The sequence below is a fragment of the Bacillus rossius genome, chromosome 5, assembly GCF_032445375.1.
Source record: "Bacillus rossius redtenbacheri isolate Brsri chromosome 5, Brsri_v3, whole genome shotgun sequence".
NCBI classification, from domain to species: domain Eukaryota; kingdom Metazoa; phylum Arthropoda; class Insecta; order Phasmatodea; family Bacillidae; genus Bacillus; species Bacillus rossius.
Genome location: NC_086333.1, coordinates 67,890,357 through 67,960,597, shown reverse-complemented (window position 1 = coordinate 67,960,597; position 70,241 = coordinate 67,890,357). Strand labels below are relative to the sequence as shown.

At 39.6% G+C, this 70,241-nt stretch overlaps 2 protein-coding genes and 1 long non-coding RNA gene across 5 annotated transcripts in view; 1 reads left to right on the top strand and 2 right to left on the bottom strand.

The window, feature by feature from the left end:
* Positions 1-13,372: 13,372 nt before the first annotated feature.
* Positions 13,373-21,346, bottom strand: LOC134531957 (uncharacterized). The gene is made up of 2 exons (XR_010075100.1): positions 20,170-21,346; positions 13,373-15,020 (listed from the first exon to the last, which is right to left on the bottom strand). It is a non-coding gene; the product is annotated as an uncharacterized LOC134531957 (long non-coding RNA).
* A 5,423-nt stretch (positions 21,347-26,769) lies between these two features.
* Positions 26,770-61,409, bottom strand: LOC134531956 (general transcription and DNA repair factor IIH helicase subunit XPB). 3 transcript variants are annotated; one of them, XM_063368053.1, is made up of 18 exons: positions 61,154-61,409; positions 60,964-61,073; positions 60,189-60,269; positions 58,671-58,801; positions 56,207-56,317; positions 54,762-54,911; positions 52,553-52,735; positions 49,397-49,561; positions 48,531-48,628; positions 46,790-46,896; positions 45,356-45,478; positions 43,696-43,869; positions 42,496-42,764; positions 39,144-39,308; positions 35,742-35,928; positions 32,135-32,283; positions 29,480-29,605; positions 26,770-26,974 (listed from the first exon to the last, which is right to left on the bottom strand). In XM_063368053.1, the coding sequence occupies exons 2-18, from the start codon at positions 60,992-60,994 to the stop codon at positions 26,852-26,854; spliced, it is 2,373 nt and encodes a 790-aa protein (XP_063224123.1). In that variant the 5' UTR covers positions 60,995-61,073; positions 61,154-61,409; the 3' UTR covers positions 26,770-26,851. The 3 variants fall into 3 exon arrangements, with proteins under 3 accessions (XP_063224123.1, XP_063224124.1, XP_063224122.1); XM_063368054.1 differs by having other exon boundaries at positions 61,158-61,409; XM_063368052.1 differs by having other exon boundaries at positions 60,964-61,390.
* A 7,085-nt stretch (positions 61,410-68,494) lies between these two features.
* The window catches only part of LOC134531955 (coiled-coil domain-containing protein 22 homolog), a 22,118-nt gene continuing 20,371 nt past the window's right edge, over positions 68,495-70,241 (top strand). The window contains exons 1-3 of the mRNA XM_063368051.1: positions 68,495-68,882; positions 68,987-69,158; positions 69,443-69,575. Coding sequence (XP_063224121.1) covers positions 68,833-68,882; positions 68,987-69,158; positions 69,443-69,575 — 355 coding nt within the window. The 5' untranslated portion in view covers positions 68,495-68,832. The remainder of the gene's footprint in view (positions 68,883-68,986; positions 69,159-69,442; positions 69,576-70,241) is intronic.

The window sequence follows — 70,241 nt, the reverse complement described above, 5'->3', positions numbered from 1 at the left end:
AATAAATTAACGGAAAAATATGACGTTGTTTGGCGTGTAAATTTTCTTATAAAGACGTTTTTAAAAGTTATTTCCTTTATCTGATCGTCTGCGTCGCCGCGGTTTAGGTGTAATCTAAAATTTAATTTCGGTCATTACCACTTGTTTATTTAATAAACGGAAATACAAAGTTGTCTGACGTATAAATTTTCTTTTAAAGACGTTTTTAAACGGAATTTCCTTTATCTGATTGTCTGCATTACCGCGGCGTACTGCTTATAAAAATGTAGCCAGCACATCATTCATGTTTGGTTATGTTGCTTCCCGTATAGAGCGCGCGCACGTAGTCGAATATCGATGTCTCGCCGATTAGATGCAACGCGCGCTCTCTGTCAGGTGCCGAGTTAACTACATTCGATAGCCCGCATTCTTTCGTGGCAAGTGTGTACTACGACACGTTAGTTCACGTCAGATTCTAGTGGCTTGCGTCCACGTTAGAGTTTTTAATGTTGAAGAAAGGTTTTTGTTTAAGGAATTATTAATACAGATTGTTTGGCGTGCTCTTGTATACTCCGCCTTTTTTTAAAATAAATGTACTTTCCATGAACGGGTTTTGTTTTTAAGAATAACTTTACCTAACAAAAAAAATTTTTCCGCACAATGGTCGCACCCCTACTTTTCAAACTTGATTTTAGAATAAAATCTGCGACGATTATGCGAGAAAACACGGTACTTACAAAATGTAGAGTAATAAGAAAGCCATTCCAGACAAATGTGATTGGAATCAGTTGGAACAATTGTAGCAATTGTAGTAAATTGGAGCCAAATGTAGTTGAAGCTATTGGAGCTATTATAGCCAGTTGGAGTAGTTGAAGCAGTTGGGGCAGTGGTAGCCAATTGCAGCAGTTGGATCTGTTGGAGCCATTGTAGCTAGTTCAAGCAATTGGAGCAGTTGGATATACTGTATTGTAGCCAGTTGGAGCAGTTGTATCAGTTGGTGTAATTTTAGCCCATTTGAGCAATTGTAGAATTTGGAGCACATGTAGCCAGTTTCAGCAGTTGGATAAGTTGGAGCCATTTTAGAAAGTTGAAGCAATTGGAGCAGTTGTATCAGTTGGTGCAATTTTAGCCCATTTGAGCAATTGTAGAATTTGGAGCACATGTAGCCAGTTGCAGCAGTTGGATAAGTTGGAGCCATTTTAGAAAGTTGAAGCAATTGGAGCAGTTGTAGCCAATTGCAGCCGTTGGATCTTACACTTTCTTGTACATTGAATTGCTATTGCATTCGAAAGATATGATAAAAAAATGTAAAATCATAAAGCTTTCTCATTAATAGCCTCAGAATTGCTTTTATTAACATTTCATGTTGAAATATAAGATTGTAAAAAAAGCAGTTTGTTAGGAATGTTAACATCAAAATAAACTTTAAGACATTAAAGGGCCATGCTCGGTGGCAAAAAATAAAAGTTTTGGCACAACAAAGTAGTATCGATGCGCTTAGAAGTACACCTGGAATTGGTACCACAGCAGTGATATTGACAGGATCAAGACATCCTCGCAGCTACTGTGATGTGTGTTTCTCATTTGCACGAGATGCACGAAGACATGAGAGTAGTAAATGTGTAAAGAACCTTCTCGCATGAATTTTTGCTGCGATACGTATTGGTAATTTGAGACGACATGAAAAAACTGTAAAGGTGAAGTCCATGTGGAACTACCTGAGGACATTTCGACTCCTCAGTTTAAGTTGTAGACTCGTATGTGCACAAGCAACAAACAGATGCTTAGCAACCAATTTTGACGAAGCCTGAACATGAATCTAAGACTGTGCTTGGTACATTTTGGGTAAATTAAAATGGGTTCCACTTAGTGAAAGCTGCATTTCATGAAATTTTGAAAGACTACTATTATCTAAATACCTTTAGTGAATCAAAAGATATTTGTACTTTTCTTGACGATATCGAGCAGAACATAATCAGCTTGCTGATGAAATAGCAATGCACGGATCTTTAAAATATAACTTGTGATTGGACTGCATATATGGTAAGCCATATTCGTTCGAGGATTAAGTGAAGAAATGCACTTTTAAGATAATGACTACTACCATTTACAGTTCCAACAAAGTGAAGCAGTCTGTTAAATACAGTATTGAGAAAGTCTGTTGGGAGGAAAAATAATTATTTGGGGAAAGGATCTGGCTGGTCGCTGTTTTTGGTAAGCCGATTGGAGCTGAGAATCAGTAAGTGTTCCTGTAGTATGTTAGAATTTACATACTAAATATCTGTAAAATTTTTGTTTTATTTATTGCACCTGAAACCCAGGAAAAGGTTTCACTGTGAATTGGAGTCCTGAACTGTTTTGCGTTGACGTCGGCCCAAAGGCCTCCTTAACTCTTACAGGCCTATATGTCACGCCAATGCCTTCTCCTGCCGAGTGTTGCTTCGTGGAAGTGTTTCTGCTCGCCGAGGGTGCAGTGTAGACTTGTGTTTCCTTTTGTATGTACTTATTTTGTATTGTATTTCATTTCAGATTAATTTGTTTTTATAGTTCATATTTCATTTATTTTATTTGTATTATTCACCGGGCGCCTAGGCCGTGGTTCTCCGCCTGTGGCCAATCCGCGCGTTCCGCGGGCTCGCGGAGGGGGGGAGTCAAGGTCGCGGCACGTGGGAGGGGAGTCGCTTGCGCGGCACGTGGGAGGGCAGTCGCGCTCGAGAGACGCAGGGAGGTGGACGCAGGGAGACGTCGCTCCACAGCTAGGCCTTTTTAGTCGCGATTACAGTACAGGTTGGACGCCCCTTGCAGTGTGCGGGAAAATTAAAGTGCGCGGAACCGGGCATCGCCCTTATTGAGATTGCCACAGGCGGGACCGCGGTAGCCGCATGTAAAGGGTATGTTTTATCGTGCATAAAACCATAAAAACTTCATTCGGACTTTATTTCCTGAAGTCACCCTGGGCAGGCTAGATCCCTTAGGCCACGAGGCACGAACCCTAATCTACCGCCCCTGAGTAGCCGGAGACGCGCCACTAATAACAGGGACTAGCCGCGGCCTTGTCAATTGGCGCCCTTCTCGTGTGGCCACGACTTACAAACTTTCAAATTTTCTCAAATTAGAAACTCAAAATTTTTCAAGTCGGTAAAACCCAGTGACGCGACAGTACGAACGGCGGAACAGGAAGACGGCGCGGCGAGTTACAGATAAGGGATGACCTGAGAAGCTTCTTAGTTACGCGTCTCACGCTCGCATCTCCGCGCCTTATCGCAACTCGACTCCGCTCCGCGCCTTATCGCAACTCCGCTCTGCCTGTAACCCAACCCAAGTCGGCCCATCAGCCGCGCGCGATAATGTCGAGATAACTACCGAACATTGTGAGAACATTATTGTGACATTGTTAGGACTGTGTGAGTCGGGTGACGTCATGCAAGACATACGGGAAGTTGCTGTGGACATGGAGGGCAGGTGCGGATGGTGTTCATTGCCGCGGGCTACGAATGATATCGCGGGAGGTCACGCGGGAGAAATATGTTCATGTTCACTGAACATTAAAACGGAGTCAGATCAGCAGAGAGAGAGGCGCGGGCAACAGGAAACTTGCAGTGCGGCCGGCTGTCGCGGGCAGCCTGGAGAAACAGCTAAGTGCCATGGATGCGGGATAGTGAAGCATCGCGCGTGCACCGATCGGGGTGAATTTCTCCAGTTCCGAGACGGACTTTTTATGTGTCACAGGTGCGAGTACGAGGTGGTGCAACAAGGACACGTACAGGCACAACCGATAGTCCGATCAGTAGGGGCACCGGCGGCACTACCGGAGTTTGCGGGACAAGCCCACGAAAATCCGCGAGTCTTCATTCAGGCATGTCGCGAACGTCTCTTGAACGTGCCAGTGGAGTGTTGGGTGGAGCGGGTCAGTGGTCAGCTCCGGGGCAGAGCCCAGGCCTGGTGGGCCGAAACGGGGGACATTTACGCAGGCTGGGAGGAGTTTGCCGCCACAGTGGAGCGACGATTTGACGGACCGAGGGCACGTGCGGAGGCGCAACGTCAGCTGTTCTGCCGCCCACAGGCGGAAGGAGAAGAGGTCGAAGCCTTTATCTACAACAAGGCTCGCCTACATCGGCGCTTAGGGGGAACCGAGCTCATGAGCGGAGTCACGTCAATCGTGTGCGAGCTGGTCGTGCCGGAGTTGCGACCGTTCCTGCGAAGCGCCACAGGGCTACCACTAGCAGACTTCGTTGATCTGGCCAGGGAAATCGAGGAGGATCTACGCTCGGCCGGGGCCGTGCGCAGGGCACCACCAGTGCCGAGGTCAGCAACACCCCGGGAGGCAGTGGCACCGGCAGACGCCCGAGCATTAGTCCCTTATGGGGGCCTACCGCCTCTGCGGAACCTGCAGCCCCCCATCGGGCCGCGACAGGAGCGAGCAAATCGTCGTGAAGAGCGGCGCCCAGACCAGGAGGAGGGAGGGGCCGGTCGGCCACCGCGGTGCAGGTACTGCAGGACAGAAGAATACCATTGGCACAATGCGTGCCCTACCAGGTCCGAGGTATGGATGAAGAAGGAAGGCAGGGAACACCAGACGGGAAACCGCCAGTAGGGAGCAGTAGATCAGCTGGCCATTGCTCCCTTACTACACGCCCAGCACGCACGCTTGCACCGCCGCTGACTGCCACGCCTGACAGCCACGGCACGCATCACCTGTCAGCATCCCGCACCAGGTCGTCGGCGAGCACCACCCATCAACAGGCATCACCGATGGCCTCGGTCGCACCTGCGGTGCCTGACTACGGACCGTCCAGGCTGGGACGACTTGGGGACAACACCGGCATGCTGCTCCGGGTGCCCGTCCTACTGAACGGACATCCAGTTCAGGCCTTGGTGGACACCGCGGCCAGCCACACATACGTCGCGACCCACCTGGTGCCAGATGGGGACCTGGAGCCCGGCGAGGAGGACGTTCAGCTGGCCACAGAGGGGACTTGCGCGCTCACATCTGGGCGCGCCGAGGTAACTGTTACCGTGCGAGATCAGTCGAGTCGAACAACTGCCCTGGTGGTACGAGGCCTGAGGGACGACCTCATCCTGGGCCTACCATGGTTGGTCCAGGAGGATGCCACGATCGATGTTAGAGAGGGTAAGGTGCACGTGGGCCGGCAGGGCCGGAGGACCATGTATTGCCTAGGACAGCCAACCCCCCCACAACCCACACACCCTGTCTCATTGGCCGATCTACGCAACGAGGTCCCACGTGAGTTTGTACCAATGTTTGAGGACGTCTTGGCCCAGCAGCCCCAGGTATTTGCAGCCACCGACATGTTACGGCGCACCAATGTCACCGAGCATACCATCCCCACCCGCCCCCACGAGCCCCGGTTCGTGAAACCACTTGGTTTTGGGCCCAGAGAAAAGGAGGTGATTCAGGCTCAAATTGACGAGATGCTGAGAGATGGGGTCGTGGAACCAAGTGAGTCGCCATATAATTGCTTAGTGGTAATGGCAAAGAAAAAAGACGGCTCACTTAGGTTCTGCGTTAATTTCAAACCGATAAACTCAATCACTGTACCTGCACCACCTCCTTTAATTAACATCACAGATGCACTGGCCGGGTTGGGGGATGCCCGTATCTTCTCGTCACTGGACCTGAAATCCGGATATTGGCAGGTGCCCGTACGTCCAGAAGACCGCCCCAAGACCGCCTTCACTGGCCCCGACGGTCGCAGATTCCAGTTCTGTGCCATGCCGTTCGGGCTGATGGATGCCCCCGCAACCTTCCAGACCATGATGGTCCGCGTCCTGGATGGGTTTGTTGGCAAGTTTGTCACGGCCTACCTGGACGATGTGATCATCTGGTCACGGACATGGGAGGAGCATGCGCAGCATCTTGCCATGGTCCTCGAGCGGCTGGCCAGACACGGCCTGACATGTGCGCCACACAAATGCCACATCGGGGCAGCAGAGCTGGAATTTCTGGGTCATGTGGTCAATGCAGAGGGGTGCCGGCCAATTCCGGAACAACTGGAGGTGATTGAGTCCAAGACTGCGCCCCACACACGGAAGCAACTACAGCGCCTCATAGGATTACTTAACTGGCTTCGGTCCTTCATCCCCAATTTTGCCACTGTCACCGCCCCCATGACAGATCTCCTTTCCCCCAAGCACAAGTTCCGGTGGACGCCAGAAGCTGACCGCGCCCTTGCCAAAGTCAAGCAATTGTTCCGGGAATGCCACACCCTAGCTCGGCTGAGGCCAGAATCTCATATTTACCTCCAAACAGATGCTAGTCAGGTAGGCATGGGGGCGGTACTCTACCAGCTGGGTGAGGATGGGGAACGGCACGTGGTGGAGTACACTAGTGCAAAGTTCGGGCCAGCCGAACGCCGCTACCACGCGAACGAACAAGAGTGCCTTGCAGTCGTGTGGGCAGTGCGGAAGTACCGGCACCACTTGGAGGGGAAGCGGTTCACGTTACGCACAGACAGTAAGTGTTTGAAGTGGTTAGATTCTATGCAAGGCAGTAAATCTAAGTTCACAAGGTGGGCAATGACTCTACAGAATTATGATTTTTGTGTGGAGCATGTGCCGGGACGGGAAAACCAGCTAGCAGATGAGCTTTCCCGTCACCCAGACCCAGACACCACGTACCAGGACGACAACAGTTGGGAGGACCTGTTGCCTCCTCAGGGTAGTGCACCGACACCACCGGAAAACCCGCCATGCGCAGCTTTGTATGTCACCACCCAGGCAAACCCCGAGCCAGACAATAGGCCCCCAAACACTTTGTCAGACTTACTGCAGGCCGTGCGACAAACTCAGCAGGCCGACACGGCAACGCAGGAGGCTGTGGAGGTCTGTGGCCGGCAGGTGCTTCCTTATCAGCGGTGTGTAGATGGCGTATTACAGACACGCACGCCAGGGGATATGGAGGCCTGGCGCACCCACGTACCCATGGGAGCACGAAAAGCTACCATAAAGTTTTTTCACAATCATGACTTAGCAGGCCACCCAGGCGCGGAAAAAACTCTGGACGAATTGCGTAAAACATTCCACTGGCCGGGGGTTACCCGGGATGTCAGGGATCATGTACGTGAGTGTCAAGCCTGTCAGCAGCGTAAGGCACGCCGTGCTGACGGAGAGGAGCAGCAGCGCCCTCACAGACCCCAGAAACCTTTTCACACAGTAGCGTTGGACATTATGGGCCCCTACCCCCGTACAACACGGGGAAAGCGTTTTCTTGTAGTGATAACGGACATGTTCACGCGCTGGGTTGAAGCTTTCCCCGTCACTAACGTCCGAGTGGGAACAATAGCGGCCCTGTTGGAGGGGGAAGTCTTTCCCCGCTACGGCTATCCCGCAATCCTTCTGACAGATAACGGCTGTCAATTTGCGGGCAGAAGATGGCGAGAGAATTGCCGTAGGTGGGACGTCACTCACCACACCACCCCCACCTATCACCCCCGTGCCAACCCCACCGAACGGAGGAATCAGGACATAAAGGTCCAACTCCGTCTCAGATTGGGGAAGGATCATTCTAAATGGGATATCCACATTCCTCAGCTCTTGTACTGTCTCAGGAGACGTACAAACAATGTCACAGGTTATTCACCGGCAGAGTTGTTACAAGGGCAGACTCTAGCTCTTCCAGGCGAATGCCGGGTAGCGGCAGCAGCCACTGTGGGCCCCCTGGGAAATGATCTCAGGGCAGAAATAGAACAGCAAAGGGAACAAGCACGACACAACCAGCAACAGTACCTAATAAGTCACACGCCACAGACCGAACGCCCACCCCCTCCTCTGGAACCCGGGGACTGGGTATACGTCAGGCAACATCACCTGTCGTCGAAAAGACGTAATTTCTGTGCCGGGCTGGCACCAAAGTGGTCAGAGCCACGGTTGGTGTTGAAGCAAATAGGATCAACTTCATACACAGTGCGCACACCGAGTGGTAGGCCGGCCAAAATTCATAGGGACGACCTTCGCCTAATAACATGCAACCCACCATTCACGAACAGCAATGCAGTGGGAAAAACCCCACCAGGTTTCGAACCTGGGAAACAAACAACTGACCAGGAGAGAATCGAAACACGAGAGTATAACGGTCCCGGGTCCCCGAGGGAAGAACAGCTGTTATTGACAGGTGCCGTGCCAGCAGGTACGAGTTGTCAGGAGGAGGGGAACTCACCCGCGCCATGGGACGAAACTCCGTCAACCGAAGTAGAAAACCAGGGACAGGACACAGAACACGAAACCTTAGGTAGCCATCTACCGAGCCACACATCCGAAACAGTGGCGTGGCCGGATTTCACTGATGAGGAGTCAGACTCTCAGGAGCCATTTAAGGGGTGGCCGCCAGATTTTAGTTTGTCAGATGCCATTTTTAAGGTCACGGTCACGGAGCCAGATTCGGAGGGAGAGGAGACTGAGATGGAGGGGGGGCATCTTCACCGCGAGGGGCGGGCGCAAGCCAAGTGGTGCTGCCGAAGCATCTGCGAATCCGTGGTCCGGACAGTGGCGGGAATGTCAGGGCAGGACACTCTTAAGGGGATAGAGGTAACATCGCAGGAGCCAAGCAATGGCAATGATGTGTTTCTCAGGTCGCCACCCAACGACCAATCTGGAGGGACAGCTTCCATTCCCAACCCCGTCACCCTTCGCCCATCGCGAACACGTAGGCCCCCCAAGTACCTTGAGGACTATCAGTGGCATACAGTGCCGAAAACAACACAACCCCCCAACAACGGACCCCGCTGTAGTGTCATGCAATTACTCCCGTACTTCAAGTGGAACAAACACACTATTCCAGCCCCTACCCATCAGGTCACCCACATCACCCTGCTGCCCCAGTGCTTCGACATGGAAGACCAAAGTGAAACATGTAAATGAGAGGCATTGGTGTGCATATTGGCCTCGTCGGAGGGGGGGGGCATTTGACGTCGGCCCAAAGGCCTCCTTAACTCTTACAGGCCTATATGTCACGCCAATGCCTTCTCCTGCCGAGTGTTGCTTCGTGGAAGTGTTTCTGCTCGCCGAGGGTGCAGTGTAGACTTGTGTTTCCTTTTGTATGTACTTATTTTGTATTGTATTTCATTTCAGATTAATTTGTTTTTATAGTTCATATTTCATTTATTTTATTTGTATTATTCACCGGGCGCCTAGGCCGTGGTTCTCCGCCTGTGGCCAATCCGCGCGTTCCGCGGGCTCGCGGAGGGGGGGAGTCAAGGTCGCGGCACGTGGGAGGGGAGTCGCTTGCGCGGCACGTGGGAGGGCAGTCGCGCTCGAGAGACGCAGGGAGGTGGACGCAGGGAGACGTCGCTCCACAGCTAGGCCTTTTTAGTCGCGATTACAGTACAGGTTGGACGCCCCTTGCAGTGTGCGGGAAAATTAAAGTGCGCGGAACCGGGCATCGCCCTTATTGAGATTGCCACAGGCGGGACCGCGGTAGCCGCATGTAAAGGGTATGTTTTATCGTGCATAAAACCATAAAAACTTCATTCGGACTTTATTTCCTGAAGTCACCCTGGGCAGGCTAGATCCCTTAGGCCACGAGGCACGAACCCTAATCTACCGCCCCTGAGTAGCCGGAGACGCGCCACTAATAACAGGGACTAGCCGCGGCCTTGTCAGCGTGATACATGTTCTCAATTCAAACCAAAAAACTGATATTCGCAAAGGCCTAGTTCAAACATATAGTTTAGGATATGTCTTTGCAAGAACACGTTATTTTTTTTCCTCCAATGCCCACGTCTTTCTGTGCAAGGTGCCGATATTACTTTTATTTTTTGGTACTACCTCAAAGATTTGGACCACGTGCCTAATCGTGATGGCTTCTATATCGAAGAGATTCAGCCTAATGATGTATTCCAACACATATATTGTGGAGAAGAGTTTTGAATGAAGAAATGGACAATCCTATGTCAAATGTTGGGACTTCCCACATCTTTTTTAGTTCTTGGTAGCAATTGAGATATGCTGAATATTTTTAATAAGTTGCTTGTATGTAGATGTAGTAGAATATAATATATGTAATAAATATAATTTATAAAAAAGTATTTTTTTTTATTTTGTGTAATCTCTGGTAGAATTTAATCTGGGACTTAAAACTGAATAAACAATGTATGAATTAAATGTATGTATTAAAAATGCATTAAGTGTTTTATACATGCCCCCTTATCGAACACAGGACCATAATTGATCAAATCAATCAAAATATTAATAAATATTTTTTTATATATTTTTTCCTAATATTTGGGTTCATAATTATTAAATAATTTCAATATAGTGGCCAAGATTGCTAACAAGGTGTCAGTCACTATGATAAATTATGATCAGGTAATAAATTAAATACTACCACACACTAGTGGGTAAAAAATGAAATAAGCATCCAATCGTGCAGTCTTGCAGAATACAAGAGAATCCAACATGGTGGCATACAAGATGAATGCCACGAGGTAATAATGGTGGAAATACGACATGCCTTGGTATTAGTGGTGGGGGTCAACCACATGGTAAATAGTGTAAAAAACTTTATTACATCTGTTTTTTAATTGACCTCGGCAGGAATCGAAACCAGTACCTCCGAAATGTAAGTCTTGGTGTGTTTTTGACGTGACGTCTAATAAATCGATGAACGCTGTCTGCACGCACGAAAAAGTGTCCCATTACGCACATGGTCCCATTACGCTGTGTCCCATTACGCTCATTGTACGCTTTCGCCGGAAATATCTCTCTTCCACTCGATTGGAACCACCATCGATTTGACTTTTTAGAGGGACGTTAAACTTGAAACACTCCCATTCGTTTCCTACTTTTCCTATCATCATCCTATCCTTAACAGAATAACACAGATTGGAAGAAGTTAAATAGCAAACACGTATAAAAGTTATAGTTAAAATAATATCTTTGTTAAAGTAATAAACATATTTGAATTAATGAGTGCAAATAAAAGTAAATTTATCAATTAATCAATTGTAGATTTCATTTAACTCCTTTGTATCCATACAAAATAGTGATAATTCAATAAAAATGATTCAATTTTATTCATAAACGTATGCAATCATTCCATCAATGTTTTGTTATGACGTCACGTTAAACTATCGTCTGTAAACCGACTTCAGACAACCAATTTTTTTAATAAAAATTTTTTTTCAGTATTTTTTTATTATAAGTTATAAATTAAATATTATAAAGATGGTGACCGGGGTCAGGGTTGAGGCCATGACCTAACACTGAGCCTTATGTATATGGGCCCTACTTTGAGGAATATGAAACCTCTCCGGGGGAAATGGCCCCACTGAGATTTTTGAGGAAAAAATGAGAAATTGGGAGATTTTTTTTTGGTAAATATTTACTTGGGCGGTATTTCCGAAAAAAAATGTTAAAGATCCGAAAATACCTTTATTTTATGCTCTTCAACTTCCTCTTTTCATTAAAAGTGGCGGAGGTAAGAAATTCCAAATACGTTAGGAGATATCGAATTTTTAAATTTCATCATTAGAGTTGAGCGGTATTTGCAAAAAAAAAATGTTAAAAATCCGAAAATACCTTTATGATATGCTTTTCAACTTCCTCTTTTCATTAAAAGCGGCGGAGATAAGAAATTCCAAATACTTTAGGAGATATCGAATTTTTTAATTTTGCAATGCAAGACCTGTGGAACCATTCGAGCAGCGCCATTTTTGTTATTTTGCCGTGTGTTCGTGAGACGTGAATACGTGAATCGTGAATGTGTAATTAATAAAATGGTTGATTAGGTCAGGTCAGTTACATTATTAATACTTTCAAACTAAGCCGACATTAAAAATTATTTTGTGAATTAATTTTAATGGCTGTTTAGTTTTAAAATATTTATAATGTAACTGACCTGACCAAACAAACCCGGACAAAGGGTGAACAGTAAACTAAAATGGTCGATTAGGTCAGGTCAGTTACATTATAAATACTTTCAAACTAAGGTGATATTAAAAATAATGTGAATTAATTTTAATTATTCCTTAGTTTTAAATTATTTATAATGTAACTGACCTTACCTAACAAACCCGTAACAAAGGATGTACAGTAACAACTGAGGTAAATTTTTTTGTTACTTATTACTTGCGCAACAATATCAAAATAACAAATAAGACTTTAAAATTAGAAACGTTAAAAACTCACCTAAGTTGGAGGCGGTAATTAAACACCGTTTTAAACAATAATTGAACTAAATAATCACGTATTAGTTAATTTGAATTCTGGCCTATCACGAACAATCACGTGACATCATTATCCAATAAAAAAAAAATACTCGTACGTAAACAAGAAACAATGGTCCACGCGCGCCACAGGAATGCGCTGGTTTTGTGCTGAAATTTAAAAATTCGATATCTCCTAAAGTATTTGGAATTTCTAATCTCTGCCGCTTTTAATGAAAAGAGGAAGTTGAAGAGCATATAATAAATGTATTTTCGGATTTTTAACATTTTTTTTCGCAAATACCGCTCAACTACATATGAAGAAATTTAAAAATTCTATATCTCCTAAAGTATTTGGAATTTCTAATCTCCGCCGCTTTTAATGAAAAGAGGAAGTTGAAGAGCATTATATAAAGGTATTTTCGGATTTTTAACATTTTTTTTCGGAAATACCGCCCAAGTAAATATTTACCTTTTTTTTTACCTCGAAAGACTCACTTTTATGATATTTTGAGGATTTTTCAATCAATTTTGAGTAAAAAAAATTAAGATATTTTCCTTAAAAAAAAACAAAAAGAGTTTGCGGCCAATCATTGACCCGATCTTTACTCCTGAACCTGAAAACTGCGCTCGGACCTACATAATCATGTTACTTAAAAGCATGGCGAAAAAATGTCATACGTCAGAATAGTCTGAAAATTAAATTGAGTGTTACTTAAATACTTTCTTGTTACTACTAAATAGTCAGCCGGCTCATGTATAAGCCTGCAGGTCGAAAAACAGATTTTGCGAGCTAATGGCGAGACAGTTCCCGGAGAGGTTTTGAGAGTTGCAGCTCTGAAGCTGGCCATCTAGCAGGCATCTCTGGAAAGTCCTGCAAAATATCTTCCCCTCTCCCAAAAACTTTCTTATCCCTATTAACTGTAATGTTTTACTTTTAACGATCGTGAAGACTTTTTTTTTTTAATTTTTTTGGGGTTTATGACCATTTTTTACTCAATAGTATAATAAAAGTAGAGATATTGCTACCAAAACCAATTTCATTGCACTCAGTTTAAAGCAAGAGTTCGGCTTGTTCGTCACCATTTTATTATTTTCTCACTCCGGGCTCGCACACACTGAGCAATCATGAAACATTATAAAGCATTAGTCATAGTATTGTGTTAATGTGTTATAGATTCAGCACTTTTTGTTTTTTTCCTCTATTTCAGTAAATACTAAATAGGTATGTAGTTGGGCGGTATTTGTGAAAAAAAAAAAAAAAAAACATTTAAAGATCCGAAAATACTGTTATTCTATGCTCTTTAACTTCCTGTTTTCATTAAACCCGGTGGAGATAATAAATTGCAAATACTTTAGGAGATATCAATTTTTTTTAATTTTCATAGTTGGGCGATATTTGTTAAAAAAAAAGTTAAAAATTCCGAAAATACTTTTATTCTATGCTCTTTAACTTCCTCTTTTCATTAAACCCGGCGGAGATAAGAAATTCCAAATACTTTAGGAGATATCGATTTTTTTTTAAATTTTCATCACAATCCTGTGCATTCATGCGGTGTTCAACATTGTTTCTTGTTTACGTGTATGATTTTTTTTTTTCGCAATGTAGGTGAACGACTACATCATTTTCTACTAATGGCAAAGGAATTGTACCCGCCTCTAACTTAGGTGAGTTTTTAACGTTTCAAATTTTAATGTTTTATTTGTTATTTGGATATTGTTGCGCAAGTAATAAGTAAAAAAAAATTACGTGAGTTCCTACTGTTCATCCTTTGTCCCGGTTTGTTTGGTCAGGTCAGTTACATTATAAATACTTTAAAAAACAACCATTAAAATTAATTCACATTATTTTAAATGTCCGCTTAGTTTGAAAGTGTTTAAAATGTAACTGACCTGACCTAATTGACCATTTTAATTAATTAGGCATTCACGAACACACGGCAAAATAAAAAAAAATGGCAGTCGAATGATTGCACAGGTCTTGTATTGCAAAATAAGAACGGCGATATCTCCTAAAGTATTTGGAATTTCTTATCTCCGCCGGGTTTAATGAAAAGAGGAAGTTAAAGAGCATATAATAAAAGTATTTTCGGATTCTTAACATTTTTTTTCTTCATAAATACCGCTAAACTACATATTTACCTTTGTAATGAAAGATAAACACACGCAGCCTTTATCGTGCGCGATAAAATCATACTACATACAAATATTCCGATTTACATTTATACAGTATTAGATGTGCCCCCCCTCTTCATGAGAGAAACCATATCCAATACATAACATTTTATGTTTCAACTTGATGTCTGATCGTTATAGCGTATATCATGCAGTTACAACACTCACCTCAGTCATTACTGCCGCTACGAGATGCACTTCATATCAAATCAAAATAGTATATTTTTAAAAGTAATGATATTAATTTGAAATAAATATTAAAAATAAAAAAGATAATACTTTATAAAATCTATTTAATCTTCTACAAAAACAATTTTAAAAAAATTCACATCTAATCTCTCCTTGCCATAATAATACCATGAAATATATTTCTACTCAGCATCCTCGCCGACGACACTTCCACCTCACTCTCTATATCCACAATAATATTTTCAGCCCATCCGGCTACCCGCTCACACAAGCCTCTAGTCGACAACTCTGCAAACAATGTCAGAGCCTCCCTACAGTCACGTTCACTTTATCCTCCGCCGTCACATCAATGTAGCTCCCCTCGCAAACGAACACCTTTTCAATCCCGTAGCTTGACAACTCCTCTTCCACTAGCACGGTCTCCGGATCTTCCACATCATCGCTCGTCACCTCCATATTGTTATGATCTGGATTATAGCAAATACTCTACAGTATTTGATTATAGTGGATTATGAACTGTAAACAATAACCACAAGATAGCAACTAGATAGTGAGGAAGGTGGAGAGAAGGGGGGTGATTGTGAATATAGAGCCGATAGCAATGCTAGGGAGGAGGTGACAGCTAAAGTCAACAAAACTCAGATTGGTTGGACGGGGAGCGAGGAAGGAGGAAAGAGGGGGGTGGAGTTGGATAGGGCTGCAAGAGTGCTGGAAATCGGGGTTCTAAGGGGAAGGGGCACTCGTATCAGGGCGGAAGGGACAGAGGCGCAAAGGGGAAAATGCCAATATGTAAAAGTCGCAGTTATAAACTGTAGAAGTATATATAAGAAGGTGGAGGAGTTCTGGGGCAGGGTGGAAGCCTATGGGGCGGATATCATTGTAGCGGTGGAGACATGGTTGGACGAGGAAATTAGAGATGGGGAACTGAAGAGAGCACACTTTGAAATATTTAGAAGGGACAGGAACAGGAATGGAGGAGGGGTAATGGTGTGCATGCGAGAGGGACTCTGTGGTAGGGTTGTATGGGTTGGGGGGAGAGCGGAGTTATTGGAGATGCAGTTCCAGGTAGGAGAGAAAAATGTACGGCTGATTGCGGTGTACCGGCCACCAGGGCAAGGGGATGAAGCCATACGGGAGGTGCAGGACAGGTTGGACATGCTAGGGGAAGGCAAGTGGGTGATAGTGGCGGGGGATCTGAACATGCCAGGGGTGGCATGGGAAAAGGGGCCGGAGGGGATGGGGTCAAGGGAACAGAGATGGGCATCTCAACTGGCAAACAGAGGACTGGAGCAGGTGGTGACTGAAAGCACCAGAAAAGGTGCCAGGAGAGGAGAGCAGGATGACGGGAACCTGTTGGATGTGGTACTTGTGAGACCAATGGAGGCGGTCAGGGGAAGTGTGGTAATGGAGGGCATCAGTGATCACAGGATCCCAGTAGTGGAGTTAGACGTGGGCTGGAGGGAGAAAAGGGTAAGGAGGGGAAACGTGGTAAACTGTTGGGGTAAGGCTGATAGAGTGGGGGCAGAGGCATTCCTGAAGGGGGAATACAGTAGATGGGTAGATATAGAGGACCTCGAAGGTAGATGGGCTGCCTTAAGAAATATTCTGCTGCAGATGGCTACACGTTTTGTACCTCAGAGGAGGGTAGGCCAAGGAGGTGACCCTCCCTACTATGGAAGGGAGTTGAAAGTGTTGAAAAGGAAATGTAGGAGGCTGCATGCGAGGGCAAGGAAGCTTGGGGGAGAGGAGATAGAGGCGGAAATGAAGGCGCTTGGGAAGGAACTAGGGAGGAAATCGCGGGAAGCAAGGGATGCTTACATGGAACAGCTGATGGGGGAAGGGGGGACGGTAAATGGGGCGGAGCTCTACAGATACATAAGAAGAGTGAAGGGTGAGGAGGGAATAGGGGTTCTCAGAGGAGGAGGGGGGCAGGAATATACAGAGGACAGGGAAAAGGCAGACTTACTGCAGGAGCAATATCTGGCAGTATTTACAAAGGGGGAGGCATGGGAGGGTAAAGAGGACGACAGTTTAATGGGCAGGAAGGCCTTTGAGCTGCGACTGACAGATGTAATTAAGGTGATCAGGAGGTTGAAAGGGAGAAAGGCAGCTGGGCCAGATGGTATAGGGAATAGTCATTTGAAGTTGGGTGATAGGGAGATTGGGAAGTACCTGTTGGAGGTTTTCAAGCAGTCTCTGGAGGAGGGGAAACTACCAATGGAATGGAAGGAGGCAGTGGTAGTTCCCATCTACAAGGGGGGAAATGATAAGGCGGAGCCAGGAAGTTACAGGCCGGTCAGTTTGACGTCCTGTGTAGGAAAAGTGATGGAGAGGTTGGTAGGAAGGTACGTAAAGGGGGAAATGGAAGATCTGGGGTGGGTGGATAACAGGCAGCATGGATTCAGGATGGGGTTCTCATGCGAGACCCAGATGGCTGGGCTGTTGGAAGACCTGGTGGAAGCGGTGGACGGGGGGAAGCAGATAGATGCAATCTTTATAGATTTTGAAAAGGCGTTTGATAAGGTCCCCCATAGGAGGTTAATGGAAAAGGTTGAGTTGCTGGTGAGGGATGGAAGGGTGGTAAACTGGGTGGGTGATTTCCTGAGGAATAGAAGACAAAGAGTGAGAGTGGGTGAGGAAAGCTCCGAGGAGGGGGAAGTGACGTCGGGGGTGCCACAGGGGAGTGTGCTGGGGCCTCTGTTGTTCACAATTATGATAAACGATCTGGGGGAGGGCATGAAAGCCAGATGGAGGCTATTTGCAGATGACTGTGTAGTGTATGAGGTTGTGGGGGAAGGGGGATGTTTAACAGAGGACTTGATAAGGTTGGAGCAATGGACGGAGAAAAATGGAATGTCCTTGAATGTTGGTAAGACAAAAGTTGTCAGATTTACAAAGAGGAGGAAAGTCACACGAAATGTATATTACTGGAAGGGGCAGGAGATAAGAGAGGCAGCAGGATATAAGTACCTGGGGGTGACACTGAAAAATGACCTAGGATGGGCGGAGCACATAGAGGGGGTGGTCAGGAGGGGAAGGCAGGCGCTGGGGTTGCTTGGTAGGACCCTGCAGGGAGCTGGGAGGAGGACAAAGGAGAAGGCATACTCCACATTGGTCAGGCCAATGTTGGAGTATGCGGCGGCGGTCTGGGACCCCTACCTGGTGACTGAGGTGAAGGAGCTGGAAGGGGTGCAGCGCAGAGCGGCTAGGTGGGTGATGGGAATGTGGAGAAGGAGGGAGGGGCAGGATGGGAAACTGCATAGCCCAACGGAAATGATTAAGGAGTTGGGGTGGGAAACGTTACAGAGGAGAAGAAGAGTGGAAAGGTTGGTCAGGATGTTCAAGGTGCTGAAGGGGGAAGGGGGATGGGGGCAATTGGGAAGCAAAGTACATAGAGGGGAGTACAGAGGACGAAGAGACCACAGATGTAAGCTCCAGAGGGTGTGGAGGCGGACAGAGAGAGGGCGGAACACCTTCCTGGTGAGGACGGGGAGGGAGTGGAATGGGCTGGGGGAGGAAATGGTGGAGGTCAGGGATGGGAGGGAGCTGAGGAGAAAGCTGATGGAGGGGGGGGGGGAGAGGGGAGTGAGTGGGAGTTCTTGCCACCGGGTGAAAGCCCAATTGCAGGTTAAGTAATAATAAGCCATATTGCCACTTTTTGTCTATGGCCAACTGGTTTAATACCGGAAGTGCTTAGATACATGCACTAAACACATAGAGAAATAACATCTCTCTCACAATATAAAGTTAAAACAGACATGTCATATCAAAATGCAGTTCAGTGCACCTTTCAGGATGCTGATAATTAATCCACTCATTTAAAACAATACAGTTATTAACACACAAGGTTTACAAAATGGTAACAAATTGGCTTTATCATTTTTTTTTTTTTTTATATTTTACACACATAGTCCTTTAAATACTTTGGTAACCTTAGGCTGTGTTCCAAATAATCCGCACTCGCACTTGCACTCGTGCTCATACTCACACCAACAATTATGCTCCATGCGTGCTCGCCATTTGGAACACAACCATACTCCAAAGTAAACACACCCATGTGGTAAGCGGCGACGTGTGTTTATGTGTAGGTTTTGATTTGTGACAATGGAACACGCAGTAGGAGCAATTGCGGCCCTAATGGTAGTAAACCAACAACAGAGACGTTTACGGCAGCAACGGTTACGTCGCATTGTCCAGGCAATAAACAGGAGACGGGTAACATAACCTTAATTATAACACGATCCTTGCAGCAATGATTGGTACTGGGGGTACACATGAAGGCATCGCGTGTTGTTTAATTACGAACATGTACTTACAATGAAACGTGCATTGTTCATATGCCATTGTTTTAGATCAATAGTCCAGACGTAAACGTAAACAAACAATGGTTACGAGAGTACGCAACGAGCATGCATTCAAACGCACTCGATATGCGCACTCGTTCTCGTGCTCGCACTCGACTATATGGAACAACACTCTCGTGACGTCACTTCCGAGAGCGAGTACGTGAGCACGCATGTTTACCTATTTGGAACACAGCCTTACTACTCTCTCACCATTTTGAACAAAATTCCTTTGTTTATCATTTTCATTATTGCCTAGCCTATGTCTTTCTTCAAATCCTCTAAACGCTTCTTGTGAATTATCATCACAATCCTTTACTAATTCACATGAGAGTTGTTCATGCACAGGTGGGTTTTGTGATTCATATTTATCAACTGTTTGAGTGTCTCCACTAGGTTCTTCTATGTCACCTGCAATCAGGGGCCTAGCCAGGAAAGGGGGGGGGGGGAGGGTTAGGGGTTCAGCACCAAATCTTAAATTAATTTCTTATTCATCACTCAAACAAATTTCATATTAAAATTAATAAAAATTTTAACATTACAATATTTAAATTTAAGTACCGAAAACTGCTAAAATAGCACTATTTTACACCTTAAAATCCAAATTTTCTCGCGGGAGGACCCCCGGACCGCCCGGTTTAATACGGGGGGGGGGGGGCATGCTTCTTAACACCCCCCATACACAAATTCTGGCTACGCCACTGCCTGCAATGACCAGAGGCTGATTTATGCTATCCCTGATTATATCTCTTCGATTCCTTTCTACCTCATGACCAGTGTCAACCCTTATCCGATATGACCGTGGTCTGTCCGAGTCACAATATGTCCACTTTGCCATGTATTCCTGTTCCTAACTTTTACTAGACTCCCTTCCTTAAGAGTGGTAGTCGTAATAGTGTTTTTGTTGTCTAGTATACAAATTCTGCTCTATGTTAGGCTGTATTTGAGGAATAAATATGTCAGCTGTAGAGGGTAGCAAGCCTCTCAGGCGTCTGCTAAATAACAGCAGGGCCGGTGAAGGCATTGTGGTATCAATCGGTGTATTTCGATACTCCGAAAGAGCTAGCATGATGTCCTTGCGATCAGCAACATGCTTTTTTTTTAACATTTGTTTGATAGTTTGTATATGGTGTTCTGCTAGTCCGTTGAACTGCGGGTACATATGGCTCAAAGTTTTATGTTTAAAATCCCAACACATGGAAAAGTCCTTGAATTCTCAAGAGGAAAATTGAGGACCATTGTGTAGTGCTCCTTCTAATTATGTGTTTGAACTCATTGAATTGGTAGTTGATACTGGGCGCCACTCCTACGTATACATTTACTTTTGACGCCAGCCGCCGGTGCTCCCTCTGGGGCCCTTTTCTTGACGCTGCTGGAAGAATTCCACTAGCGGAATTACTTGATTCCACCAGAAATTTGCTAAACCCTATTCTTGAACACTCGCTAGTGGAATTTTGTATCGGAATTACGTCACAAACTACCGGATATATTCCGCCACCTCGTGAGCTGGCGGAATCACAATTCCGGTAGAGATTTGAGCGTTTTTTGTTCTTTGAAACCATGATTTGTCCAAAATGGAGTCTCTGTTATGGTTCTGAAAAATATTTAAATCGTTTGTTTGTTTGGTTAGTTTAGGTTAGCTACATATCTCGTTTAATAATGCGTGTGTTTATATACTTATATTAGATTACTTCATTTAAAACCAGAAATAACTTATTCGCCTCATTATGTTATGTGATTATTCAGATAAAAATACGCCATGTGATGCTTTCAACCTTCAAAATTCGTGTGTGCGTGGCGAGAAAACTTTTGTAACAATTTAACTAATATTTAATGTTTTAAGTATTATTACATTTGTTTGTGTGATTTGCAATGGCAGGTATTTAAATATTATATTGAAAGTTATATTTACCATTTTCCATTAAGTACTTAATATGGTACCTACTTAGTGTTAAAAACATTGAAATTTTTGCTGTGTATAAATTTGTGGCTTATTTTACGTATATTGTGATAAATACAATACCGGTAACAGTTTCCATATTACGTAATTCGTTTTTGACACCAAATATTGCAATTGTGTGTCATGTTTTGATGGAACAAAACTATAGTGGTAGTTAGATTATGCACATGTATTCGTTAAAAGTACATCCATCCCGGAATTGAAAAGTATTCGAAATGAGTCCATTTATATATGAATTTCCCACAATGATAAGTGATTGTGAAAATAAAGGTTATTCTATTTACCCTTCCCTATCTTGCAAACAGAGCCAACATTCCTACCCCGCAAATAATATGATTGAAAACAACACACACCGATGAAAACCCACACAAGTATTATTAAATAAATGATGAAAGAAGATATAGTTGAAAGATTTTGTTGATAAATTCATAAGATTGTTTACAAGAAGCCCCTACACCAAAAAATAACAAACTTTGGTAAAAGTTCTGTATTGCTTATCCAGGTGTATCCAGATATACCTTTGATTCTAATGGCATAATCCTGTACACATGATCCTGTGTTATATGATGCTTATCTTTTTTATCAGTGGGAAGGCGTGTAGCCCCGACTTGTTTCGCGCGACAGCGCGAAACCTGATGTAAAAAATAAATTACATATATGATAAATAACTTCACATTTCACGCTGTCGCGCGAAATGAGTCGGCGCTACGCGCCTGCCCACTGCTAAAAAAATAAGTATCATGTACCACAGGATCAGGTGTACAGGATCATGCCAACAGGATCACAGGTTAACTTGGATACGCAATACGGAACTTTTACCCATTTCCCCCCGCACCATGAGATAATTGCCAGATGATGTTCATAAAATTTTATAATTTTGTATTGACTTGCAGTTATAAAAATCTTAATGTGCACATTCACAATTGTTTGCTGAATCAAGAAACACCGCATAAAATTTATTTTCACCTCAAATTTTACACTAACATAAAAAGTTGCGGCAAAGTAAGCAGAAACAAACTAAGAAACAATTACTTTTAAGTGATAAGAATTTTAAATTCTATCAAGTAAGCAGAAACAATAAACTAAAAAACGAGTACTTTTAAGGTATAAGAATTGTAAATTTTAATAAAAAAAAACACATGAATTTGTAAATAATTTCGCAAATATTTGTATGTTTGTAGTACTTTTTCTAACATTGAATAAAGTTGTTCATTTCATAACACAATATATTTCCCCGATTTTTTTTCATATAAGCCATACCATTCATTTTTAATTATTAGTTTTGTATTTATTATACATATTACATAACCTCCACGTTCATCAACTAGAGAAAAGATACGAGTATAATGAAAACATTTAACTTTTAATAATAAATGGTCCTTCCCTCGTTGTGATTGGCCTTCCACCAGTGACGTCAACACAATATTGAACGTAGCCACACTTCCATAAAGACATTTCATAAACCCGACAATGTTGATTCCGGTAGCAGCAGTAGCAGTTTCAAGAATAGACATTTAGCTGTCTAGCGGGTTGAAACTTGCGGATCATTCCACTACCGGAATTATTCCGGCAGCGTCAAGAATAGGGACGAGCAGACGCGCGCTCGCTCCGCTCCGCTCGGGAGACGTGGATCTTAGCTCCGAGTTCGCAGTCAGTGTAAGCGTCACGGGACTGCCTTTACAGTCGAGCTGCTCTATATCAGCATTCGTTGTACCGCTGGACTTCTCTCTGTCCTTACGTATCATTTCGGGACTATAGTTGCATACGTCTTAGGCCGTGTATGTGCCTCTTCGAACTGCCGAACTCTCTGTCAGTACGTGTAGTTACTGAACCTTTTCCGCTTACGTGACGGGTCGCGTACGTGCTGCGTAGCACTGCTGAACTTTCGTAACCGGTACAATTCGCTACGGGGTTGCATTCTCTGTCACATCGGGTCACATTTTGTGGCCAAGAGTTATTTCCGGAAGTCCGGGTAGCGGCGGGGAGGACGCTCGTTCCACGACGTGCCGGCCAGGCTGCGGCAGGATTCTTCACGGAATAAAGGGGCTCGTGAAAACGAACACCATCGTATTATCCTTGTTACCATCTACCGTTCCTCCTACCTACGTAACGTTCCCTCCAGGTCCCGTATTTTCCGGTCCCGGTCACGTTGGCCTGAACTCACTCTCTCACCGACGAGAGCTACACGGGTAAATCAGGATAGATCACAACAGGGAATTAGGGACCATAGCCCGAGGGACGTCACAGTATGTCGTGTGGGTAGAACAACATGAGATTCCAGCCTCATTTCACCTCTGGGTATGAACTGTGATATGTATGTAGAATATTAATTTGACTAAAATGTTTGTCTTTGGAGGGCTTTACTTAGTTTTGAAAGATGATCAATGTTTTTATTCATAGATAATATGATAGAATTACATTTGGTGCAGGAAACAGTCTTTGACGGCGGAGAATAATGAGTCAGTTTTACTCACGTCAAGATTCACTCCTAATTACACATCAGTGCGGATGTGCCCTATAGTAATTACATACAATTAATTAAACAACGATTTAAACATCCTTACACATGGATGATCTAACTTAGCTTTGCAGATTGTCAAATATATTTGGGATTGAAACCCGGACGATTTCATCAACGCCGTCACCATTCCATACTTTTTTTCTTAATTAAGTTCTAAAAACTCTTAACTTAAGTAACTCGGCCTCTCATTGGCTGGAGTACAAAGATTGTTAACATCAATTTACACTTCAAAACAAATACTGACTTTCAACAATACATCTGAAAATACCAAAATGTCACAAATTTAAAAGGTTAATTTCAAACAATGAATATCCTTTTATATAAAATACGTGGGAAAAGTTTCATTTGCCGTTAAAGTCAATAGTGCCCTAGAGGGGTCTTGCCAATTGTTGCTCACATGTCAACTCGGGCTACGTCATATAGTGTAGCACACGTAGATACGTCCAACTACAAATATAGAGCATTAAACACGGGAAAATAAACAATTAACAATAAATATATTAAAATGTTATTAAAATTTAAATAATTCACTTTCTGTGCATGGGATAATCATATAACAGCACAATTGTCACTGTAGAGAATCTCCGGAATACCGTGTCTAGCCATTACAGCTTTACGGTGTGCAATTACTTGAGTTGATGAGAGGTTTGGAAGGTGGCTAAATTCAGGGTATTTCGAGTACCTATGTATCAACTAGCAAGAGGTAATCTTTGCCCTGGAAGTGAAATATGCCTATAGCTACTATCTGCCATGGTCTGCCTGGAATTTCTTTATCTTTAGTATTAGCATGCTGTACTGCCCTGCATGTAGGACAATTGCTTACTCTGTTTTCTATGTCTCTTGACATGACAAGCCAAAAAACACATACATGAGCCCGTAGCTTACATTTATGAATCCCTAAGTGAGTGTAAATGAATTTTGTCTAACATAGCCCCTCTCATGGATGTGGGAATTACGAATTGGGTTTTTTTGTATATTAGGTCATACTGTATAGTCAAATCTTCCTTAAATGAATAATATTCTTTCACGCAGGGCATTAATTGTTTATTTGTATTAGGCCAACCCTTTAAGATGACTGCTTTGAGTTGGATCAATGTTTCATCCTTAAGTGTTTCAGACTGAAGGTTTCCCAAAGTTTTGTTAGATGCTTGTATGTGGTGTACAACCAAGCTTTGTTGAGCTGCAATCTCTTGTTCATGCAGTTCAAAGTTTGTATCTGGGCCACTAGCTCTAGACAAGGCATCAGCTATTGCTAATTCTTTACCTGGAATATATTTCAGGGTAATGTCATAATTTTATAACTTGATTCTCATGCGCTATAATCGTAACGGGCACCTATCCAAGGTTTTTTTTAAATATTGCCTCCAATGGCTTATGATCTGTCTCAACAGTATGCCCAAAAATGTATTGGTGAAAACGCTCACAGCCGTAAACTACCGCTAGTAGTTCTTTTTCAATCTGTGCATAGTTCTGCTGGGTCTGTGTCAGTAATTTTGATGCATATGCCACTGGACCCCTAGACTGTAACAGAACTGCTCCCAAACCCTTTTGGGATGCATCAACTGAAATGGTATAGGCTTATGAGGGTTATAAAACTGTAATACAGGTGTAGTGGCTAACAAAATTTTCACTTTTTCAAAAGCATTTTGATGTTCTTATAACCACTGCCAGATAGCCCCTTGTTTGCACAATTCCCTTAATAACGCAGTGTGTTCAGACGGATCGGGAACAAATTTTCCCAGGTAAGTTATCATCCCGATAAACCTTTGCAAGTCACTCACTCCCTTGGGTTCCGAAAAGTCAGTTATGGCTTGGACTTTACTCAGGTCAACTTTTATTCCCTCTTTGTCAAAGATATGTCCTATGTATTTGACCTCGCTTAGGCGAAACCTACATTTATCCCAGTTAAATGTTACATTGTTTTCCAATGCCCTTTGAAGGACCCTTTCAAACTCTGATCATGTTCATGTTGGTCCTTACCAAAAACAATGATGTCATCAATATAAACTTGTACCCCATAAATGTCCTGAAACAATGTGCTAAAAAATTGGAAGAAAATTTCTGACGCACAAGACAGTCCATAGGGTAGACGTGTGAATCTAAGCCGTCCCTGTGATCGTGAGTGAAAGGTAGTCAGCTTTGAGCTTTCCTCAGTAAGGGATTAAACACATGAGGCTCGAAAGGGGGGGGGGGGGGGGGGCTCGGGAAAAATCACGAAATATCACAAGGGAGGGGGGGGGGGGGTGTATAGAGAGATATCATGTGTATTTATTTTTATACGCGATTTCTACTAAACCGAAAAGCGATGCGGCAACAATATCCCCGCCCGCCGCAACATGAACCACCCGGCTCGGCTTGCCAGTCACCAGTAAGACTGTGATTTTGGCGCCGAATACATGCGTAAATCACATATAAGCCTTTCCTTTATTATTTATATGCCAGTGAGAATAAACCTGCAACCTTAAAAAGTGTGTCTGGACATTTTTATCACTGTGCTTAATTTTCCAGAATTAAATTATATTATACCTATATTTAAAGGTAATATTCTGAAATTTTTAAAAATATTTTGTACCAAAAAAATACACGTGATTTTTATGGGGGGGGGGGGGGGGGGGGTAAGTCTGAAACCTCACCACAAATCACTAGGGAGGAGGGGGGGTTAAAATTTGCTAAAAAAAATCACGTGATTAATGGACGACCCTTAAGCTGAGAAGATGTTATCTTAAACCTTTGGATTCTTCGCAGACCTTCCAATAAAATTTGGTTAGTAAAATGTGAGTGTGGACAGTAAGGTTGAACTATTAAAATATTCCCTTGAGAATTTTTGGAGCTTTGTTCTTGTTGTTCAAAGAAGTCCATTTACATCAATAAAATGTATTACTATCTTCATTTTGTTTATCATGGTTGGATTAGACGGTCATAGGGGCTTTAGAAAACCACATGCTGTCAACGACACACAGCACACAGTAACCTTATGCTTGTGATCTTCCCAATAAATTTTATGTTGTCAAATTTTATTCATCACAAGTGAGAAAATGATGAAACTCGACATGAGCTTCCTGCTTGAGGCAGGGTCTACATGGATGGAATGGAGCTGAAATTTAAAAAAAAAAAAAATATATTAAAAAAAAAATTTTTAAAAAAATTAGAATGAAATTCTGGTTTTCCATACAAGAAGCTACTGAGAGTTCTATATGCGTGATATATGGTTTCTTATTGAACCTGCCTCTCATGAAAATATTGATGATTTAGCCAATATTTCACGCAGATAAATAAATGATACTACAAGATTACCATGTTTGCACATTCAAATAGTTTTCTGAATACCCACTATTTTTTCTCATATTTAGGGTTCAATGAACACACACATAATTTGAGACTCAAGTGGATTAAAGGAGTGACTGGATGTAATGTATTAATCATAATTAATGTTTATCAGTATGACCCATAAGTAAAAATAGTAGTTTAATTATACAAAATAATGTACATATAATACAATGATACAAAAAGAAAGTAAGGCCTTCTAGCCTCTGAACTTCTTGAACAAAGGATGTTTGATGTTTGAGTTAGCATGTTTTCTATACTCCAGATACACAGCATCATCAGCACCCGACATAGAGCTCATGTTGCCAACACGGCGATTCATCTGGGGGGAAAAAAACATACCAAACAGTTTTTAGTACAGTTAGAATCAAACCATTAATGAATACACAAAAGAACAGGAGACATTAAATGGCATTTTACAAGAGAATGTGAAAGTCTTAAAAATTTAGAAAAGTGCACAAAATTATAATAGTCTATTAATATTAATAGATTTGGCTTTACTATAGATAAATTCAGTAAAAACTGTTTAAGACAAAACAGCTTACGACATTTTCCACTTAAGAGGTCAGAATAATATAGCACTAAAAGTTTGCCTCATCATTAACTTTAATATGCCTCTTTTAATACATTTTGAGGTTATGCGACGAGACAATGTCTTTAATGTAGAGTTCTAGTAATTTAAATTTGCAGAGCAAATTTTTGTATAAATTAACAAAAAGTTTGAAAATAAATGTAAAGATAAACAGTTGAAAGTTTTGTTTTATTCGGTTATGATTATTCATTACTATGTATGATATTAAAGAACATTCTTAGCACCACGTGCTTGCAAGTTGCACACAACAGATTGTAAGGTTCTAAAAATGAAATAACGTAATAATTTCAAAGATACAAGTTGTGAATATGTAAATTAAATAAATTACTTGCAATAAAATTAATTCAGAAAATACTAACATTGCCAATAAAAAACTCAATATCACAGTTATACATTCATACAATTTAAATAAATATATGAACTTTGTGTCTGCATCAGATTACTAGTTACATACATAAATACTTACATAAAAATTGTAATAGACAATAATAAGGGATATAATATAACGCATATATGAAATGCATTACACTCAATATAAGTTCCAAGATCATAAAAAATTATGATTATGACACACCACATGCGTTTAAAGATCTCAAACATTTATGTTACAATGTTACTACGAAAGGGGTGAAACATTAAAGGAATATACGAGCCAGCCAAACTCTAGAGTATGGAGTATTAAATTACAACAAAAAAAAATACGTTAACCAAATGACACCCAACAGTGTTGCAAAAGAATTTAAAACGCCACATACAAGCGTGTTCAATGGCCACAACAGAAAGCCCACACCAGGCCCAGAAGCCTGCATGAAATGTGAACAAATCAAACTAATGCTTTACAAAGCAGTAATGAATTGACGTGAAAGAAAAAAGAAATAGAAATAAAACAAACCAAAATTTACAAGCGTCCGGGACACGCACAAACCCTGCATGGCCTCGTGGTTGTTCGTCGACTTTAGTGCACAAAATTACATTACAACACATGGTCTTAAAAATTATGGTTTAGATTTAAATGATGGCTACCGAAACAAAACAGAAAAATAGAATAAGGCACTTGAAGTATCAATAACGTTACTTTAGTGCAGCCATCGTGTACATCAGCAGCCATCATGTACATCACACACACACACACAACAACTCATGAAAACTTTAGCAACACTTGGCCGTGCAAAGCCTAAAGTTCCTGTCACGTAGGTCAGCACCACACTTATGACCTTTAACAAGACAAACACACAGCTACAAAATCTGACCACGAAAGAGGCGGAGGCCTCACCAACATATGTACACATGCCTAACGCAGGTGCGACAGCACATGCACCATGCAGAACAGGGGTGAAACAGAAAAAAAAGAGATGTCATAACACTAGAGTGGGAGTGGAGGGGTGGAGAAGGAGAGCGAGGAAGGCGGCCGGCGCTGGAGAACATATCTTCCTAGCTGTGTCCCCTTCACACTAAATCAACACAAAACTTCACAAAAAATATTTCGTTTTCACACAATAATCTTTGCACATTACTCGCTCAAAATTATCCGGATTGTAGTAACGGAACTCTTGTGTTCTAAACAAAGAACCATCAAAACCACAACACCATATATTTTTTCCTGAACAGTCTTTAACATAACACGTTTTTCAGTAGTAGCCTTCTATGATAAACAATAACTAATTATGACACAAACTATTTGAAGACATGTATGAATTTCATTAGGTCTTTTCCCCAATTTTTATGCACATGAAATAAAATAAAAACTGTTTCCTGTGGTCCGATGTGATCATTGCTAACATCATTTATAGGAATCCATGAGACTTAGCACAATCCTGATACTATAATTTATATGCTTAGTAGTACTAGAATAATCAAGAGTTCTTGTACACTATTATTGGGTTTATGTTAGGCAGGTCCAACAGCAGTGCCTTAATATTTAACTGGCCCAAACATAAACAAAATCATGACAGTATGTTAAATGACCACAAATATGTCCAAACAAAAATAAAAATCATAATTACTGTAAGAGATTATGTAAAAATTTGCGAACACCACTAACAATTTTATTATTTAATAATTTACACTGTTTATTGTAATGAAATGGTGGGAGAACATACCACATAACTCAACTCAATTAGGGTAGATATTTTTTAAAAAAATATTAATCGTAGAAAGAACAAATCAAATCCAAGATGAGAGATGAAAAAGGCCCCGACAAATCAGAACTAAAGAGCCGAGGGAGTGGCCACATACCGTCAGGCCGGAGCGGGGCCCCTCCCCCGGGATGCGCTCCTCGTCGGCGTCTATGTCGCTGGCGGCCAGAACCTGCTGCAGCAGCTGGCCCTGCTCCTCCCGGGTGCTGTACATGATGTCTGGTTCCTGCAGGGCACGGCACCGACACTCGGGTCAAACACTACGCCTGTGCCAATAACAGGATTTCCCAACATCACAACAAATAGGTTATTACTCGTATTCCATTCAGTTTCAAATAGTAACACTTCGAAAAAATATATACTGTACACATTTCGGGATCACGAAAGATTATCTCGTTTTAATTTTTATTTTTTATTTTTTTTATTTTTTAAAGATCAAGATGACATTTAAATATAGTTTATAACTGCATTCATTTTTACCTACCCTCTAAAAATTTCTTCACACATACTGCACTTGCCTTATATATTTGCTTTGCACAGTTTATTAAAATAATTTTTTTGCAGATCCTGTTTTGATTACCACGAGAAATAATAATTTACATTTTTCTTTCAAAAAATTTGAAGATTTCAACTAAATCTTACCTATAATCTATAATTATTGTAGCTGACTTAACCTAACCAACCTTTCACTTCAGTATTATTTTTCTAATTTTCCAGAAGACACTACACTACACATTTACTTTCACTAAGTATTCGTTATGTGAAAATAAAATTTAGTGGGATTCTAATTATCATTCTTACTATTTGGATTCAATTGTATTCGAGAATAATGTAGGTCACACACATATTCAATTCGAACTAAAAAAACTGATATTCGCACAGGCCTAGTAAGCACATGCAATGACACGTCCTCACGCACAAAGCATGTATCACATTGCTGCCTCCGGCACCCAATGCCGGTGGAGTGTACGCACAACCATCGAAGATAATCCACAAAACACCAACAATTAAAGCACTTGCCACCCCAGGTGTGCAGATTTTCAGAAACAACCACGCAATTTGAAAACTACTCAAGATATCAAAGTGGGGTCTGCTTACGATAAACATTTAAGGACACGCTGAGGGCGGATGAGTAGTCATGTTTCTGTAATTAGTTTTTAAACAACTGTGTTTTCAGGCATGAAACTATTGGTAGAGATTCTTGAAAGCTCTCAAAAGATTTGCAATACAACTTTATCTTATAATTAATATTACAGTTACCGCTCAAAGCTCACAGTTGCCTGTGCATGACGTGAAGACTGCGTGCCAATTCAGATCAAAGCACCAGCGAGTGTAGCACTTATCCCACCTCACTAACACAAACACACCCCCAAGTACACCAGGCTCCTTAAGGCTCAGTCTTAAACTGCATTATGTTTTAAGTTTAATGTTCTGGTGTTAAGACTTTTTTTTTTGTTGCTTCTTATCTGTGACTGCAATGCTTTGGTTAAATCAACAGTGAGTTTGTGAAACACTTGTTAGCAGTCTTTTGATACGTTACGGTACTAAACATGACCTTTTAGCCATTATGAACGTCTTCTCTAGTTAATTCACTAAATGATTAGGTTCTCGCTTGTTTTACTGCTAGTTTTGATATGTTTTGGAAGTTGTTGCATGTTTGACTTGTATAAAAATGTCTAGTAGCCGTTTTTCGGGATAGGCACAGGCCATCTGGGGCTTGGTTTGGCATGGGCTGCGATCAGTGCGCAAGCACGCCAGCTGAGAGGCGGTGACCAGCTGTACTCGGGAGACAAAATGCAGGGCCGTAGCCAGGATTTTGTGAACGACGGGGTCCAGAACAACGATTAAAAAATCTTTTTTTATGAGTAAGTTTCCTTTTAATTGAGTTTTAAAAGTAAACTGTCACACTAAAATCTCACATTTACTCACAGAAATTTAAGTAAAGATTTTGCTTGAGAAAAGAAAAATTTACATTTAATTTTTTGGTTTATAATATTTAATTGCTTTCAATGCATTTTTCTTAAGTTGATTGTTTGATGTTTTCCTTAAAACAAGTCATAAATTCATATATATTAATGTTATTTAATACGTAAAACACACATGTCAGGTTAGTATGAAAGACATGATTACAGTTAGCACTTGTGTAATCCAACATTAAATACAGACTTTTTGCAAACATAATCCCTGCCGCTTCTGTGTACAAGACATTCTGAAGGGATTGGAAGGGATGGTGTAAAGGGGTGAGGGGGAAGGGGAGGGTGTGTTTCCTACAGAAGATGATGGAGGTAGGTTTTGCTGCTATTATTATTATTATTATTATTATTATTATTATTATTAAATATCTAATTTGTTTTATTAAATAAGTAGTAATTTAAAACTAGCTTCTCTGAAAATATTTTGTTCTAAGTACAACGTTTGCAGGATTAATTTATTTTTTAATTAATTTTATTATGTTTATAAATTCACCAGGGCCCTTGGTTTGATATGCATGTCATTTTCACAAAACTAATTAATTTTTACTCAAGAATTTTTCCAAACACTACCCAACAATTTTGGTGCCTGTCAAACCAAGAATTTTAAGACTTGCTACTCAATAAATTTCCAGGTCTCTAGTCATGCCACATTACTTTACCGCTAAAACCACTGGGGGCCTTAATTTTGCACACTGATACACATGTGTAAGTGACTAACAACGAACAATCACCAAGTTCCAGTATACATATCACTGAAGTGCAGGAACAAAATATGCACTCACTTTCTCCATCCCAGCCAACTTGGTGATCACTTTGTAGCTGTACCCTTGGTTGACCAGAAACCGCTGTCTCTTGCGAGAGTAGCTCATCTCCATTGTGTCCTGAGACACCAGAGTGTAGAAGAATGCGTTGTACTCTTCTGCTATTGCACCTGCAAAGCAGCACAGCTTCGGTTTCCAGCAGAAGTTCAGCACTGAGCCAATCACTGATACACACAAGCTCAGAGAATGTATGCATGCAACAGGTAGGGACACGCATACATCACATTTGAGATAACACAAATTTTTATGCCAATTTCAACATTTTTTTGAGAGAAAATTCAAATGTTTAACTTCTGATGTGTAAACATCTTAGCTCTCTGTATACAGAATTTGGTAGAAGTAATTTCGTGAAAATGGAACAAAAATCATGAAATGAAATGTGGAACAAAGATGGCAGACCCACATATAGCAACATAGAGCTGTAAATAGTCAATTTCCTAAAAATTAGGGTACATACTAAACATACTGGCATACTAAATGAAACTTTATGATAGTGAAACTACCCTGTAATATATTTGGTACAGTAAAACAGTCATAGTAAAAGGTAATCCCACGCTTTAAAATACATTAGCAAACTGGCATTACACTTTTGAAAATACATAGTTTCCTCCCTAATAAATGGAAAAACTGCTAAGGTCATTCTGAGTCATAGGAAAGGTAGCAAACAAAATGTCATTAACTGTAGGCCTATTATCTCTTCTTAATGGGTTTGACAAAGTCTTTGACAAAAAATTTTTTAAGTATCTTTACTTCAATATAAAAAAACAGACTCTCTGATTGTCAACATGGTTTAAGAATTGGCAAAACTACTACCAATAATTTCATCACATTTATCAATCCTATTTACTCTTAAATGATAACTCAAGGTCAAGTGGATGCATGTTATTTTGATTTGGCAAAGGCTTTCGACACAGTACAACACCATACATTACTAAAGAAATTGTCTAATATACGACTGAGTTACAAGTATCTCACAAGGATTGGTAGTTATTTGAAAGATAGGACTTCTTTGTTTCAATTAATGATATTACACCTAATTTACATGTTGCAAATTATAACGTTCAAGGTTGTAAACTATCCCCACTTCTTTTAAAAATCTTTATTGATGATATAACTAAATCATTAAATTTTTTGGTTGAACTTCTTATTGCAGATGATCTAAAAATATTTAGAAAAATAAATTCTCTTCAGGACAGTCAACTTCTTCAACGTGACATTTCTTCTGTTCTCAAATGGTGTAAACTTAATCTTGTTGATTTTAACCATGGAAAAACTACCACCATAGCTTTCTCAAGAATATAATCCTAATGCATTTGATTATATACTTGATAATCAAACTATTGTAAAATAGTATTGTGTCAGAGACCTAGGTATCTTGCTTGATTCTAAACTTTTCTTTCATAATCATAGTGAAACACTTAGATCTAATGATAACAGAATGGTAGCTCTAATTAAATATAATACTTTAATGTTTAATGCATCTACCATAGCTTCAATATTTAGTCTTTATATAGCTTTGGTCAGATCCAAACTAGAATATGGCTCTGTTATTTGGAATAACATAACTTAAGACAGTGGCAAGTTAGATAACTTACAAATTAAACTAAGCAAATTATAGACCTAAACAATATTATTCAAAAGGTTGATGTTCACTCCCTTCTAGGGTATGTATCTTAAAGAAGAGAATTATTAGATTTTGTATTTATACATAACTGCTAAATTAATAAAATTACCTGTAATTATTTACTTGACAATACAGGTATTAAAGTACCTACCTTCAACAGTTATCAGCGACCTTTATTAATTATTATGCACATTAAGTAAGACTAATGACATTTTATACATTACTACTTTAAACTACAATAAATATAGTAGTTATTTCCCTCTAACTGAATATAAAAAATCGTAGTATCTCAATTTTAAATTTTTTTTTTTTTGGTTGTTGTTGATGTAATAATAATGTTATAATGTTTAAACTATTTTTAATATAATTTAATTTATAAATTTTCATGTACAAACTTCTTGTATCTATATGCTGTAATCATTGTTTGTGAGTGTGTGTGTGTTTCTTTTTTCTTTTTTTTTGTGTGTTTAATGTCAATTGTTTTGTCTTTAGTATCTTTCTTTGTTATTTATGTATGTGTGGTAGTTGTATCATGCCTACCACTCAAGGCTATAGGTAGGCATGTAACAAATGTTAAATAAATAATAAATAAACAAAATTTACATAGCTAATAAATTATAGGTGTTTTTGAAATAATTATTATATTTTTTATGACTATTCCAATTTACGAAATGTATTCCAGGACAATTTCAATAGCATAAAGTTCACTTTAACACATCAATACACTTAGTACATCCCCTGATATTTGTGAAACATGCACAGGTTCATGTTGCCATAAGCGAGTCCGCTATTTTGACGACTTCGGCTCGTGGCTATAGAAGTTTTTTTCAAGCATGCACATTGGAAATACAACCTGTTAAATTTCCATTGTATAATGCAGGCCTACTTCATTGCATTTCTGGTGCATACCCAAATTTCGTCCTCAACATGCCTAGACGTAAGGTATACCCTCAAAAATACAAGCAAAGATAATTCAGGTCTAGAGAGAAATTTCAAATCTTCAGCATTGAGGCATTTACATGCGACATGTTCGGTACTTGTGTTGTATGGCTAGCCTGAGAACTCAAAAACAGAACTTGTAAAACAGAATTATAAGATAAGTTTTGAAGAGGGGACAATTTTTTTAGTTTTTACCTAAAATTAATACTTTTGAAATATTTATCACGCTCTGCATTATTTATAAGAATTCTACATTAAATTTGGTTTCATATTTTAAGTTTATTTGCAGCATTAAAAGACATGAACTTACTCTTTACTGAGGTTGGATGTTAACACATCACTGGCGAGTACTAAAAGAATATTTCACTTTTTGTTTTATTAAATACTAAGAATTTATCCTCTAACACTAAGAATGCTATGAAATTGACATTTAAAAATGAACTTACATTGATTTAAATATTTTTTTTTTGATCCAAAAATTGCAAGAAAACAATGAAAAATTTCTGCATACATTATATTCTAACTATGTTATGGTTTTATCAGCCAGTAACATCTGCTGTTTAAAAACATGACAACGTTACCAAAGATAATAGTCTACAACACTACACTATGTTGATGCAAGGAGCGAGCAACATAAAGCAAAGCAACATAATCAATAGTTTGTTCGATATTATCAGTTACCTTTACAGCATTTTCTTTATGACCAACTCCCATACATTTATCAAATGCATTGCTATGGCAATGTAAATTGCGGGAAATTCCTTTGTATAAAGAGGGGAGAGTAATGCATTACTACTATAGGTAAAATGCCAGTGCTAGTGAAAAAATACATCAATCATACGAATTCGTGAGTCCTGGGTACATAAAAATGAGGTTCGAATGTAAAAGAAATTCAGGCTGCATACTCATTGTTTACAGTGAAATTTAAAAATGAACGTGCAGTACACAACACTGCAGACTCAGCCTGACCCGACAGGTTGTATATGCTTGTAACTCTGAGAATACCCTTTTTTGCACGAAGAATTCTGCCCAACCGCTGAGCCTCCTGCCGGCGAGAGCCTCCGTGTGACGAGATCTGGATGAGCACATTGGCCTCGGGCAAGTCGAACGAGGTGTCCGCGACCTTGCTCACGAATATAGTGTTCACTTTGGGGTTGAATTTGAAGTTCTGGAGTATCTGTATGCGCTCGTTCTGAAACAGTCCAAAGCACAAACAAGAGATTATTATTAGGGACAAGATTTTATGGTTTTATTTTCAGGATTGTTTCATTGTTAAAACAAGAGAATTTGATTTTATTGCTTTTATCTTTAAGTATTGTCTTTATTTATAAAAATAAATTATTTAATTCAACAAATATGAAACTAAACAGTGATTATGTACGAAAACCAAGCTTCAGACTGTGCAGATATAACATACACACACTAATAATAATATGATGACTGACAACTGTTATGCTGGATTGGGGTGACCCAAACGTAAACAAACACCTCGTTTGTTTACAAACACAGGACTGACTGAATGGTAGATGATATTTGTCAATACACGAGTGCCTAACATTACTTAGCCCTGTTTGCCATAACTTTAAAATATTATCAAGGAGACTAACCTGTAGTACAAATAAACAATATATGATTTTCCAAGAAATTTTAATAATATTGATGAATTTGAGGCAAAAACAATAACATAACATTGGACTTATACTTGACAATGGCTAAAGTTCTCTGAGGCACAATGTGACTAGCAAAAACAAACAAGAATGTTATTGAAACTGCAGGACGTTACGACGGGCACCCGGCTCGACAAAAGTCCAATTCACGTTCAGTCTCTATTGTTGGTATCCTACACAACACGTAGATGCCGTCTATATCTTAAATAAGGGTGGGGTTTGCTCCGGGCTAAAACTCTGTCGGTAGGCTATTTCTACCCCCAGGACCTCTGGAGGGACCGCGTACATTTATTATTAGGAGGCACAGTCTCTGCGATAACGTCTCGAAGCTGGAATCACCGTGTAAGATGAGGGGGGTTTGCAGTCCAACAATGCGCTGGCGCCGACTCAAGGCGACCGCGCCTTACCTTGCGAATGCTGCGCTGGCTCCACAGTCTCTAGACTGCGTGAAGGCTGTCCCAGGAAGTGCGTTGAGATGCACCAGTAGGCACCACACACTTTGTATCACCAGAGCACTCACACAGGCGAATTTCCGGCGCGCGCGTAGTCGTTTCCCGGACCGCGGACGCGTTGAGATATTCGATAATTACCGTCTCAAATGTTGATAATACCGAAAGTTCAACTTCAGGTCGCGATTCCGCAGCCCGGAATCGCGGATAGCGAAAATTTCTTAAGCGAAGCGATACGTGCTCCGACTCAGTGCAGCGGACTGACTCCCCGAGAAATCGCCAGGAGGCTCTTTTATACCTCCGCCGAGCGTCTCCAGCGGCCTCTCCTATTGGCCCGTTTTTAAGTTCAGTCGGTTGCCGATTGCCGCTAATTCTCCTGGCGCTGGCGCGCATTCGCCGTCACAATAGCACTTCAAAAGTCGAATATTTACCACTGCCGCGGACCATTGTTGACTAGGTCCCTTCAAACACAGTTTATATTTAATTAAATAAGCCATATTGACAATATATATTTATATGTGGGCCGTGTATCGGTACAAGACATTGTAGAAATTTTGACGAAACTGGAAAGATCAAATTATCCGTAGGCCCATTTGTTGAGTGATTAATTAGATCTGATAAAAGGCTTTAACTGTACTTCTCAAGGAATATTTTCTTCAATTTGTGAAGATAAAATGTCTCTTTTGAAAATTTGTGACAAAGCTTTCATGAAGCAGAAGTGCCAAAAAGCATAAGCTTTATGTGGGGACAAACTTCAAAGCTTGATCAATTCAAATCCAGGTTTGAAGTTTTTTAGGTCTTTGAACAAGGTGTTTAACGTTGACAGTGAACACTATTGAGTCATTACAACCAAGTAGCTACAAACAGGCATCAAAACTTAAGAGATGAAAATGTTGAAAGCTTTAAAATTCTTTCATTTGATGATTTAGTCAGAAAACTGCATTTGTATGTATCATCAGTAATCAAAAACTCAAAGCTAAAAAAAGTTAAAATATATCACAATAGTTTTTGTAATTTGTGAAGTATTTTAAAAACAGCAGAATTTAGTGTTCATCAACAATAATTTATGATTTTATAAAAAAAAAATTGAAATTTTTAAAGTCAATGAAAATGAAATCAGTTTGTGAGGAAAATACCACCTATTTTTGAGAAAAATTACACTTATTTTGTGAGAAAAATAACACCAATTTTTGAGGAAAATAAGATCTACTTTTTAGGTCTCTATATACAACAAAATCAACACTTTAAATTTTTGTTTTGAAAATAAAATAAGCATATTTACACATTTAGAATACAAACATTTTATAGTAAAACCACTTTTATTTGAAAAAAGCATTTTTTCTTAGGTGAAGTCATTCATAAAAACAAAACCTATTCTTGGAAAATATGTTTATTTACAAGGAATAGTATACAAAAGCACCCCAAACAATTTAAAGTAATAACGTAATAAGTCATGCAACAAAAACATTTTGTTCAACTTTAAAAAGAAAAACAAAAAAGGTGACCATAACATGAGCCGGAACTTCGCTTAACTATCATGGTAGTAGATACTTACCATAAAGGGATGCGGGCTATCAAATGTAGTTAACTCAGCACTAGATAGAGCACACGTGTTTCATGCAATTGGCGAGCTATGAATATCGATATTCAACTATGTACACGCACTCTACATGAAAATCAACATAACAAAACATGAATGATACTAACGTACTAGCGTTGGCTACAATTTTATAAGCAGTATACAGCGGTGATGAAGATGAACAAATAAAGGTTATGTTTAAAATATCTGTAAAAAAAATTTACACGTTACACAACTTCGTATTTCTGTTAATTAAATAAATAAGTGGTAATATCTGAATGAATATTAGATTTCAACTTTAAAATAAATTGTTTTACACGGGAAAACTACTACACAAAGTGTTCCGAATCTAACACCAAGACCAAAAACATCATGCGGCGTTCATGCAAGAACTATATTTCTCCAAATTTTGACGCCCTAAAATAACGGTGCGACGATTATGCGCATGCATTATACGATAAAACACTTTACATTTTGCGTCAAAAAAGTGCCCTCAGTTGCTAAACAAACATTCCCACATTTCTTTAATACACTAATTACTTTGTTACCTTCTGCATGCATGTAGTCCTTGTCAACTACCTTTCCTTAAATATTTTTCTTTAATTTTTTTCCTCGAATATCATACCTTTCTAAATCCAAAGATCTTTCGGTATTCGAGAATTTGATTGGCCCAGTCCTATTTTCTACATGTCTTAGCAGAAGGTCACCTTACCTGCGATGTGGGTCCGTAGATGTAAGGCTTGTTCATCTTGATGGCATAGTGCTTCAGGGCAAACACGTTATCTGAGAAGACTATGGTTTTGTCCCCTCTCCGCTCGTGGTACCGAATAAGGTACTGGGTGAAACGAAACTTGTTTGGGTTCATTACGTACAGCAACTGCAAAATAAACCTGCATACTACACCAAGAAATATTTATAGAAAGAACGTGTGTAAAATTAAACGTACAAATGTTAAATAGAGAAACTTAATAATTAGCATTTACAGCTCTTCCTGAAAATACCTACTGATAGGGTGTACGAAGCTTCGACTAAGCGATCAACAGAAGCTCTTTTTAATATTCAATTTGACTTTGCCAGGAAATTTGCTTTTCTTTTATTTAAAGCTTTGGTTCTGATGCAGGGTTTCACATATGCCACAAAGTTTTAAAACACTGGAAGCGTAACATTTGCTCATGAAAAATATTTTTTAAATTTTTTTATGTATGATGCTTGAAAAAGTTGGTTACTTAATAGAATCAAAAGAAGGTAATCCATATAATTTTATAGTGGTGCACCGATGCGGATACCGATGAATCGTAATCGGCGATTATGGGTACTTACCGATTAATCGTAATCGGCGATTATCTTAACGATTACTTTGCCGATTTTTTACGTCCCGGCGTAATTAAGTAGGTTTTTACAGTGTAATATTTTGTTACACATTTTAGGACGAAATACCGAAATATTTGTATATATTACAAAATACATCTAACTCTGTCATATCATAATTACAGATATTTCGTTAAGTTTAATAAATCTCATTGCCTCGAACAATAAAAAATACATTTTTCCTACACGTTTATTTATGTTTCGTCTTTTGTTTAGTGGCCTTATACATTACCTATAGTCAGAGACGTAAAATATATGGCACGCAATCAAAATACCACAAGCAGTTGCAGTGGATTCTATGACAATAAATCTTTTCGAGTCGTAGTAGCGGTTCAAAATCGTGGTCCCGATACCTTCTAGTTTTTATCACTGCGTTTTACAAACTCGTTATGGGCGTCTTTGGTAACATTATCCGTTTGTTATTTGTTAGTGACGTGAAAAGTGAAAATGTATTTATAATTTTATATATTCAGTCAACATAAATAAAATCACATGTGCTAGAATTGGTTTTTAGTCATTTTTATATAATTATAGTGAGATGGCGAGTAGGGAGAAAAAAAGTGAAGTGTGGAAACATTTTTCTATAAACTCAAGTGAACAAAATAAAGCAGCATGTTTACATTGTTATACGGTAATTTCTTGATGCAACCTTATGTGATAGTCGATAATAATGCTATTTTCCGCAACAAAAACTTACCCATTGTAAATTACAATTATTAGACTGTAGTTCAAGTTGTTTACAATAACAAATATTTAAATAGAAATTAATTTAATTTACACTTTGCAATGACTTATTAGTGTATTTTATATATTTTTATACTGTTATTATAACTGTATTCTCAATTTTACCTAATCTTGTTATTAAATTCACATGGGAATAAAAATTTTTGTGTGCATTATTACACTTAAAAAAATTTCTTCATTATAATCGGTAACTGAATCGGTATCTGCCAATTATTGCTCTCATAATCGGTAATCGAATCGGTAATCTGTAAAGTCATATCGGTGCACCACTATAATTTTATGAATGCTCAATATAAAAATTATATATGGATATTTTATAATTTTTACTGAATGATGTTCGTATATATAGGGCCCACTCGTTAATCACTTAATCAGTTTAAATTTAAACATTACAAACATTTAACGATTATTTTTTTACTTAAATCCTGTATTTTAGAAAACAAGTGTAATATAGCTTTTCTGAGAACATTTTGCAATTCAATTCGATTTTGCGAATATTTTATATTTATTTGATATTCACTTTGCATAAAAAAAATAATAGTATTTTCACAGGCCTATCTACTGACAATATGCTTTATGTTCGAGAGTCATCTTAAAAGATGGTCTTATATCTGATATTGCCATATAATAAAGGTTGTCTGTCTTATAATTGAGTGAAATATACTAGGACACATTATCTTTAAGGTATTTACCCGCAGAAGTCGCCCCTTCCTATTGGTCATCACACCCTTAATTTTGGGCAAAAAAATCTAACATTGTTAAGTTAAGGGTGGGTAGTCCTCGAATAGGAGTCACGCCATAAAACTGTCTCCAGTAGAATACAAGTGAAGTCTTTATTGTCTATGTCTCAGCTTATTGTCACGTAAGGCCACACTGATGCCCTTTGTTTTTCCCCTCTTATTTCTTTATGACCCTTCCTCACCCCTCCCCCGGGCATTACCTAACAAAAAATACAAAGGAAAAGAACGCTATTTTTTCTACCCATGCTTTCCTTCCCCATCTTCCCCAAAAGAGAAAAGACTGCAAGCTATTTCCTTGTCAAATTTTTTTTGTCAGTTTCTTCAATAAAAACAAGCACACTCTTTACAGCAGTTTTGTCACGAATGAAATGTTGCAATAGAAAACGTAGGAAATCTCGCGCAAAAACCATGTTTGGACACAGATGCAGCCGAGATAGACGTGATAATTGTGTATAGTGCCAGTTCAGAACGAAGAGAGGGGGAGGGAGAACCATAAACACAGCTGCTTGGCCACGTGGCCACACAAAATCAAACACACACACACATATGCACGTGCTTCCTCTCTTTCTTTTCTCTGGCTGGTTTATTTTTAATTTCCCCTTCTTGCCTAGCGCCAAGCCCAGAGGCAGTAAAGCCACGCCACTTACTGGCGCCGGCTGGGTATCCTCATGACAGGCTGCAGACGTAGCTTAACGGCGCTGTACATGATACCTTACACTCACTGCTGAGATATTTTAATTAACCAATTGAATTTTACTAGTGACATATTTAATAAAAACCAACACAGGTTAGTTATTTAAGCATATAGTCAACCACAACAATGCAATGTGTATTTGTTTTCCCAAAATGGACGTTTTCACATATGGATCGCAATACATTTTATTATTACTAAACAAAAAATCGGGATATATTCAGCAAATTATTTATGAGTAAACATGGTAATGATATATAATGAAGGTTCATAAAGTACAGAAATAAATTTGGCTGATCAGTCATTACTAAAATTATGTTATACAGTACAGTAAAACACTGTTAAGTTTCTCATAGGAATTATACTTACTAAAAAGAAAAAAAAAGAAACTAAAACGGTTCCACTACGTTATGTTCAAAGGTGAAGCGCAAAAAACATTTTAATTCATAAAGCGCAAAAAACATTTTAATTCATAAAGCAGGCAAACCAGCCCCGGCGGCTGGACGCTGTGAGGTGCGTACCAGCTTCTTGCAGGTCTTGCAGACGAGGTACTCGCGGTAGAACTCAGGCGTCATGGGGCACCACACCTCCGCGCACTTCACTCGGGCGATGTACCCCCTCTTCTGCAGCTCCAGCCAGTTGGCCTCGTACAGCTTGGGGCCGATCAGGAAGTTGAGGTCCGCGATCTTGTCGTCCTCGCGCAGCAGGGTGGCCGTCAGCCCCAGCTTGCAGTGCGACTGCACGATCGTGAGCACGCGCCGGAACATCTTGGCCGGGATGGTGTGCACCTCTGGAAAACAAACACACCACCGTTTAGCAGAGGTTGGCAAAACTCGTAGGCAATACACAATTCTAACCATAATTTTTTTTCAGGAGACCGCCAGATAAAAACTACACCTACCAACTAGAGAGCTATACAAAATGGTCTTTATAGTTTTTTTATTGTCCCATTTCTGGCAAAAAAAAAACACTAACCTATGTTTAAATTCTCATACCAATATTTGAATAGTATTGCAGAAAAGGTGAAAAAAAAAAAAAAATTTCCCACAAATAAACTCTAGTATCATTGAATGGTTAATTTTGTTTTCTTAAACTGATGCTAAATATAAAAAATATCAATAAAAACTTTGTGCATGGGTTTTAGTGAACTTGAAAATAAATACTTGCAAATAAAACCATAGCAGACAGGGCTATAGTTTTCTTAACAATACTTGTATAAAATGGTTTTGTTCACAGACACTGATTGAAGAATGAACTGGCTGTAGCTGTTAGGCTAGGTTTATAGATTAAGCAAGAAACTAAATAACACAAGAAACGCAAGTCACAAAAAGTTCAATAAATAAGTTTCAAAAATTTTATAAGCTGCTACACAACATGCAAAAAAAAGCAATGCAAGCATCGCCCAACATTCAACTTATTGCAATTTGGCTTGTTTCCACCATCCATATTTAAAGTGGAGTGTTCCAAAACAAGAAATATCAATCAGGGGAAGAAAGTAGGTTTTAAATTTAATTATTGACAATTTATCATGATAAACATGAATTAACAAAAAAATGCTCAGGAGAAGAAATGTGTTTTCCATTGCTTCACAGCTTCAAATAACAGGGTCGGCGACATCTTTCGACGTCCGTACTTCGTAAACTGTGATTTTCTTGTATTGGTTGCACATTGCGTTGTTCCTTCTTTGGGTTGTGAACCTGGCCGTAGAATCGCCCGCTCACCATCCAACACCATGATGCCCCACTCCTGCTCCTGGAGCCACTTCATGGTCTGATCCGCTTCCCACGACCTCTTCTGGGTGTGCGTGATCATGGAGTAGGTGGTTACCAGGATGCCGCAGCCCATCGGCTTGTCCTTGGCCTCCGACGTGAACCGGCAGATCATGCTGTCGTCCGCTGCGGGCAGGCAACGCGGCACGCCGTCACTGCGATGTCAACAACGGAGCATCACTCGCGAAGGCATGCGCGGAGGCTGGCTTTTGTCAATGTGTTGTGATGCTGCCAAAAATGTATAATAATTATTAATATTTTTTTTTAAATGCTAGTAACACGGGAAACAAGAGGCCTATGATTCAGGGCAGCTATGGCTCCATGGCAAGTAAACAGTCTGTTGGTACAGGCGGACAACAGAGTGATTTCAGTGCAAATAAGATGATTCGGTAGTTTACTTGGACGGGGCAAATTGAGCGACCCCAGCAACGCAGTAGGAAAACAAAACGTTCTGGAAGTGTTTGTGTAACCACGGGAAGGTTCTGTGTCAGACTCTGTAAACGAAAGTTTCCAGAAGGAACAACTGGCCTGAGACGTAGCAGAAACAGATATACGTATAGTGAATCACAAGCTGAAGGGAGGGCTTTTTGGTTCAGGGATGTCAGTTAGTATGTAGAGTCCACGAGAGACACAGGGGACCGCCCTGTACCAGAGATCTGTACTACGAGTTGTAAGATTTACTAAGACAAGAATTGTAATATCATGCTGTAGAGTGACTTGTACTCGAATGTAGCCAGTTGTATGCCTCATTCGTATTAAGTGAAATAAACAGCAATAATATTTCTGTGAGCAGTAGTTAGGTAACTGCCTTTCACTCTCCTACCTACCCACTCAGCAGGAGGTATCCATTCCGCTCGGGGATACGACAAATGGACATTTTGATTCTAGAGTTTTAAGTACTTAACCCAGTTGAGCACCAGATAACGTGTTTCCTTTAGGGATGAGCCAATCAAATACTAAAATCATGACGTGCCATTAAATCTAAACACAAACGTTTGATTCAGTTTTGTCACGGAATGTTCAGTTGAAAGCGTGGGATATTTCATGCAAAAACAATAATGATTGGGCACAGTTGTGTCAAAAACACATGAAATGTGTGGCTGCCAGTGCCGGTGACGTGTCTAGTCAGGCGGCAGAAACGGCACATGTACAATAACTGCGCTGTTCACAGAGCTTCACGCGACTGCTGGGATATTTTAACTAAACAAATTATACTTATTTGTGAAAATATATTTATTAAATGACATAAAAACCGTAGAAGCCAATATGATATTTTGAACTACGAAAAATTTTTACACAGCTTTTTTTGCTTTAGGTACCAACTTTTTGCACCGCTTTTGCTTTATTCTAACACAATTTTGGTTGATTTTATTTATCATTTTCAGGGGTCCCTAATTAATGGTCACTTTGAGGACAGATTGATAACTTTCCACTTATTATTTTGTTCACCGAAGTAAACTATTGACATGTTAAAGATTCAAACCAATATTTTTACCAAGTATGTAAAAGACATCAAATTGTTACCCAAGTATAATGCGCATGTATAAGAATAATCTGTGACCGATCAGAAGTCGTAATTTCCCTGGAAGCTGAAGAGGCGGCAAGGTTTCACCTGTGGACCACATCTTGAACTGCTGCTTCCACTGCTCCACGGACACGCCGCTGTTACACAGCACAAGGGCCCTCTTGCGCACGGTGCAGCACGCAGTCACCCCCACCAAGCTCTTGCCGGCCCCTGGACGAAACCAGCACCACAAGTCTACACTCGCAGCTCACACCTGCGCTCACAGACACACAATTTACGTGGTTTTATTTATAAGTAGGGGCCGGAAAAATTTGCGGGTTCGATGACCTGCAGGATGAACTCCATAGTTCTACATACACTCGATCAAATGTAACCCCACTCATTGGCTGCTGTCTTGTGAGAGACGTCCCAACGTAGCAGCCTGTGATTCGATAAAGCTTTGGTCGTGTGTTTCTCATTGGCCCAGAGTCATCCAGGTGAGTTGTGAGCCAATAGCAGAGGCAGCATTGAGGTATAACTATTTGTATTTTAGCCTATTGTGAAATGAATTTCGCGAATTTTTCTGGTCTCTATTTATACGGTCAATTTTTAGGTTATCTTATAAGTTTTATTCAGTGATGTCACACATAAATTCCAATCAGCTAATCACTTTATCAGTCCAAACATCACAAAAACACAAATATTTGTTTTTTCTTCAATCCTGTATTTTATAAAAAATAAGTGTAATACAGCTTCACTCGGAACAATACTCATAATTTGACTGGACTTTACAAATATTTTTACACATTTGCTTTGATATTCGCTTCTCATCAGAAAAACTAGCATTCGCACAGGCCTAGTCGCTAATTCATGCGTTGCTTTCTGGACCACATTTTTCACAACTAACTGCTGCTTACCGTTCCACAAGAGACCCTGCTATTCACACCTACTGACCAAATTGGCACTAGAAAAGCTCTCGTAAATACAAACAGAACCTGAAGGAAAAAAAAAAAAATTGAAATGTTCACTATGCTGTATTTAGATGACTAAATTTCAATGACAGTAAAGAGTTTCTCTGCGACTTTAGTATTAAATTCAGTAAAATAAAACATTTATGAAGTAGAAATTCTGTGAAGTTATATTTATGGATTGGATTATGTATGATTTAATTTTTGATTGATTAAATGTCCTCAATAAAAGCATGTAATAAAATACAATAAATTTTTTTTTGCTGCAAATTTTGTAGAACTATCTCATTTTTTTAAGAAAAAAATGCCTAATTTTTTTTTAGGTAATTACATATATGGCTTCAAAATTTTCTCCCTCTTATTATTCAATTCAATTTATTATTTTTGAGAGTATTTCAACAAACCTTATAACTTTAATTCCAACACAAAAAATGCAATTACACAAACTAAAACTGCCTACAGTACCAACTAATAAATAAATCATTTTTGATTGGCTGTCTGAATCGTGTAATCAGTTCAATTGGGCTGCACTGATACAACAATAACATCTAACTTGAGATGTCGGGGCATTTACCACACGGCAGCACAATGACTCCTGATCGCGCACGTCCATTGCCAAACATTTTGCGCAAACTCTTCTCCTGGTATGGCCTCAGAACTGCGGACGGCTTTAGATCAATGCTGAAAGCAAAACATGAATGTTTACCGAATGACATCTATGAATGCTATATGCTTTCACAGAACCAGTCACATAAACAATACATCTAACTTTCAGTAACTATAGATTATAATATACTGTAATGTAATAATCAAATTATAACAAATAATTTAAAATTTTGCAAAATTTCTATCAACTGAAGAACCAAATTTGTTCATTTTATCCCAAATTCCAATATTTGATAAAATTAAATTACACAACAATTTTTTTTCATATTATTTTTAATTTAATCCATATTAATGAAGACAAGAACTAAACAAGCAATTCAGAAAAACCGCTAGTAAATAATTCTAATTATGTATTGCCAATAATTTTAAAAGATAAATATGATAATTAGAATTGTCTGATTAATTAGCTGTTTATACGATCCACAAATACAAATCATTAGGTGGCATTACATTATATTCAGCATAAATAATTAATTATGAAATGTATATTAAAAAAATTCATACACTGGCATACCATGACATAAAATGTATTAAAATATATTCAATTTCAAATAAAAATAATTATAAATCTAGAACTTATAGAACAGAATTTCCTTTTAACTTCTAAGTCATTAAAATAAGAACTAAAATATTTACTAACAATGAATAACTTTTATGTACATCAATAAAAGCATTCATTACATTTAACAACTGAGTGAAAATTCTTGCAGTTTTTTTATTTTAAAAGTAAAATTCATACTCTTGAATTATGAATATAAGAATAGTGAATATTCGGAACTAAATGAAAATGAGATGATTGGTTGTTTCTTATATGTGTAAGTACAAAGTTTTTGATAAGTCAATGTTCAACATAGCATATTTTAGAAAACATAAGTTATAATAACCTTAATTACATCAGTTACATTGATATATTTTAACTATTGTACAGCAGTGATACAATCTTTATATTTTGTTACTCTACGTGATATCCAACAACTTCAGCGCACTTCAAATGCAATAGACTATTTGTTATTTCTAAGTGTAATTAATTGATAACAACTAACAAGTCAATAGTCATCCCTGTATATGGGGTATGTATGGGTCGTCGCACCTTTGATTTTTAGCAAAAAAAAAAATTGAACATTTTTCATGCAAGGGTCACCCTCTAATATGGGTTGCACCATGTATCTATATCCACTTATCGTATCTATCTTATTTCTGTGCAACACTATCTAACAAAAAATACAAAAAATACAAAAAATAATACTATTATTTATACCCATGTTTCCCTTCCCCATCTATTGTTTATTTATTTTTTACCCGTTTCTTTCCCCAAGAAATAAAAGACAGCATGCTATTTACTTGTTTATTTTTTTTTGTCAGTTCATTCAATAAAAACAAGCACACCCTTTACAGCATTTCTGTCACTAATGAAACAATGTTTGGACACAGTTGCATCACAAAAACCTATATAAACAGAAACTTGATGGATGTATACGGTGTCAGTGCACTGGACATTTAGAACGAGGAGAGGGTTAGGAGCATAGCAACAAGCACAAAAAAAAAACTCGCGTATGGGTCACAAAACACGTTATGTACTAAAAAACATATCGGCATGAAATGTGCGAACCGTACGCGGGAATCTTCTGGACAAAGGAGAATCAACTTACTTTATGTCAGGGTTGACGGTGTCGTTCCTGAAATCATACTCTGCAAGGAGAGGATGCTCCAACTCAATGCACCGCTTCTGGATAACTTCTATCTTCTCCTGCAACGCAGAGCAAGCACCATGTAGCATGTGTTACCATAGAGTGAAGGTGGTGCTGTAGTTAACTCCCAACGCATGAAATAAAAATGTAAATACCGCTAGCATTATATTTTTTTCTAAAATGTTACAAATGCCAAATAAATTAATACAACAAATGATAATCTAAGTGACATTTCTAAGCTGTATAGTATTGCCTTAAAGTGCGAAAAATTTGTAATAATTAAAGATTTTTAAAAATAAAATATTAAGTAAAATAAATTACTCTAAAAGTTTAGGGTGAAATGTATTATTTAAAAAATTTATGTTAATTTTTTTTTAATTTTTTTTATTAAATTATCAACATGTTTAGTGATTTAAAGCTTTTTAAAGTATTAAAGGCTGTGTTACGTGACAACTTAATGCTTATAGGCATGTGTTTTAATAAACGCTGTTGCAATACAGCAACTACTCAGCTAATCAAAAAATATAGTAATCAGAACAGTTCTTGGTCCCAATTATTTCGGATTAGCGTGACTCCACTGACAATAGAACAAAAAAACTCAAATTTTTTTCTCCTCAATTTTTCCTCTTTTTATTTCTCCTCCCATTTCCTGCTTTCCTCCTTCCTTCATCTTCATCGAACCACTGGTTTGAACTGAATGTGTGTTTGTTAAAATTCTCACATTCGCAGCAAGTTTTCATCTTTGAAAAAAAAAGAAATACTTTTTTTTTTGGTCCTTTTGGATGCATTCATAGGATGTTTCGCAGCCGGGCAGACCACAACGCTACCTGGTTCACTTCGAACGAAACAGTTTTCAGGCTTCCGTCATCCTCGTCCTCGTCTTCCTTGTCGATCTTGTCGTAGAAGTTGGTGATGTCCTCCGGCACCGTTTCCTGGTCCGCGGCCGGGGGGTCACCGCCTTCCGGCGCTGTGCCGGCCTGCTTGGCGCCGAACTGCCGACACACAGCCGTCCAACCACATGCCTTCAAGCTAGGACTACACAGCAATTTCCATCGTCGATACTTGCTTTTTTCAGCTCTGTACCCTCGAGTTTTCCTTTATCAAAAACAAACTATATTTTTCATAAATGCATTCCAAGTTAAACAAAGAATAATGTGTATGTTCTTAAAAAATGATATTACCTAAATGCTTAATAAAAAATAATATACTAGAACTATATAATTATACAGAGTACAAATTATTTACAAAGAAATGAACTGAACATTAAAAATAACATTACACCGGAAAAAAATGTGTGCGTGAAGTCCAGGTGTGACAGGTTTGTAACTTCTTGCTTATCATATTATTAGGTATGGTATAGGAAACAAAATTCTCTTTTATGAGGTCACAGATCAAAAAAAAAATATATGCAAGTATGTGAGCGCTAAATTATGCTAATGCCCAAGTATGCAAGTGTGCAAGTATGCAATTGTGAAAGTATTGCATCATTTCTACCACTCCCATTCCTTCTCCCCCTCTACCTATTCCCCACCACTTAACTATTCCCTCCTCTCCCGGTTCCCCCACCACGCAACTAACTATTCCCCTCATGCGATCGGAATTTTTGTAACGCTCGAAAATTCTAGCCCCCTAAGAAAAAGAATTTTCACTTAAAAAAAATTAACAAAGTTGATTATTCCACACAAGTTTTCATATTTTTCAAAGGAAAACTAGCATACAAACGCTTTCGTAATCAAGTCTACTTCATTTCTAGACAACAAGTCCAGCTGTACAGAACAACCATTCACAACCAGCAGTAGCTGGTGAAACACCCAGTACTACTCTGATAGCTAGATAGGCCACAAACATGTTTCCAGTTCCTTTCACCTCATTATACTAGAAGGTATATTTGTACTGCATAGACAGGTGAAGCGGTCAACGCAATTCAAATTATTTCTAAACCATTTACAACTTAAACATAAATAGGTTTAACACCAAAATCTTTCTTTATCTTATCTAGAATCCAATTCCAAATACCTTTTGAATCAAACAAGAATTTTATTTAAAATTTAAAGCTATATATTTAATTTGATTTCTAAATATATTTTATTTATAAGCTCAAAGTAAGACAGTAAAACACAAATTTTTTTAAACAAGTTAAGATAAAAAATATGAAAAACTAATTTTAAACTTTTTTTATTTATAAAATTCATCCTGTTGAGGTCTGGGCTAGAGGGCTTGATTAACTTTGATACGAGAACCACTTTATGGGCGCTACCGTATGAAAGGGCACACGGACCCAGCGGAGAAGTTGAACATGTTGGAGCGAGATTTGGACCCTCTAAATTTCGCTCACTCTCAGCGTCGGGCACGCTTTAAGGATTAACGCAGAGGGCTCTAACAGCGTCCCACACGCCGCCATGCAGTAGATATTTTACACATAGACACAAGAACAAAGGAACACCATTTAAATCACATGTCTAGGTTTATTAATAAATTACACACTCCGGTATACATCGTCCTTTAAACTGTTAAAAAGCCCCAGACACGAATCAGTTTTGTTGCGGTGTGGTCGACACACGTAGCCACACAAGAATTACGTAAGGGTGACTAAATACTAACGGAGAGTAATAAGAATAATTATTTAAACAGTCCGCCAGCCAACAGTAGCCTCGCAGGGAAAAAGTAAAAAGATTTCAAGACATAAGAACATGAACGGAAAACTACTTATCAGTGGATACAAGCGGTGAGGTCTCTGGGGTGCTGGTGCGTTTGTTCTCGGCCGGTGATGACGAAGGACTAGGGCGAGCGAATGCTTTCCACGAGCCACATGGCGTCTCTCACGCCGAACCAAACTACAGTTACGTTTTTAGGATTGCGTGCCAAGAATTATTAAAAACTAGACAAACAAAACACTGGTACAATTATTGCACACTTTCTCGCAGCTAGAATGATTAAAACATATAGTAATTTTAAAATTAATATTCAAACAAAATCTAGCTTCGGCCAGACTCGGTTCCGTCTTTATTTTATGCAAAATTAAATATAATATTTATTAAACAAAACCCTTCCGGCCGACTGCCAAGTCTCAAAATGCTTAGGATGAAAAATAAAGGCTTACAATTTAATTTATAATTATGTAACGGGACAGAGCACTGAAGCTACGGAATCCTCTCGCGGGAGTCCGTGGCGCGCCATTCAAACACATGTCACGCAGTACATGCACTCGTACGTGCCAGGAAGGAGTGGTTATGGATGACATAGGACCGCAAAGGGAGCGGAGTCTGGCCAGGCTCAAATGGACAAAGTCCTGGTCAAAGTCAACAGGTCTGGAAATTTGCCAAATGTATTGCGTATGGGCAAAGCGTTGTCTGCTGCCCGGTCGGAAACAAAAGAACATTAAAGGCAACCACGTTTATTACTTGCACACAATCAGTCTTCATTAAGAATGTTTTAAGGATCCTCAGTGAAATACAAGGACTTTTAAGGACCTGTGTTCAGTTAAAGACAAACGAAGGAGTTTATAAAGATATTGAGAAGGCGTTCAAACCCTGGACTAAATATGAATCTAGACCGCCAGCACAAGCTGAGCAAGATTATATTTGTGAATATATCTTTGAACTGCTTTTTGCTAATAGAACTGTCAAAATACATGTCATGGGGGACAGCAGTTGGTGTGTCGCCTAGGTTCCATTGCATGTCCAATCTTATGTCTTTTATCTCTTTGTACATTCCAGTTTTAATGCAGTAAATTTTTTGATAGTTCATTAGAAGTGGATTTAAATAATTTTTTTCCCATTAAAATTAATCATTAATTAACAATAAATAATTGTAACAAAAGTGCATGTTTGTTGAAATAAACGCAAATGCCAATGTTTGCATTAGTCGATTCTGACGGTTCTGTTTGAAAAATGTAAGCCTGTGATGACCTCAGAGAAGGGCATAATATGTCTATGTCTTATCGTTAGTCCATGACAGCCACAATCTTTTGCATCCGAACCTACCTGGGGCACATTTTTCTTGTCCTGCTGTTGGGTGATGAACCCATCTGCCGTTACATTCTCCTCCTCGTCCACGTTTCGTCGCAGTCTGCACTCCTGGATCACCGGATCCTTCAACAGCTTCTGGAGAACTTCCGGATGCGGTGACTCCACGAAATATCGGTTGTGTTTCAGTACCAACTTCACCTGTATCAACCCAGAAACACCACAACATTATTATGTCCACCACTAAGCTAAATGCTCAAGTCAAAGCAGAGAGATAAAAGAAATTAAATGTCTTAGATTGAATTCCGCAGTCATTATCACAACCACATTCTTTGAATGATACTTGCAATGGGCAGGTTTGATTTAAAACAATTTCATGGACATATGATTATTCATGTCTATTAACAATTATTCTTCTTTGTACGTCGCTTGTTCCAAGTTCCTCAAGGAGCTAATCCATCACCTCTTCTGTCATGAATGAAACAAAGTTTGGACACAGTTGCATTTATTTACGAACGATATCACCCACGTTATAAATCACTCAATTGGTATACTCTTTGCCGAAAAACTTAAAATATAAAAAATAATAACTACATCTAATGATTACTTACTATTACAAAAATATATTTAAATTAATAAATGGTGTTTTTTAATTCTGCTGCATTATTTGGTATTATTATTTCCCATATTGATAACTTTTCAAAGAAATTGATATTAAGAATTACTTTACAAGCAATATTCCAAACTTTCGACGTGGTAGTGAGTTCCTAATTGCATAATTGTGTCCAAAAAGATATGTTCACAATAAACTAAAACTTAAAGTTTAAAAACTAAAAAAAAACCTCTTTTATCAATGAATGAACTAAAAATTAAAAAATTAAATTTAAATTTTAAGTATTTTGTCCAACAGCCAAAATGTGCACCGTCACATCCTGAAGAAATGCAACTTGTTTGCGGTGATATCAAATACATTTTTCTCCCACCAAACGTCACTTCAATTTTGCAGCCAATAAACCAAGGAGTTTTGCAGGCTTTGAAACAGAATTACAGAAAAATAATTCTTCGTAGCATAAAATCAAGAAAATCACCATCAAAGATGTCATTTACTGTTACTGGGTAGCAGAAGCTTGGGAGAAAACACAAAAGGAATCTTTACAGAAATCATGGAAAAATCTCTGGCCTGATTTAGAGTTTGTGCAAACGGTCTTCCCCCCGGCAAAAGAAAAGTTTGAACTTCTTCAACTTGTGAAAAAAATGGTACCAGGTTGCGAAAATGCAGAAGAGTGCGTTGAAAAGTGGACGGCCATTGACGACTGTGGCCACGAGGAATACACAGATGAAGATATCGTAGCAGCTGTGCAGGGAACGTCAACTGATCTCGATGCAGACGACAGTGAGGAGGAAGGGGACGCGCCGACTGATGTTGTTTCTCACACTGCCGCAGCCAGTGCCCTTGATCTGGCTTTGCGCTACGTCGAGCAACATGCCGATGCAACCCCAACAGATGTTATGTTTATGCGGCGTTGGCAAAACATCGCAACTTCAAGCCGATTTAGTGCATTGCGTCAAAGGAAGATTAACGACTTTGTCTCTTAGATAATGGTTTGCTTTTTTACGTTTTGTTTTGTGTCAATCAGGTACAGAACATGAATTCTCACATATAATATAATATGTAAGTAAATTCAAAAAATTGCAATGCGTACATACCGTATGTATTTAAATACTATGTATGTAATCCTATTTTTTCTCTTTTCAGTTAGACAGTGAAATAGAAAATTATAAGTTTCTTATGTACATATTAATAAACATACAACATTACTTGAAAAAATGTGTTTTTCTTTACCTTTTACCAGTTCTTAAATGTTATAAAAATAATTTTTTTTTGTCCCAGCCCTGTTCAGATTAGGCGGGGTCCGGATTAGCGGGACTCTACTGTACGTAGCAAGCCACTGAATACAGAACTAAAACACAAATCTTCCTAAAAGTGCTTCAGCAGTGACCAATTAGTTTTGTAATAAGACAAAACATTTTTATTTAAAATTAAAAATTAGTTTAATTTTTTTCATGAACAGTCTCTACTAAAACCATATTTTCATATTAAAGTACTGACTTTGTGCACATTATTAATAAGTTCCTGACTTCCCCTAACTGTAGACATAGAAAAAAATGTAACACGTACAGTAAAGAAATAAAAAAAATCAACAAAACGAAGAGCTGCACTGTATACCTTCCCGTAAGAGACGGTGCACAGTTTGATGAACTCTATGATACCCTCAGGGATGCTGGTCTTGCTGAGTCTCTTCAAGTACTCAATTATGTCATGCGTCTGGAGGCCCACGCTGACTGCAGCGTACAGTGAGTACGCAGTTAACTTGTACTGCAAAACCATTAGGAAACAATAACCTATTAAACTCATGTGAACCTCTGCTGTCACAATAACTATACAACAGGAACATGATGCAGATACTTATTTTCTTTTAATAAATTTATTACGGAGGAGAGATAGAAACTGAAAGACGCAAAATTGGTTTCAACAGTTTTCATACCAACATAACATTTTATAACTTAGGGTGATATTCTAAAACATTCGGGTAAGGTAGCGAATATGCAATGTCTTGTTGGGATACAACCGTGACCCAACTTGCAGGCCATAATCCAAAACGTGTCCAAACCAAATCCCAATAAGGAAACAAATCTGCAACATGGTAATACATGGTGCCCTGCGCGAGAACAGAAACTGATTTCAACGCATTCTAGTGGGCTTTGAGCAACCACCTATACAATTATTATGGCAAAGATACAAGGGATAGCACCATCACACGAAAATAGAACAGCTTCTCTAGTTTTCTAAAATATTTTTTTAAGTTGCAATTATTTCTTGTTACAACCATTAAAGTGTACTGAATGTATTCCAGGATAGTTTCGCTATAATAAAGTTTCATTTAGCACGCCAACATGCTTGGTACATACCCCCAATGATTCGTTAAGTGACTATGTGTGAGTTAATGGTGACAGACGCGGGTCCACCATCTGGATGAAATCACCGAAACAGTGAGCTCTGCACATGCGATGAATTTAGGCAACAGATATGACACAAAGTTCCATCCCCTAAAAATAAGGGATTAGCTGTGTCCTGTCATGCACTAGGTTAGGGAACAGGTGTTGTGAATTCAACACCTAAACCCTTATTTTTGTCTCTTGGAATAGCTGCCTCAAGTTGAAAGTTTTTTTTAAAAGCATAGATAACACATTAAGAAATTCACACAGATCATTAGCATGGTTTCTAATAACAAACAGTATTACTATAATCATAGTCATTCCCAAACTAAATTAAATACGTACTAAAATGCCAATAATTTCACAAGGTAAACTACTTGTAGCCAGTTACTATTAACTTATGGTATTTCATTAAATTATATAATATGCTTTAATGAAGGCAAAATTTGAAAATCAAACGAAAGAACATTGTTATGGCTGAAAACTATTGAAACCAAGATGCCGTATTGCAGTTGCTCTCTATTCCCCTAAAATGTACTTTATTAACATTCTGCTAACTGTTTAATGACCTAGGGATGCTGAGTACTTTAAACTGTGAACCAATTCAGAGTTTATTTTTAAGTGGGTAGTATATGAACACACATATTACACTACAATACGTATCACTAACCTTACCTCATGAATGTGCTCAGGCCGGCAGACAGGCTCAGATATTGCTATGAGAAAGTCGTGGGCATGCTTATACACTGGTGAAAAAGATTCCAGGAAAATATGTCCATTTGGTGCCTGTAAGATTGAAGTACATTAATCAAAAACCTTAAAAAATTATTTACTCACACACAGCCACATTTCTCTCAACCTCAAACCAACGTCAACATGAAAATGAGCAATGTAAGGAGGATGAGATTAAATGAGGCTGGCTGTTAAGCTATGAGGTTTCCCACACACTGTCATTCAAGCTACTATGAGATCCGCTGACCACGTCTCAACAAGTACAACAGAGCAAGTATAGAATTTCCCAAATGTTTCTCCTATACAAATTAGTTTATGTAGGGAAAATAATTATTTTACTGTGATCATTTGAACATGCTAGGGAAACTTTTGCATGAAGACATTACAGTGAACAAAACTAAACAATTTTTAACATTACACAACAACCTACAACAAAATTCAAAGTAGCAAGGACTGCATAGAACAATTCCACACAAATAAAAAGAAATTTATAAAAAAAAAAAAATTACTTCCTAATGTTCCATTTTCACGGACCAGTCCCTTCCAATGAATGTGCCAGCTAGCATGACAACTCTGAACTGGCCTCCCAACATGGTCACGTGAAGCTCGGACAACAGGCTTATTCTTGGCCACGCTAGGGAACAACTGAAGCGAGGTGAAGTGGACAAGGGAGCGGAGAGATGACAGTGTGAAGGTCATAGAAGCCACAAGTTCACATGCTTCCGGTCCACGAAAAATTGAATCCCAGGTATGCAAATCAAGCAAAGCTTTATTTTAATATTTGATTTGACTTTGCCAGGAAATTTGTTACTCGTTTCATTTTAAGCTTCGGTTGTGATGCAAAGCTTCAAGTCTGATGTGAATCTTCCCATATTTTTTGACGTGACAACGTCTAATAAATCGATGAACGCCGCGCCGGCTGCACGCACAAAAAAGTGTCCCACTACGGATGTCCCACTACGAATGTGTCCTGTTTGCTCATTGTAGATTGTACGCATGCGTGGCATCTCTCTTCCACTCGATTGGAACAACCATCGATTTGACTTTTCAATCATATTTTCGTCGTTTGAATTATTAATATTATGTAATTTAACGATCGTCCACCGATTTTCAGCACAATCGGTACGGTTATTTAAAAGTAATGTTGAATATTCAAATACGTTTTGAACCAACAATGGTGTTTTACAGTGACACATAATAATTCAAATTACACCCGGGATCTTATGCACAATGTTTTAAAAAATATTGTAACACATTATAAATAATTTTGGTGTATTTGGGATGTGTATTTGTTATAAAATCGTGTTATAAAAACGAAATAATATTATTCCCCTACCGTGAACAAAATTTTTATAAATATGTATGTATGTAACATCTGAAACTACATATTACTTTTCAAGTATGGCTTCGTGGCCTTGAGGATAGCAATTCTAACTTTCAATCCAAAGGATGTCGGCGCACGCAACATTTCTAAAGTAATAAATATATTTAAATTAATGAATACAAATAAAAGTAAATTTATTACTTAAATTGTACATTTCATTTCACTCCTTTGTATACATACAAAATAGTGATAATTCAATAAAAATGATTCAATTTTATTCATAAAAGTATGCAGAGGTAGATTTTATCATACAAAAGATAGAAAAATTTTAAAAAAAATTCTTCCTCAAAGAATATAATATTTTTAATGCCTAAATGGTTTGGTTGCAAAAACCTATTACGCCTCAGTCTCAGGCCGAATATGATATTTCCTTTCCTTCTGGATCAATCATTTCATCAATGTTTTGTTATGACGTTGTCACGTTAAACTTTCGTCCGTAAACCGACTTAACAGACAACCAATTTTTTTTTTTTTTTGCAAAGCTTTAAAACCCTAAAAGCCTTGGATTCTCTCATTAGAGTTTTTTTTTTGTGTGCTGTGTACGTTTTGCTTGAATAAAGTTGGTTACTTAAATAATCAAAAGGTGGCACTCCATTTGCTTTTATGAATGCTCAATATTAATATTATGCACGGTTATTCTATAATTTTTTTATTGAATATGATATACTTAGTGCCCAACTGGTTAATCTCTTTATCAGTTCAAACATTAAAAAATATTAAACAATTGTTTTTTACTTCAATCCTGTATTTTATCAAACAAGTCTAATACAGTATCGTTGAGAACAATATTAATAATTCAATTCGACATTGCGAATATTTTAAACATTCGATTTGATATTCACTTTGCATCAAAAAACTAGTATTATTCGAACAGGCCTATCAGTTCAATACCTTTTCATGACTTTCATGGCCACTAGACACTCTATATAAGCTACGGCCAGGGGTAGGAAAATTACACTAGCACCATGGGCAGAATTTTCATTTTAAAATGTCAGTTTTCATGGAGTACGACGGTGAACTCACCACCCACAGAGGGCGAGAGGCGTGATCTGGCTTCAACTCCATCTGCGATCTGTAGTCCTTCGCTCCGTACTCATCCTCTGGGACCGACTGGTCTTCCGTCTCCACGTTTTTCTTGGCGGATTCAGGGACGCCTGCGACACACGTCAAACAAAACTTCACAATCTGTTCCACCACCAACAGATGCCAGTTCAATCAAGCATACAGACAAGATTTTATCATTTCAATTTTAGGCCAATTTTTTGTTTTTTTAAGAGGATATTTTTGTGATATTGTTTTTTTGTGTGAACTGTGTTTATCTCAACAAATACCTACCTCATTTAAATTTTAAACAACACTAACTTCAAAACAGTGTAATTATGACTAATACATGATGCACTTTTACAATGTAAGAATTTATAACAAGGATGTCAACTACTGGGAACAATAATAATAAATCAGCAAATAGATGTGTCTTTGAAAAATGTACCAATGATGTAAAAATGTAAAATTGAGTTATTAATTACAGTTGCAGAATTAAAAAAGGAATTATTTTTTCCAATATATTTTGTACATACATTTAGGTACAAACTCCAAGTTAAATAATATACATTCATTGAATTTAATATATTAAAAGATTATGTCTTTGTTATCTGGATTGAGTTTTGATTAAATATGCTGATTAATTTAATTATTTTTGGTTTTATTTCTGTGCTTTGTGGTGTATTAACAGGCATTTCGATGTTACATGGTGTATTGACATGCTTTCAGCGTTATTTCAGCTTTAACACAATCCACCATATAATCGTGTCCCTAATCAAGCAGTGTTCACATGGATTCTGGACGTCAGGTTAAACTACTAGTGACATTTCTGCTTGAAATCATAAGTATGATACACAAGCGCATCCATAACAGCTTTTTTTATATTCAAGGTCAATCCTTAGTTGTTGAAAGAAACAGTGTTCACATGTTATTGATACCAATCAAAATGAAATAAAACTGAGTCACAGGCAATATGGTACACGCTATGAACAAGGAAACCTGTGTTGTCTCTTCAATACATCAGATTATTTGGCTAGAAGGGTACCTACTTTATTAAATACTTTATAGTCCATAAAAAAGGTTTTTAAGGCATACAAAAAAAGAAAAAAAAAAGGGGGGGAGGGGCATAGTGGCAGATGAGACAGAAAAGCAAAAATCCAACTCTGGGAAGAAAAAAAAAAATTGCTACAAAATAATATTTTTTGAGGCCATGAAAACCTTTACTTTACTAAGAATGGCAATTTGGGAAGGGGGGGAGGGGGCTAAATTGGATTTTAAAAAATTCAAACATGTATGGCAAACCTGTAATTTTAAAATATTTTAAATATTTTACTGAGCTAAAATGAAATTTTTTGGCAGAACTGTACAAATGACTGATGACATTAAAAAAGACTTTACGTACTGCAACCCATATTCAGTAGCATTAATACAATACCCTAATCTTTTTTAAATTACATTGATTTATTTTTAATTACATTTGTTTAAAAATCAAACACCCACCTTCAGCTGGTGCGTCTCCGAGATCATCCTCATAATTATAATCATCATCATCCTTCTTCCGTCTTTTGAACTTCTTGTTATCTGAAACAGTAAGACATCAGCTAAATTATGTTACCTATAGAAGTAAAGAGATTTACACATTACCTAACAAGCTGCAATCACACAATGCAAGCGGAGATTGCATCCAAGTGCCCCAACCTCTGCATACTAGACTCTTTTCTCCTCTGACCATCTCTTTATCCAAACCACTCTCTGTCTCCTGTATTCTCCTACAATATTAATGCATGCCAATTGCATCTCGCATGTCTAAGCCCAGGGTTTTTCCTGTGTCTATGCAAGTTTTACCTGGGCCCAACTTAGCATAGTTTTAATATACCTAGTCTTTTTAAGATAGGGAAGTTGGTCATGCCTCCAATCACTGCCATGGTTGGCCAATGCATGCGACTCTCTCCCAGCATGTTTAATCCCCGACATGACTAGGCGTATAGGCTTCGGCCTGAGACTCACCTAGGTCCCTCCCTAACCCGGACGCCTCCTACAAATACACTTGGTTTTAGTTATGTTAGGAAACAAAAGTACATAATGTAATATTCATACAAGAACACACTAAGATAGGTATATTCCGGTGTCAACATTACCCAAAAATAAGGAACGCTTGTAATTGCTGATTTAATACTAAGCACGTATTTAATATATAACATAACCTATTCGCAAAATTTACCGCCGCAAACTTAAAAGATTCTGATACTAAATTGCTTATATAAAGCCAACTTACCATCTTTCTTGAATCGTTTAGGCCCACCCATTCTATTAAAACCTTTCAGCACAGCACAAAATCTTCATTGGCTCTCATAAGCCTTGACGAGGAGTATTGAAGTAGAGGACCTTCAACACATAAACAAAACAGCAGAACTGCAGAACAACGATAAATAAACACAATTGATAATAAACACTGCAGAGCTTACCTACAGCAAAGAAATTTGTCATTGTATATCAAAGTTTGTAAGTATAATTGTAAACATTGAACAGGAATTTTTAGAGTGGTCTTAACCGACAATGAAATAAATTTGTGTTCTTAAGTTGAGAATTCAAAAAATATAACGATGCAGTCAACTTCAGACTCTTCAGTTACATTAAAAGCCATTATAGTATGCAACAATTAAATCCTTGAGTAAATAAATAGATTGAACTGAACTACCCATCTTTACTGCTCTGAGAGATGAGATTACAAGAGGGGATTCCCCAATGTGCATCTGACATAATAGCATTTTATTGTTAATGTGTACAACGGGGCGTGGTTACTAGTGCTCTGAAGATGGCCAGTACCGAAATTAACTGTCTTAGGGGGGCTCTGGTGAGTGTGATCCTAAATTACACTTTACACTTACTTGAGGTTACAGCCAGCAGGCGTATGCGCGGTAGTCTAGCAAAAGCGTGTTGGCTGTAGTCGGCCAGTGCCGTAAATGGCGTGGTCCGCGACGCGGTGCAGAACCACAAAGGAAAACGGTCCAGATAAGCCCGGGTCCCCAAAATACACGCCGAGTCGACGTGAGCAGCAATGAAGTACAAGAAAAGGTTTAAATATTAAAGTGACTACAGAATGAACGATCGGTGGAACAAAGTGGAGGGCTGCTCACAGACACACGTCTTGACCCGGCGTGGAGTGTTTGGAGACTGCCGAACATGGCCGCCTCGCAAGGGAGGGAAACTTTCACCTCCTTTGTGAGTCGGCGCCAAAAACTTACATTAACTTAATTTGCTCTATTATAAGCTAAAAACACGTTCCAGGTGCCCAATTAAAAGGTAGCACCTGGTAATTTGGTGCTTAAGGCTTAACAATTGTTTTAGAGTACCTATTTAATTATTAGAATTGTGGCATCAAGTTGGCGACTGTAAATTTATTAACATGCTGTCTCCCTGTGAACTGTATTAATGGGTTTTCTCCTAATCCGACTTGATCATTGTCACTGGCACTTTAATACAGGCCAGTGGCCGCGGTGAATGTTAATGCGGTTCGTTGTCCGCTCCAGGCGTGTGGTGCCCTAGTGGTGCGGAGTGGCTACGACGCACTTGTTTAATGTCTGGTAATTAGTAATTTTGTCCTAATGTCTTACGGCACGGCCGGACTCCCGCTAACAATGAAGTTTCGCTAAGGTCGAGTGCACAGGTACCGACGACAACTACGAGTAAACTTTGTGTCTAGTTTAACTGCCGGCTGCGATTCCCACAAATGAATCCGGACAAAGCCTAGCTAACAATTTTCGGGATTGGCCGCCTCCAATCAACCTCCCCCTTAACCTCGACTGACGTGAGGGCTTAACATAGTGATGGTGCGTCATAGCACTCATATTAGACTAATTGTAACTTTGTAGGGTAATTCTTTGTGCGACGTACAAGTGTAGTGCAAGTATAATTTGTGACTGTAATAATTCATCTAATTAAACGGCCACTCCGCGCCCCCCCCCCCCCCCCCCCCGTGCGCGACGTGCCAACGACCATCTAAATCTCGAGTTTGTGTCTGTTATTGAATTGAGCATCCCTACACCAGCTAGGGGCCCCTCCAACCACGAACTCCGCCGACGGTCCTAGCGGGCCATGCAGGGGCAACGCACCCACAATACCCACATTTGATTAGCCGATGAGCTAGCCTTGCGCCTTTCTGGAACATAATTTCAATAAGAGCCAATTTCCCGCTAGGATAAACGCCCAGTCTCGAACAAGAGAACCCAGACGATGGCAAGTTGTATTCGTGGAAGAGGTACATCTTCCCTTTATGAGACCAATCAAAATTGTTACTTCAATTATATTGTTCATTTTTTTAACCTCTAATCGTGTGCCATTGCACTTTTATTTTCAAGGCATCACTTGACACCTGTTGGTGCTCTCTCAGTTTGCACATGCAGTTATGTCTCATCATCGCCTCATCATGGCTTATGTATTTGCTAAGAGCAGTGCACAGGAAGGGAACGCAACCGCACTGTCACAGTACAGAGTGTGGCAAAGTGCAGCACAGCCATGCGATGCCAACACGGGTGGATATTGACGTCGTCCGACCGAAGGCCACCCTAAAGCCCGACCTGCAACCGCCAGTATTCACCCCCGCTAACGGAACGCGCCCCTAGCCATGGCCCACCCGAGTCAGGCGAGCCACCAACAACTAAGGTAGAACCCGGCCTCCCCCAAATAAACAGACTGTCACTTCAATCAACCACGTTATAAAAACAAACACTAATTATTAAACAGTATTACGTATTAATTTAAAGTCGGTTGATGAAAGTGCGACGTAGGAGTGCCCGGGCACTCACGTGTGTAACTACAGCAATACGCGTGTGAGTGTTCCCCTGGCGGCCTTCTGCCTGAATCAATCAATCAGACCTTATGACATAATTATTCAAACCTTGTGTTGCGTCATTAACCCCACCAGAGCAATCTGACAAGAAATGAACAGTCGCTGGTGTGACGTAAAAATTCAAACATAATAATTCTTAAATATAATAGCTTTCAATTCGTAGAAGGGACGAATGACCTTGATTCAGCCTTTATAATTAATATAAGAATTTAACATCATTAAATTCTCTTATTAACTTATCAGATCAGAAATTAACGTAATGAGGTAAACCCTGGCGCGAGGGCCACCGAGCCTCGGCCGGACGCCATGACATGACGCCAGTTCAACGCGACTCGTGGACCGGGGCGGACGCACGTCCCACGGAGAGACATCATCCTTTGTCCACACCGAGTTCACTTCTGGTAAATATAGTCATTCTTCAAACCCTTTTAATAATCTCTCCGTGTGTACCCGGTCCAGTTTTTCGGTCCAGGACCTAATCCGGCCACATAAATATCACCCCCCCCCCCCTGCACCACACTTGGTCCGCGGGGTAGGTGCATTATCCGGTACGGGCCGACTCCCGAGGACAGAACTTTTGTTAATCTCAGTCGCTCCGGCGCTGACACTCCCCGTAAGGGAACTCTTGAGCGAATTTAGCTGCGGTCCGCGCTCCACTGCCGTGGACGCGAGCACCGCCTCAATACGCAGATTTACGGGATTGGCCGCCTCCAATCACCCTCACCCCTCGTTGAGCAGCCAGGCTCAGAAACGCCTAGGGACATGATAATACGGAATAATTAGTGACTTTGTAACATTTCTTTGTAACCTTGTGCAACGCACCCTCGTGTAACATTTTCTTTTGTAAACTTGTGCAACGCAACCTTGTGTAACATTTCTTTTGTAAACTTGTGCGATGCATCTCTCCACGTAACATTCGTAAACTTGTATAACGCAACCTCGTGTAACATTCCTTTTTTAAACTTGTGCTACGGTAATTCAGAAACTCTCAGACTCAGTTGCGTGTAATTGTGTAATTTGTATCTTGTAACGTCACCTATTGTACGACGTGGCGTGTAACCAACAACGTTACACCAGAGCCACTGTCGACTGAATAAATGACGCACGTCATTTATTACCTCACTTCAGCGTATGCTTCTTTAAACCTGCTATTCCCAACCACCGCCGAGTAGGGAACTCCTCAAACCCACGCAACACCGCCGACGGTCCTAGTGGGCCACGCAGGGAAATCGACCCCACGACCCAACTACCGACTAGCACCAGAGCTAGTCTGGCGCCCACCCGGACTCATTACATTTGCAACAGCCACTCCCGCTAGGAACCGCACCGGGACTCGAGCCCGAGACCCCGGACGATGGCAATATATTGTCGCATGTGTGACAATCAACCAGGGTTCACTGATTTATCTGATTTTTAAGTGAATAATGGACAGTGTAATAAAACTAATTTCATTTGACTAAGGTTATAATTCAGCATGACTCTCTTTTAAGCATTGCTTTGTCCAGGCGAACAGCTATCCAATGTTTCGCACATAAACAAACCTCTAGTGGTATGTGGCTATCAGGAGCTCGTGCAGTTGCCTCTCAGCCAGCACTGGGACTGGACAGGTTCGCGCTCACAGAGCCTACCGCCACCTTCAACCATCGACCATAACCCATCACCGAACCATCGTAAAATATCAAACCCAGAACTGGCTTCACAGCCAATAGAAGCCATGAACGGAAATGTGTCACAATGCTGGTGGATTTATTGTATCATCATAAAACTGTATATGGTCCTTTTGATGAACATTAGGGGACATGTCAAATGTATCGGTGTGACAAATGAAGCTTCATGATACAGTGGAACTACACGGAAATATATTTGGTTAACTTAGTTATAGTAAAAAGTAATCTAAAGTTTTAAAATACCTATGAAAACTTGCATTACAATGATTATTATATATATATTTTTTTCCTTTCAAATTCCCGAGGCTTAGTAGCGCAGTGTTAGAATGCCTGCTTGGTAACCTCAAGGGATGTATTTCAAATATGGTCATGGAAATTTCTTTTTATTTATGAAATAAAATGATAATATAATAATCATGTTCAATCAGCTCAATAAGGTTCGTTTGTAGGAAGGTTTTACTGGACAATTTTTGTCGTTTAAACAAAAACAAGTATACAAACTTTTGCTTAGTGTTAAAATTTCTCGGGTTAATATTTTAGTAAGGCCTTAGAAGTATAACTTCTAACATGTGCGGAAACTTTATAATATTTACTTTTCAGTGAATTTTAATTAATGTTCTTGCCAAACTTTAGGTTTAAATCCGAGGTTTTAGCAGAGCCATTTCTAATATTTGTCACTCCCATCTCCGACAGAGTGGTAGAGACGTTGCAGACATCGCTCGGTCGCTTTGGTAATGATAGGGTGATTACTTGCCCATTGCTTGATCTGTGGAAGAGCAGCTTCTAACTCTGAGGTGCCAGTGGATCTTCCATCCCAGTTTGTCTGACCGAGGACGCATCCAAGTAGGAAAACTCTGCAGCAGCAACTTCCCAGACTACTCTTGGTCCACGTTTCGTGGGCCCATGGTCATGCCCCTCCAATGACCAGGTTTGTTGCTTCAGTACTAGGCGATTAACTAGGTCCTTGCTGCCAGTTCTGTAGCTAAACTAACAAGGCACTAAAATACTACTGAAATAGAAAGGTACATAATGGTAGAAAAACAAAGAAACAGTTGCTGGCGGGTCGCCTCCCGATCGAGTCTGGTCTCGGCTGTGGCCTGAATTTAGCCTGAGAGGGACTGGAGACCAGGACACTGAAACATGGCCTCCACATTCGACTATGGGCCCTGGACTTAGGATAGGAGATGCAATCCCCCGCCCCATTTTACAGTCATTTGCTACATTATAATTGCATGGTTATTTATTACTTACACTCTTTCTAGAATGTTGTTTAACCTGAAAATATAGGGTATAATTATGGTTACCTTTTTATAAGTCCAAAACTTTGAATATATATACTGTATAGAAGTCACGAGTGGATAGGATTTACTCTAAGTTTTTCAGAAGCGTATGATGAGCAGCTTGGGAACTTCACCGCTGCAGTGCGCTGCCGTAACGCCCTGTATCGTCTTAGTTGTTATTTACACGTTAGAGCGCAGCACTGTCGCCCGCTGTCATTCCCCGCACCCCCCATCTATCATTCACTGCAGCTCGAGGTCGTTCAACGGGAGGGGAAGGGGTGTTTGAAGAGTTCGACACTTGTCCGCTAGGGACCACCACAAGTCGATGCCCTAGAGATGGTGGCGATTGCGGCGGTGAATTAACCAACTACCTCAAAACCGTATTATGAATTTTAACCTGGGCTGGCGACTTCTATACAGTATATATATTCAAAGACCAAACTGAGCTTTATTTATAAAATATTCAATATGTTTATCTAGTATGTAAAAAATTATAATAGTTTGACGCCGACCGCCAATGCTCCTCTGTCGCATAGACCGCTATGCCTCATCAACGTCTCGCAAAAGCGTGTGCACCAAACGCGCCCGTGCGCGCAGCAAAGGGTAGTGCGTGCGACGAGGCGAACGCCATGCAACGAGTGCTGCGCCGGCGGAAGGATTCGGCCGGGTGTGGCATATCCTTCCGCCGCACTACACCAAATTATTTTAATTGTATTTTCCACAGGTTTTTATTAAACATTATTTTTCATTAATTGATAATTCAGTCCTGTCAAAATTATGTCTCACTGTGCATTTTGCCCCGAACCTGGCCGGTTCAGTTTCCCGCGATATTCACACGTTTCCGCGGGATGTCTGGCGGGGGAGGGGGGTCGCGCGCGGCGACACCGGCAGTGTCCTTTGAGAGCTCAACCAGGCCGGCAGCCTGCGCGCAACGCGGAACCCTCAACCTTTGCTTTCACCGACATGTAGTTTTCAATAGTGTAATTTTTTTTCAACCTTTTACGTACAGTTCCGCGGTCGGCCTAAATTTACCATGAGGTACTTAACTTAATTAAATCAGTGCTCCAAGATGAGTGTTCTACGTCATACGTAAGTACTGTAGGGAGTTTATGTGAATTTACGTCGGCGCTTCACGCCCCAACCTAGCCTACAGGCTACATAGTTTTGGCCCGCACGGGGCAGCCAGCAGGCGACGCGTGCCATCGAACATAATAACGATTCAGTCCCTGGGACACATCTAGACATCACGTAGAGTCGCCGGAGACACGGGCCTATGTGCTGCTAGCCCAGTTTATTAAGTGTTAGGTAATAGTGAAATGTATTGTTCGTCAAGATATCGTGCGCCATGTAAGAGTGTATTTTTGTAACTATCGCATCACGTGTACAAGTCCGCCCCTCACGCGCATTAAAATCGTGAGCCGCCACTGAGGAAGTGAGCTGCGCGTGTGACTAGTCGCGTCGGGCAAACCGTTACGGCCAGAACGGGCAGCACCATGTATTGGGCTGTGCTGTATTAAATTAACCAACTAAACTTTGTGTTATTCTTCAGGCGTCCCGAGTGGCCATAACAGCTCGGGGGGCCCTACTGCGTTAACCCCTACCTCTAGCCACAAGGCCGAACCTTCCCTGAGATCACGAACCCGAGCAAAAATCACATCTAAATAGTCAGAGGTAGCGGGGACGGCGTCAAGTTAAACAATTAAAAATAATCAGGCCCGGGCCTCCTCCAGGCCAGGGCCCTGGACCCATGGATCCACCCAGCCCCACCCTTGTGGGGGCCATGCACTGAGATGCTGCTACTGTGCACATAGAGCGGAAGTGGCATCACGAACACAGCTGTGTCATGTTGTAAACAGGGCAATCATGTGGGCTTTAATAAAGTAGCAATTAGGTTAGACGTAATAGTGTAATATTTCTGGCTGCTAATTACTATTTGTTTTTGATGATGGAATGCAATTTTTGCTGTTTAAGCAGCGAATTCTAGTGGTGGACGAAAAACGTTATTGAGGAAGTTATCCAGAAATTTTGTTATTTGAAAACCACTATTTTATTGAATAGTTTTTTTTTTATTACGCTTGGCTTTATTTTGAAGAATTCTACGTTAAATTCCGTGTTCGAATTTCGTATTATAAGTTCATATATTATGCAACATGAACAACAAGAGAACGGATGTTTACAAATTCCTAGCGAGTACTGAAAGACTCGGTCACATTTCTTTTTATAATCTTTTCAAGTTGTCTCCCCTTGTGTTTTCAATGGCGGCAACCGTTATGGCAATTGTATATTTTTCTATGAGTGGATACTGATTACGACTACATTAATGGGTAAATCAAGGTATCTCCAATAAAATGGAGGACTTGGACAATATAATTATCCACTCGTTAAAGCAGGTGGGGTGGTAAGTTCGTCAACGTTTCACATACCATATTACTGGGCTTGGTTGTCATGTGACAGTTTGGGCGTAGGTTATGTTTTTCATGTATGATAAAAATGTAATTGTAGCGACATAGAAGAGGAGGTGACGACCATCGGGGAATTCTCAACGGAGCTGGTAGTGGAGGCCGCTGTGAGATGTCTTGATATAATCCAACCGGGCTTGGGACTTGAACACAAACTCCCCCCCAACATGTCCGCCAGATACCGCTTGGGAGCCAGCATTGCGCAAGCATGCAAGGTATGACCATGTTAACTTTCTAAAAGGCTAGAGTTGTGGATAGTAGTTTACTTCTTTGAGTGGATTGGTTAAGTAGATTACATAACAAATACAATGATATTGTGAGAATGGTCGGTTGGAATGTATTTATTAAATTCCTAATTTTATTTCTTATCATTCTATAGAGCCACATTGACATGTTTCAAGAACTTCATGTATAAAAGTCATTAAAAAAAAGTGATGTCAATCTGTGTCCTTCTTTAATAGTATAGCCGAGACCATTTTTCACGAGAGATTTGTTGTAGGTTCTGGGTTATCGTGGTGATATCGGGTACCAAACATTCCTATACTCAAGCGAGTCGGACATACGGCGGGTTTTGATGTTCCTCATCGAAAAACTACCAAAAGAAGCAGAGAAGACTGTGGTTCCTTTTTCAGGTGTGTGCCTTTTTGTTTTGGTTATTTGCGAAATAATCTTTAGATTATTTTTTTGTCGGGTAGATGATCGGTTTTTGTGTCCTGTTGTTGGGGACACGAAAGGCGCCAGCTATCAGGTGTTTCTGGAGTACCACCAGGTACTCTAAAGGACTGCGAATTTTGGATAAAATGCCTTAATGGGGACTTCGCCATCCATGATTGGACGTCTTGTATCTTTTCAATTTGAAGTTATAATTTATGTTCAGTTCGACCATACATATTAAGATTTTGGAGGACTTGTAATTTCAGGGTTCCCGTATATTGGGAAAATCTGGAAAACGGAAAACTCAGGGAATTGGAATGATGTCTTCAAAACTGGGAAAACTCCAGGAACTTAACAAAATCCTGGTTACGAAACTGTGTCGTTAATTTTTCATACTATATAGAATATCTTAATGTCTTAGATCTGTGTGTATTTTAGTAATAAATTTGTGTGCCATTAGTAATCAGTATCACCAACATAAATTAAATATTAGTACTAAAAAAACTTTTTATTAGTTGGAAACAAATTTCAAATGTGTTAAAAATATTTATCATGATTACAATAATGTATGAAAGTTTATTGAAAAAAATATATTTTCTTTTTTTTATTATTGTAGGAACACATTTTATAGTCAGTTCTGCATG

Excerpts from the sequence above, each read along its gene's own strand:
- LOC134531956 (XM_063368053.1), bottom strand. The coding sequence starts at position 60,994 with ATGGGTGGGCCTAAACGATTCAAGAAAGATG. Across the intron at positions 39,309-42,495 it reads GCAAGACCTGCAAGAAGCTG|TTGCTGTACGTAATGAACCC; the intron begins GTACGCACCTCA and ends TTTATTTTGCAG. Across the intron at positions 29,606-32,134 it reads AGTTGGCTGGGATGGAGAAA|GAACCAGACATCATGTACAG; the intron begins GTGAGTGCATAT and ends CGTGCCCTGCAG.